General features: G+C 41.4%; 9 protein-coding genes, 1 long non-coding RNA gene and 1 pseudogene across 18 annotated transcripts; 3 read left to right on the top strand and 8 right to left on the bottom strand.

Annotated features, from left to right (window-relative positions):
* Positions 1-740: 740 nt before the first annotated feature.
* LOC135632005 (probable polyamine transporter At3g19553) lies at positions 741-3162 on the bottom strand. Its single transcript, XM_065140246.1, has 2 exons — positions 2010-3162; positions 741-1512 (listed from the first exon to the last, which is right to left on the bottom strand). The coding sequence occupies exons 1-2, from the start codon at positions 3011-3013 to the stop codon at positions 1059-1061; spliced, it is 1458 nt and encodes a 485-aa protein (XP_064996318.1). The 5' UTR covers positions 3014-3162; the 3' UTR covers positions 741-1058.
* A 3077-nt stretch (positions 3163-6239) lies between these two features.
* LOC108952196 (uncharacterized) lies at positions 6240-9003 on the top strand. Its single transcript, XR_001976816.2, has 2 exons — positions 6240-6900; positions 7706-9003. It is a non-coding gene; the product is annotated as an uncharacterized LOC108952196 (long non-coding RNA).
* A 651-nt stretch (positions 9004-9654) lies between these two features.
* On the bottom strand, positions 9655-10752 carry LOC135630951 (LOB domain-containing protein 37-like). The gene is made up of 2 exons (XM_065138279.1): positions 10445-10752; positions 9655-10359 (listed from the first exon to the last, which is right to left on the bottom strand). Exons 1-2 carry the CDS (start codon positions 10626-10628, stop codon positions 9914-9916), a joined length of 630 nt encoding a protein of 209 aa, XP_064994351.1. The 5' UTR covers positions 10629-10752; the 3' UTR covers positions 9655-9913.
* Positions 10753-11491: 739 nt separating this feature from the next.
* LOC103975633 (BTB/POZ domain-containing protein NPY4) lies at positions 11492-18009 on the bottom strand. Of its 4 annotated transcripts, XM_009390649.3 has the most exons (6): positions 17430-18009; positions 17242-17306; positions 16095-16770; positions 15222-15291; positions 13018-14199; positions 11492-12358 (listed from the first exon to the last, which is right to left on the bottom strand). In XM_009390649.3, the coding sequence occupies exons 3-6, from the start codon at positions 16154-16156 to the stop codon at positions 11777-11779; spliced, it is 1896 nt and encodes a 631-aa protein (XP_009388924.2). In that variant the 5' UTR covers positions 16157-16770; positions 17242-17306; positions 17430-18009; the 3' UTR covers positions 11492-11776. The 4 variants fall into 4 exon arrangements, with proteins under 4 accessions (XP_009388924.2, XP_009388923.2, XP_064995478.1 ...); XM_009390648.3 differs by lacking the exon at positions 17242-17306; XM_065139406.1 differs by lacking the exon at positions 16095-16770 and having other exon boundaries at positions 17430-18004.
* Positions 18010-29109: 11100 nt separating this feature from the next.
* LOC135631167 (zinc finger protein 1-like) lies at positions 29110-30424 on the bottom strand. Its single transcript, XM_065138626.1, has one exon. The coding sequence runs from the start codon at positions 30022-30024 to the stop codon at positions 29293-29295; it is 732 nt and encodes a 243-aa protein (XP_064994698.1). The 5' UTR covers positions 30025-30424; the 3' UTR covers positions 29110-29292.
* Positions 30425-33336: 2912 nt separating this feature from the next.
* Positions 33337-35797, bottom strand: LOC135631488 (protein LATERAL ORGAN BOUNDARIES-like). The gene is made up of 2 exons (XM_065139210.1): positions 35061-35797; positions 33337-34874 (listed from the first exon to the last, which is right to left on the bottom strand). The coding sequence occupies exon 2, from the start codon at positions 34851-34853 to the stop codon at positions 34047-34049; it is 807 nt and encodes a 268-aa protein (XP_064995282.1). The 5' UTR covers positions 34854-34874; positions 35061-35797; the 3' UTR covers positions 33337-34046.
* A 1571-nt stretch (positions 35798-37368) lies between these two features.
* LOC103975635 (transcription factor NIGTH1) lies at positions 37369-40995 on the bottom strand. 6 transcript variants are annotated; one of them, XR_010494405.1, is made up of 7 exons: positions 40665-40990; positions 40350-40567; positions 39875-40247; positions 39463-39539; positions 38573-39352; positions 38089-38504; positions 37369-38025 (listed from the first exon to the last, which is right to left on the bottom strand). XR_010494405.1 is itself a non-coding variant. In XM_018822529.2 (5 exons), the coding sequence occupies exons 1-5, from the start codon at positions 40879-40881 to the stop codon at positions 38477-38479; spliced, it is 939 nt and encodes a 312-aa protein (XP_018678074.2). In that variant the 5' UTR covers positions 40882-40995; the 3' UTR covers positions 37369-38476. The 6 variants fall into 6 exon arrangements, 2 of the variants coding, with proteins under 2 accessions (XP_018678074.2, XP_064995306.1); XR_010494406.1 differs by having other exon boundaries at positions 37369-37947; XR_010494403.1 differs by having other exon boundaries at positions 37369-38504.
* Positions 40996-41117: 122 nt separating this feature from the next.
* LOC103976278 (upstream activation factor subunit UAF30-like) lies at positions 41118-48770 on the bottom strand (annotated as a pseudogene).
* A 664-nt stretch (positions 48771-49434) lies between these two features.
* LOC103975636 (serine/threonine-protein kinase SAPK10) lies at positions 49435-55406 on the top strand. The gene is made up of 9 exons (XM_009390654.3): positions 49435-49973; positions 51579-51653; positions 51741-51842; positions 51927-51980; positions 52073-52165; positions 52312-52404; positions 53990-54094; positions 54166-54264; positions 54844-55406. The coding sequence occupies exons 1-9, from the start codon at positions 49797-49799 to the stop codon at positions 55141-55143; spliced, it is 1098 nt and encodes a 365-aa protein (XP_009388929.1). The 5' UTR covers positions 49435-49796; the 3' UTR covers positions 55144-55406.
* Positions 55407-55987: 581 nt separating this feature from the next.
* Positions 55988-57247, bottom strand: LOC135631224 (dof zinc finger protein DOF1.6-like). Its single transcript, XM_065138710.1, has one exon. The coding sequence runs from the start codon at positions 56933-56935 to the stop codon at positions 56237-56239; it is 699 nt and encodes a 232-aa protein (XP_064994782.1). The 5' UTR covers positions 56936-57247; the 3' UTR covers positions 55988-56236.
* Positions 57248-63429: 6182 nt separating this feature from the next.
* On the top strand, positions 63430-67420 carry LOC103975637 (uncharacterized). The gene has a single exon (XM_009390655.3). The coding sequence runs from the start codon at positions 64342-64344 to the stop codon at positions 67201-67203; it is 2862 nt and encodes a 953-aa protein (XP_009388930.2). The 5' UTR covers positions 63430-64341; the 3' UTR covers positions 67204-67420.
* The last annotated feature ends 1892 nt before the right edge of the window (positions 67421-69312 follow it).

The raw sequence follows: 69312 nt of genomic DNA, 5'->3' as shown, positions 1-69312 counted from the left end.
TTCTAAGAGCCAAAACTTTTAAGGATACCTGTCATACTTCAAATGCAAAACAAAAGCATAGAAGTTACCAAGATCATCTATAATCAAGAAACTAGAGATTCGTCAAATAGTCAATAAAAGTTCTCATTGTTAGAATATGCATACAAAATGCACAAAATTGTAAAAGTTACTAACAGAACAGGAATTCTATCTCACACAACATTTAACTACTTTCTACTCTCTGAAAACTATTAATATCATTGGATTCTACCATTGACAATGACTGACCACCCTCTTCTTGGGCTAAGCATCAAACAATAAATCTTAGATGCAAAATCTGCATAAAGTTTAAGGTCAGAAGTGCTGCTAATTCTACTTTTCACTTCAACAAATTCTTCGAAGCTAGGATGTTCCCCAACTTTTGTGTCCTCAGCTATTGTATCTTCTTACCATGATTAATATTTTTCCAAATAGCTTCTCCTAAAAGCAAGGCATATTTTCCGTGGATAATGTTTCGAAGTTTTCTCATGAATTCACTCACCTTTGTTCACATCCTGAGTACTAAATATAATCCTTCATCAGCTTTACCTGTCTCATTAATATTATCACTGCTAAGTATTATGCCTTTCTTTCACAATTTACGTCCAAACTCTAGGATATAATATGCTGCCATTTGTTTACTGTTAGCATCGGTAAGTACTAATTGATGTCTTGCGATGGAAGAACTTGCTCATAGAAAAAAAAGAATAGCAACAAAAACATCATGTCAATTACGGAAATTTAATCACGAATGGAAAAGTTCATACATTTTGTCATAAAAAGATTTAATTGCCGATGAGTGCGTATAATCAAAATGTAAGAGGGAACTATAATGCTTTGCCAAACTTTGCATCCTTTACACACTGATATTTTGAGAAGGATACATAGCTTACCATAATGTGTTGTTACATTACAGGCCTAAACATATCAAGTATATGTAGTTCCTGATGCTTCAAATGTGCAGTTCTCTCTCATTCCTTTTCCAAGATGCCATCGAAATTAATCTCAAAGTCTTGTGGTTCCTTCTTGACACAAGAATGTCACGGCAAAAGGCTTACAGAAGCCTCATCAACAATTTCCTGATTTTGCACTGTAGGAGTGTCGGAACAGCTCTTGGGCAGCATGTTGATGAATTTAACACACTTTTTATTCCTCATGTGCTCTATGGCAGGATATATAAGAAACCCGATGAGCATGACACTTCCACTTACGATAAATGTCCTCATCGAAGCCAAACACATAACAAGGACAAGCAAAAAAGTGGGAGGTATGCAAATAACCACCGCGCCAAAGGTTTCTACGGGAATCCTATATGGCCTGTGGAGATCCGGCTTCTTTATTCTGAGTTTTATGAATGCGGCAAACTCAAGAAGCATCCCCAGGGAGTACAAGAAATTAAGAAACTCTATAATCTCCTGAAAGCTCAACCATGATAATATTATGACCCCAGTTGCAGAGCACATGATGCTAATGGTCGGAGTGCCATACTTTGATCTACAAAAGTATCAATTTACGGTTGAGATTGTCATGCTATCACCGAATGTGTGCAAACTAAAAGCCACAAGTAATCATCAATCACAACAATGAAAATTTAAGTCTATCAAGTTTTAGAAAGAATTTCTTTTTTCCTCTAGAGAGTTTATTCCAACCTTATAGTAGAACCTTATTGCTCTCAGACACAACCCAACGAATGTACTACACTAAAACTTAGAAGTGGTTGAATGTCTTATCAACTAAGTTTAATCAAGAATTCAAATAATTTGGTGATCTTCCAACTTGTTTAAGTTTGTAAAGTCTTATCTCTTCGATTGAATACAAGTTTGGATGGCATTTCTCAATGATCCAAAGCTTATCTAAATCCTGTAGTTCCCCTATTCAAAGTCAGGTTTTGGCTCAGGAATCATATTATCAGTAAGGTTTTTGAGCCAATTGCAAGCAAAAGTCATTAACAGTAAAAAGCTTTTAGACATAGCATGTAGATGGATGCTAACCTCTTTCCAAATATTGCCGGCAGCATCCCCAACTCGCTCATCCCGAGCAACTGGAAAGAATCGCTGCTCATCTCGGCCTCGAACAAGCCCATGTTGGACATAGCCGCGGCCGCCTGGATCCACCATCGGAGCCAGGCTCCCCCAATCACCATCCCAACCTGGGCAAAGTACCCGTCTGTCCACTCCTCGGACGTGGACACATCTAGGGCCCCCGTGCCGGCGAGCAACGGGATCAGGTACGAAGCCATCACGAGGACGACGGCCCCGAAGATCGCCCTGGGGAAAGACCGGCTCGGGTCCTCGACCTCGCCGGCGAGGGTGCTTGCCTTGTCCCAGTAGTTGAGGTTCCAGAACATGCTGTTGAAGTATCCCCTGAAATTGGCTCTTTGGAGATTTACGGCGAGCCAGCGGCGGGGGCGGATGCGAGGGATGGCGAGCAGTGACATGACGACAAAGGGGGAGAGGGAGAAAGCGGTGAGGGCGACGGCGGAGAGGCCGACGATGTTGAGGCCACGGTAGTTGAGGAAGGTGAGGGCGGCGGTGAGGACGAGGAGGGCCAGGGTACGGACGGCAGGGTGATCGAAGAGGGGGAGGGACTGGCGGAGGTAGTCGAGGAAGAGGACGGGGTAAAGAGCGTTGTCCATGGTGCCGCTGATCCACTTCCAGAATCCCTCCTGGAATCCCCAAAAGGAGCCGAAGGCGGAGGAGATCCAGAGCACGTAGCCGCCGTTCTCCGGGAAGCTGGCGGCGAGCTCGGCGGTGACGAGGGCCTCGGGTAGGCTCCACAGAAGGGGGAAGACGAGGAAGCCGAGTAGGGAAAGGAGGGGTCCGCCGCCGGCCGAGACGGAGTCTTCGACGCCGAAGGGGCCGCCGGAGACGTTGTAGAAGATGAGGGCGATCAGGGGGAGCACCGCGAGCTTCTTCGGCGGCGGTCGTGGAGGGATCGCGACGGAGGAAGGAGAGGAGGAACCATCCTCGGCGGCGGTGGCGGAGACCTCCCCCATCCGAGAGACGGACCTCCGATGAGCTATCTCGGTGGCTTTCTTATTTCTTCGATGTGAATTATTGAGGAAGATTGGAAGAATGGGGAAGGGGAAGGGCGCGTTACGTTGACAAGTTGCAGGGTGTGTGCATCGCAATTACTAGAAGGTTGCGGAGGGATTGGATTCCATATGACTGTGTCAAGATTCTGTTTGACTTTTATATTGTAGAACGAAAATATTGTAAAAAAATAAAAGTTGGGTGAATTTTTAAAAAAATATCGAAGTTTTGATAAATTCTCGTAAACCGTTCCATCTTCAAAAAAATTAGACAGTAATATGTTTTATAAACGATGATTTTATCCTTAGATCATCTTTATCGTTGATGATGTTGATAAGATGAGTTACTAGCTTGTGCGTTGATCAGAGAGTTAGTCATGCCAATTCAATCACACGCGAAGGGGGAAGGTGGACAATCGCAAATAAAAAAGAAGGGGTCGACAAGTGATAGAGGACGAGGGACGAGAGTAATAAACGAAGGGTTACATAAAAAAGTTTACATAAAAAAGTTATAATATTTTTTTCACAAGATTATAATATTTTTTCAAGGTTACATAAAAAAGTTAAATAAATAAACATCAATTTATTAATATACATAAATTATAAATTATTTATTATAATTTATTTATTCATCAAAATAAAAATTAACTGTACTCATAGGTTTTATTGAAAAATATAGCAATGCTAACTCAAAAATAAAATCTAATTGGCTAAAGAAATGTATGCTTTTCATTACAATTTGATATAGTGTTATTGGAAGACTATTTTCAAAACAAAAAATAATAAAAAATTTAATAATGTTAAATAGTAACTTTTATAAGTCAATTGTAATATATATATATATATATATATATGTCAATCATTAAGTGAATGAACTTTTAATAATAGATAGAGACAAATATTTCACACTCTCAATAGAGAATAAAATCGTGTCTCTCACCAATCAAAACCAATCAAAATGAAGACACATTTTTCGCATGGAAGATCCATTCAACTACCACATTTGACCATTCATTAGCTCCTAAAGTGAATCGCCCTATCTACCATAGATAAGAAAACAAATCATTTCATGTTAATCATACCCATATCGAAATAAAATAATATATTAAATTATTTTAATTTATCTTTCAAATATCATTAATATCAAATAGTCTCCAATTGAGTTGAACCTTAGCTCAATCAATCCAATTGAATTTAATTTCATTAGAACCTAATAAAACTAATATCTAATTCTCATTTTATCGTTCTAAAACTACCTTAAAGTTATAGGACTAGATTTAGTTTAATTTAAATTAAAAAAGTTTTGAATAAATCAAATCGATTCGAAAACATCTTAAATCGATCTAAACTAATCAATTTTGACTTAGTTACTAGTAATGTGTACTGCACATAGTTACCTTGGATTAAGATAAGCTAGTTTACGGGTTGTGGCTTATATAAGCTAAGCTTGGCTTGTTGGCTAATTTCAATCCAAATCCTAATCAAAATTTTTTTATTTCAAATTATAGTATCATGAAATTATAATTAAAATATTTAAATTATCAATATTAAGTAATTAAAATACAATAAATAATACTATATTAAAAAGATTAAATTATATAATGAAGGAAATAATATTTTTAATATAAGTATAATAGAAATCAAGTATTACAACTAGCATCGTACATGCAAGATAAAAATTTTAGAAATCACATGTAGCACAAATAATTAAAATATGATTTAATCTAACAATTTTAAACACGTAGAAGGAATAGAAAAAATTTTAGACTTGGTGAGGGATAAGAAATATTCCTCCCCTTAAATATCACATAAGATATTTTTTTATTTATTATATCTGTATTTTTATTTAATTTATTGATAAAAATAGTATCACTTAACTTGAAATGTTGAATATTTATTTTTAAAATTTATTTGCAAGAAAAATAAATAAATAAATATGCTTAAATGGGAGGTTTGATTATAATTTACTATAAAAATATTATTTAAATAAATATCATTATTGATTTATGATAAAAATAATAAAAATATACTTTTATATCAATTATAATATTCTTAAATAGAGTTACAGTGGCTTTGGCACCTCCACCAAAATACTATAGGTCTATTAAAACATATAACTGGGGGCAAATGAATACAAAACCTAACATAAATGAGCTCATATATATATATATATATATATATATATATATATATATATATATATATATATATATATATATATATATATATATATATATATATATATATATATATATATATATATATATATCAAATGGGAACCTTTATTGGTTTGAAAATAAGAATAATTATGAAAATATTAATATTAGTGGTGAAGAAATATATTGTTGACATCTTAGTTAGTCCAACATTATCTGAACTCATGTGTAGAATTGTTTGAGATACATTTGAGGTTCAAATGTCGAGCTCTCGATATATCTCATATAAAAAGACTAAGATTGAGAAATATTTTCTAACCTAATTTTTTCGATACCAAAATTAGTAACATGAGATATATAGATGCAAATGCTAATATTCCAAAAAGATAAATTATTTCTCTCAAAATTTACTTTTATAATTGATTATAAAGGGAGTAAAATATTTTATGAAATATTTTACGGGAAGAGAACATCTAATTACCTCTAATAGTCTCTTATTAACCTCTTATCCATATCGGCGAGAGGCAATCTATAATTGCCTCCCTCAAGACATTGTCCCGACAAGAAAGGTGTATCTTTTTTTTTTTAATCTTAATCATCATGATTACATGTGATATGACAATTGAGTGACTATATACTCTCTATCAATTAGTTATAATATTTTTTATGTCTTTATCAAAACATTATAAACATATATAAAATATTATAACCGAAAAACTTAGATTGATTCATGTAAATTGGTTCATAGGATATATCAATAGGTTTATCATCGTTATTTGCTTAAATGAACATTTTGATGCTCTTTGGAAAATATGAAAAAATACTTATGGAAAAAAAAAACAAAGAAGAGAGACTTTACTTGAAATTTGTCCTAAAGTATATATATATATATATATATATATATATATATATATATATATAAGGGCAAATACTTTGAATTTAGCAAGAGTAAGTATCTAAAAGAAATCATGAAAAACGCACGTGCTCTCCACGTATAACATGAATAAAATAAAAAGAATAAAACAGATGAACGGTTGCGATTTAGCTTGAAGATATACGCGGACGCTGATGCATCGAGGATTTGGCCTATCCGCCGAGTTGTACGTCAAACGTTTAAACGGACGCTCTTCACAATGATTGTGGCCGGTTGCGATTGCCGTCGCCGCCGCAACGACCGGCACCACCACGTTGAATCCTCCAGCGTCGAAGAAGAACAGTCCATCCTCGAAGCTTCCTCTACTTCGTCTACCGCTCCTTTCTCCTCTTCTCCGGTTACTTTGCGGCGCTCCCACACTTTCTTTCTCTCGTCATGTCCGTTGGCACTGCATCAAACACCTACCATTAACCAATCCCGACCGGCAAGTGCCCTGCTCTGCTGCCATTGCACTATGTACCGTCACAACAACCCTCTACGGCTCCTTTCAGCATGATTTCTCTCTCCATCGAAGCAGCAACATTCGAACTTCCTCGCTTTTACCCGGTCGGAAGCCAACGCCCTACCGGTGTTCGGCCTATTGCGACCGTGGAACTGCCGCCGAGGAGACATGACCTTTCGACAACTCCACAGCCTTCGGTGACCACAGCTTCTCGCTCGTTGCCAATTTTGTGTGATGGACCAACAGCCGGTTGTGCTGGTTGCTGGAATTAACATCACCTGGCCACCTCCTCCCATCTTGTTGTGGCCGAGAAATCATGGTGAGTGACCCGCTTTCTTCTACTCTTCCGATACTGATCGTCTGCGCAATTGTGGAAATCTTGTAGACTTGTAGAAAGCTTGGAAATCTACGCTTCGAAGTCATCTTTAACATTGTAGATTCATCAAATCCATTAACTGAGAACCAAACAACAACCTATGAGTCTCAAAACACTTAAATTGCTTCTTATGTCCTCGTTGTATTTGCATCAGATTCTTCCTGACATTTCTTGCATGATTGAAACAGTATTCGGAATTCTATGACATCTATACTTATTTATATCAATGTTTTGTAGATATTGTAGGACACTTAAGCAATTTATATGAAGTTTAACCAATGATGTAACACATGAGAAACATAAGCATACTGAGAGATGAGGGCAGAGAGATCACAATGTCACTTAAAGCTTTCCAGGTACTTACAATTTTCTTTTCAGCTGCATTATGTGATGTTTAAAGTAACAAGAAATGTCAAAAGGAACCTTCTCACTTCTGCATATCCAATACTTGCATATCCAATATATCTGAGAAGATGCAAATACTTCTTCTCTGTACCTTCAGGAAAGCATAAACAATCCTCCCAATTTCTTTGTTATCAGCAGTCTCTCTGGCACTTTTGTCTGGACATTGCCATCAGGAGATCTGTAGCTCATTTTTTCTCACTTCACTGGACTGAAACTAATTGTTCTTTGCTTGATGAGCCATGTCAGAGATCTTTTATCAATAATAGTGGATGATCATGTGAAGCTAAATCACCTCAACTTTGTTTGGATTTGGATGTCCTGTTAATAGAAACATTTGATCCAGGTTTGGTGGTTTGCTGTGGTACATGACACAATAAGCAGCAGATCAAGCCTGTTTGGTAGCCTGTTTCTTTTGGTCAAACCTCTTATGGACACTGATAAGTTGACAGTGAGACTAGCAATAAATGACTTATGCTGGGCTGTAGAAGAGAAGCCTGAGTGAACTGCCACCCACCTTATTATGCCTACGTATCACAAACAACACCCACATCTTCAGGAAGAAGATCAGGTCTTTGTGATGGTGCTTCTCATTAAATATTGGCAGAGCTACCAAAAGAACTTTCTGCAGAGCAAATTCAAGTTGTCCATGTGAAGGCATGATCTCATTTTCTCATGCCTGCCTCACATGACCTGTCATGGTGTACTCTCTGTACATGTATTATAAACCATCTCTTTGGGGTTGATTGGATATGTAGGTCCCAAGTGTACCTTGCTGATGCTGTACCAAGGGGCATCTTATCTGCTTCCGTTGGAGTCAACACTGGCTCTTGTGCATGGAAGGTGATATCTATCTATATAATACACATCTGTAATGGGATGCACTTAGTGGCCAAACTTGTTCTAGATTCTGAATTTTTTGAGTGGCAACACTTGTCTCTCCCTCAGGATTATTGTATTCACAGACTCCAGAGATAAGATGCCTTGGCTTGATGTTAGTCCTAGACAATAGGTGGGATATATTTGGGGCTATGACTATGAGAACTTCCAAAGGACAACATCCCTTGGGCATCCACAGAGCTGTGAATAAAAAGAAAGAGTGAATTCTGGAGGCCAAACTGAGTGGATAAGAACAGCAGCAGCAGCAGCAGCATGCAGACCTAATCATTTGCCACTCAGATCCCAACTTGTTGGATAGACATGGCCTGGACCCCCACAAGAGAAAGAGCATGAGAAGATGGTCTTCTTTTTAGGCATCGATATCTCCAGCCATGTGCATAGACAGCTCCATCTGCTACCCATTACATTGTCAAGTTGACAAAGGCTGTCAGAGCACATATGACATCCCAAGGCAATATTAAATCTCAAAGAGTTTGATGCTCCATATCCCATAGGATAAAGCTGTGTGTAAATGTGATGGTAGTGAGAGGCACTTGTTCCTTGCCCAGATAGACACAGTCACCTGGACAGGATCTCTTTTCCAGAATGGAGGTGCTCATGCCACAGGATGTTGTGAGGTCTCATTTTAATGGCTGAAGAGCTCAGGAGGAGCACACATGCCACATATAAGGAGAGCCTGTCCATCTTTATCAGTGAGATCTTTTTTTTTTTTTTTCAATGGAAACAACAAGAGGTTTGGCTTTCTTTTGGCTGCAGCATCTTCTTATTCTACTCATTCTACTCTTAAGTGGTGCACTGCATAGATAGATAATGGTAAAACAAGCAATGGAGATCTAGTGAGGCAAACAAGGATTCTTCGTTGAATAAATACATTGTCCCTTTCCTCCAAAGTTCACGGGGGCAAATTGCACCACCGGCTAGTCTTCAAAGTTAGATCTGATAATAATAATGATGAAAACAATAAATAACTTCTTTGCAGACTCCAACGCAGATAGCACTGAACTTTGTCGAATCTATTGGGACCTATTAATTAATTAGGTGATTAAATCCATCACTTTGAGGAAGCATTTGAGTAAGTGCTTGTGACGAAGCTTCCATTTATTTTCTCTCTCCAATTTCCCCATAGTTTGATTTGAATATAAAAATAAATATTGTGAAATTGATTTTGATCAAATCGCTTAATCTTCTAAATTAGAAAAAGGGAAGAGACAGAAAAGCCATGAAGCATAATAATCATCTCAAATTTCGGAAAGAGAGAAATCTGTCATGGGATATGGGTCTCTGCATGCAAGGCATGTGAACCATCATGAACATGAACATCTCGGCTGGTTTGTCTCTCTTTCTTGCCTCTGTTTCTTCTGGTTGAATTCGATCAAAAGAAAATACAAGAAAAAAGAGGACAAAATATGTTTAATTACTTGGTGGCTTAAGCGGCCCAGCACAAGGACAAAGATTAATGGCACAGGCGGGAAGAACACACGCCGATTGTTTACACCCAGTGGATCAACACAAGTCATTTTAGTCGGAGGAAGAAGAAGCGAGGCAGATCGTCGGATTTCCTTTCCAGGGTGCTGTAACACCTTCACCGGAAAACCAGAAGCCGCCGATGATGTGTCCCATCCTTTTGGCACGACGACGATCAGCCGACGGATCCTTAGGCGAAGAGATTTAGAAGCGTCGGCTTCTCCTCTGCCGTTTTATCTCCGGTACATCCCTCGTTCGTCGTCGTCACCGAGCTCTCCGACGTTGCCGACGGCGTAGACGCGCGCCAATTGCCCTTCCCCTGTGCCTCCGGTGAAAGCGGCATCAAGCAGAGGTCCAGATCGAACTTGGGAGACACCTTGCTCTCCGGATCCCTCGTCCTCTTCCGCGGCGGCGAGGAGGAAGAAGACGACGCACCTCCCTTCTGATACCTGTACAGCTCCTCCACGTCGGCATCGCCGCCGAGTTCCAGCAGCGGTCGAATGGTTCCGCCTCCCAGCACCGTGTCCACCGCCGCCTGGCACAAGTGCCAGTTCCCGGTCCACAGCAGCCCCGTCGCGCCGTTGACCGGGTTGATGGTGCGGCCGCACGCCTCGTAAAGCAAGGATCGGAACGCAGCTGCATAAATGATACGGAGGAGGAAGCTTACGACCAGGGGGTTTTACTCTGTAGAGGTGAGCACTTATGAAGTGTACATGTATACCTGGGCGATGGGAAAGGGGGACGGAGGAGAGGAAGGAGAGGAGGGTGGAGCGGCCGACGAACTTGGCGACGAAGACGGTGGCGTGCGCCTGGGCGTCGGCCCCATCGATCCACTGGATGCACGGACGGAGGACGCAGGTGTCGCTGCAGCCCTTGCGCAGTACCCGGCAACCGCTGCAGCTCATCGTCTACGTATTTCTCATCAATTGCAATCGACTTCAGCAGTAGCTCTGCAACCGGGAATCACAGGACGATGGCTCCTTCTCCGTTGTAGCGTCGGATGTGTGGTGGGAAGTCACGGCCGAGGGGCCAAAGGAGCCCATTATATATACATCGAGAGAGAGAGAGAGAGAGAGTAAGTTCCAAGGTTATGGGGCGGAGAGAAGCGGCTCCATGTCTCCGCGGAAGCCGGTGGTGGACGTCTCTGGACGCGTTTCCACCGTCGGATTGCGTGATGGAGGGGGCGATCGGACCCGACAACTCGGCTGCTACGGACTCACTTGGACGGGATCCGGGTTGCATGGCGTGAGGGATTACGTAGGCGGGATGGCCAATTGGTATGCATCCCCTGGGGGAAGCCATGGGTCGCGTGTCCTCTACCTTCTCTTCAACACCACGGGAGGGGACGCAGCAGATGCTGCCGCACCCGATCGAGCGGGTCAACATGTGCTGCGGTGGTCCATCCACTACGAACCAAATATAATAATACTATACATATATCACAGTGAAGTGACGTACTTTGACGTGTCAGGAAAAAGAAGGAAAACAACAAGGCAGAAGGCAACGCAATAATCTAACAGATGAGGAGCACACATGCCTGATTTAGATTTTATTCCTGATAAAGCATAGAAAAATAGATGAGGTCAGATCTAGTTTGATGCATCATATTCACAAATAAAAATCGACATTAACATTAGGATACGTCTCACACACTGCTGTGACATGATGGGTTTCCTTTCAGGAGAGTTTGAGGCAGCAACTTGGACAGGAGTCAAATGCTTAGAGTGTTGATTCCCTGGTAAGTAATACCAGGAGTCATTCATCGGACTGCTCATTTTAATCCACATTTGTAAGTCATCCTTTGGAATACAATCCAACAAGTTTCATACAAACATCAAATCTCAGAGAGTGGCTTTATGTAGCTACAAATTCAAATCCCAACACCTCTCACATAAGACTACACTGAGAACAGACATCTTATGGTGCATGGACAAAAGCTGGTTATCATTCATCCACCAAAAAAAACGAAAAAAAAACACTATCAAAAGGCTAAAGACATGGCTTCTGCTTATCAGGTCCTCAAAAAATAGTATGCTTTCTTTCTATCTGCTCACTATGAGACCGAATGCCTTGTGTTCCTTGAATGAGTAGACTTGGCTTCCTCTTGATTGCTGGAGTCGGGGCTCTCGGACATGTCCGAGCTGCTGTTTTCGCTGCCTTGCCCTTTGCTTGACCACAGCTTGTTCAGTATCTTCTTCGACATCGGAATTCCCTTGACTTTGTCATTGGCCTTATCATCACCATGCTTATTGACATCACCACTGCCGCTGCTCCGCTGACTCCCTCCACCTCTGCTGGACAAGTTCACAGACTTGAGAGAATTCAGGTTTCCAGCAGTAGTCGGGACACCATCCCACTCGTCCTCGGTGTTGGTTGTGATGGCTGATCTGGAACTTCCATAGGAACCACCATTTTCCCGGAGGAACGCCGCCCTGATGTTTCCAGGGAGCTCGGTTGCACCACCGGCCATAGCTCCAGCTGCTCGCATCTGCTCAAAGAAGAGAACTTGGACCACCACACGAAGAGGAAGCCGCTCGTTTTGCACAGCATGTATGCATGCATCTGCTGAGAGCTTTTTACAGTCCATCAGAGCACATATTTTCTTCTTTTCGCTTTTTGTTAGATCTGGATGCTCCTGCACAGCATTGGAGAAACATGCAAGGGGCTTGAACAATCAATTGCCGTACCGTAAAACCTTCAGATGGAGTGCCAAAAGATTGTATAAATAGATGTTGCAAAGCTTAGAACAGAAAACTAATTCATATCACGTCCATAAGTACATCAAGGTTGCTCAATTTGTTAACTGATTTAGAGGTGTCTCACATGTCAACGCTGCTGAAAATTTATTGTGAAGAACAAGGATAACAGGACTTAAGACAAACGTTGCCAAGGATCACTAATGAAGTGCAGTTAATGATGAACACAGAAGAAGAGACGATTCCAAAGATCCTAGAAGGGTATTCTTGGATTGTCTTTAATGGAAGAAGTGTCTTCCCTACAACTATTCGGATGGAAATAATTAAAAGGACTTCAAACACTGATCTCCTCCACGATACTATAGATGAACATCATTTATCTACTATAGTCATATTCTTGGTGAAGAAATCGAAGTTTCCACCTTGTTTCTTTTTATAAGCCAAGATAGAAACAAAACCCAGCTAAAGCCAGGATGCCTAGCTGTTTAGTGTGTATTGCTGTTGTAGTTGTTTTAGCTGCCATTAAAGCGTCACTGTAGCAGTGTCAAGCATAAGAAATCTACTGTGATTTAAGAAGTGCAGGATTTTGAGTTATTACCTTCAGATACGTATCGATAGCACAGTAAAGTCCATCATGCACTGGCCTTGATGCAGCTGAAACCAGTCCAGCAAGTTCAATAAATTTTGAAAGAGGTAGATTGGGGTCTTTTGCAATTTCAGCAAGGTACTCGTCAACCAGCTTTGCAACAAGAACTTTCGAACCTGCAGAAACAAAGATCGGGCTCACGATCTCCACAAGTTCCTCGGAGGCCTCAGGACTGCTTTGTGTAGTGCCACTCTCCTGCATCACAAACTCCTGGACAACACTTGAAACTAGGTCGACATCGTATACAGTCTCTCCTGCAGCAGCAGGTATCAAAAGGTCAGACACAGGAGCTTCATGTAACTGGCATCCGATTCTCTTGATCAATTCCTTCTTATATATTTCTCCACATTCCAATATGCTTGCAGCTCTTAACATCTTGAGCAGGAAACTGCATGAAACCGAACCTAATTCTGTTGGTAATAACCAAACAATTGTTTCGAGCACCGTTCGAGTCTTCATGGAATCACTTCCGCAGGTTACTGTACCCTTGGAAAAACCTGGAAGCCTCCTGTATGCATAAGCTTTCAGCGCTTCTCCGATCACAACATCTGACATCTTCCCCTCGGTCTTGATGGCAACTATAACCCGCTTATATAAATCCACTTCTAGATCACATAGGTCCTCAACCCACCAATCTTTGGGCACAGATTGTTGTTTCCTAACACCATTCCAGTGTGAATCAAGACCATTTTCAGATGGAAGTTTTCTCCTGTTGTAGGTGTAGGACCACTCAACATCAGAAGGATCAATGGATGCTTTGGAAGCTATAGAGTCAATGCAGTTGCTGACCACCTTCAAGTCCTCTGCCCAAGGTAGCAGAGACTTTGTTGTCTGAAGAACAATGATGGAATCCTTCCAAGCACGTAAAATGCTGGAATTCAGGAACACATCGATTTTGTAAATGAGGTTCCCCTTCTCAATGGTTTCATGCATTTCAAGATACTCTGCCGCGCAGCGAGCGGCAACAACGTTGTATGCATTCAACGTGACAATCATGCCATAACAAAATTTAGCACAAATTTCAAAGGCAGCAGGACCACCTGGAATATCAGGTATGTCAATCTCATCACTGTTTTCCTCGTTTGTAGCTGCCACCAACTTTTGCAAGCGAGGACTTTTGGATAGAAGAGGGAACTGCATATTAATCGTCAAAGAAAATGAGTATTATACATAAATGAGACAGTTTGGGTAGGAATATGATGTCATATTAGCAACCAACATACCGGATCATTGAATATGATAAACATGGTTGACATTTGTGTCAACTCATTACGAAAGCAGTTTCCAATGGACGGGAACTACTTGCGATCCAGGATAGCAGATATGGAAAGAATTACTAAATTAAACATGCACTGGATGCACTAATTTTAACACTTCGATTTATGAGAATAATTGATGTCAAAGGATGATAGGTCAATTAAGAACAACAGGATGAAGCAGAAGATGCAAAACATGTCCCCAAATTGAGTGCATCAGGATTGATAGTACTGCCAAATCGTAGGAGGAACACAAATCCAAGTTGATCATAGCCAATACGGAGCTCAAAATGCAGATCAATAATACAAATATCGGGAAACTTAAACAGTAATGATTCATGAGTTTAAAAAGAGTGGAAATGTGCAAGGAATTGCTAGCTTCCTTTACTTTTTTCCCTACCACAAGTTCCTGGGTTTGCTGGCTAAGATCATCAACCGAACTTCATACTAGTAAGACCAGGTGACATGGAAATTATGTATAGACTTCATAAGCCACATGTAGCACAAGGTATGCAAAGTGTCCTATAATTCAATGAAATCCCATGTGGCGGCATGGGGACATAAAAAGGAAAGAGAGGGATGTGTTTCCTTGCTTTTGGCATAGCAGGCCTCGCACCAGGAGGCCTACATGACAGGCCATTATCTCAGAGACTAACAGTGAGTTACACAGGATTTTTCTCCACAGAAAAAAGATGGGCATACCTAAAAAAGATGAAGAGAACAAAATCCTGACAAATAATACCTAAAAGATTAAGTATCCATTACAAAGATGTTCTTTCTGCATCAACTGGTATAGGACAGTAGACACACTACATTCAGAAGTCATATATATATATACCTAGGTGTTATAAATAAATTGTTTACAAATAAAACTTTCACAATAAAGAGTACGGTCCGTACCTTATGCAGATAAAACTTGACATCTCCTACATTAATCACAATGTCAGTAGCCAGCTCGGTCGCAACGAACCTGGAAATGCAATTTTGAAAATTAGCTATCAGAAAATAAGAATTTGATGATGCAACAGAAAAGGAAATCATGTCTAGAAGGCGTAAAATAGGGGTGGGTGTTTGTGCATGTTAGAAATAAAACTAGAACAATCTGAAACATGTAGACGAAAGAATCGACTGATTCTCGATAGGCTGAGAATCCATCATATGACATTGTATTAATGAAGCAACAGGAAGTTCCTCCATATACAGACTCTTTGAAACAGTATATATTCTTGTACTAATAGTAACTTCCATAAGAAACACTTTTTATCTCTAGAAGTATCACTGCCCAAAAGAAAACATCCACGGTAGGCGTTTACAATTCCCGGACAGCAAGTTCTCAAGTGCAAGTAGGAGTAAGAGAATGAAAATTTACCATAATACAATCTCTTTTTGTTTGATGTTGGCAAGTTTTTACTCTCTGTACCTCTCTTCCCTCTTTCCCCCATTCTTCTATTGGTGTTTGTTATTCTTCCATTGTTTAATTTAGTATTTGGCGCGGAAAATTAGTTCTGCTGTAAGAAACAGGAGCAATTTTCACCAAAGAAATTATTCACTGGATCAGCTGGAAGCGTACACAACCTTCCGGACAGAATCGGTGGAAGCAGTTTGCAGACAAGATCTATGGTAAATCAAGAGAAAGGTAGTTGTGATGATAAAAAGAAGCCACTTTACATATGATCAAGAATCAACATAGACAAAGAGCAAGATGCTAAATGGGTTTCCTATCAGCTTCTTTTAAATTCTTATGTATAAATAGCTAGCTAACAAGGGCTTTACCTGATATTGTTCCCATCGGCTTGAAAGGCATCAGGCTTTGATCCAAGCTTCATATACTTCATCTTGCCAAAACAGAAAGGGAAAGAAGAGAAAGAAAGAACCAAAGGATCTTTCCACCTGGATCTACAAGAGGTTTAAAACCCTTGTCCCCTCTTAACTCAACATGAAACAGTCACCCAAGATGCCCAGTGATCATCAAGCACTGCAACCATGTGAAAGGTGTTTCCTGCAGGTCGGTGAGCGGATTTTCCCAGCAGGAAGAACACCAAAAGGCAAATATTTATGCACGACAAGCTAGAAGATAAAGAACATGGTCAAGGTGGCAAGTGTTTCTTCCTAAGAAGAGCAAATGGGTCTGAGATCCCACATAGAAGGACAGACAGGGCCACAGTGCCCACCGACTCTGGAGGCAGGCAAATAGGTGGAGCACAGGAGCAGCAGAGCAAGAGGCTCTCTAGATCAGTAAACAATTCAATTCACAATAAATCGACACTGCTCTCTCAAACTGTTACTCCTTATTCCTGCTAGCCTTTTCCGATTCTATCATTCCCCTTCTTCTTATTCTTCTGCTCTGTGGTATCCGAGATCTGGTGATGGTATCAGTCTCGGCTGTCCAATACTAGAATACACAGTCCTCACCGACACTATCCGAGTTGCCTTGATCACCATTTATTGCCTGCAAAGAGAAGACATCACCTCGACAGTGAGGGGTTGGGGAACAGTGAAACCACAGACAGTGGGCATCTTGCTCCAGCAAAAGAGATGGGCTTGTAGGGAGACCATCACAAAAACAACTTCTGAAGGATTCCTATCATCAATCCGAAAGAAACCACAACGGTCCATAGCACTGAAACAAATGCTACAGAAAAAGAAGACAGAAGAAGAGAGAGATGAACTAGAAATTACCAGCCAAACACCAAAATTAGATCAGGGAAGTTCATAGCTCAAATAGTACATATCTGTTTGCTAGATCTCAAAAAGCTACGGATCATAAAAGAACTGAAGATCCATAAGAAATGTAGCAGTGAAATGACTAATTCTTCAGGAAACTACATGAGCCAAAAGAGAAGGAGAGGAAGTAACAAAAATAAAAACCTTGCATCAGATAAAGGAAAAGGAAAGCAAAGGAAGGTCAGAGATAGCCAACCTCCAAAGATGAATTGAAGGAGACTCCGAGGGGTTCTTGGTGAGTCAGGTAGCCAATCTACCGGGCTGATTAAGGTGGGGAGCGAAGGAGGAGAGGAATTATAGCAAAAGAAATAACAAGTAAAAGAAAAATAGAAGGAAAAATGAGGAGGAGGAGGAAGCAGTGACCTCAAAAGGTGAGGATCTTACCATCCCCCAGATGACCCACTGTGATCACTCCAGAAGCAGCAGCAGCAGCAGCAAAGCCCATCATCTTCATCATGGCCCTCTGTCAATCTCCTTGCATCCCTTGTCAGTCCTTCCCTTGATTCCACACCACCACCTCGCTCCAAATAAGGGAGATAAGTGGGCTAAATAATAAAGGAAAGTACCACCTACGTGCAGTCACCACAATGGCATGATGCCAGTGGAACAAGACAAAGGTTGAACTGTAGAAGACCACCTCTGTCACTCAACAGGTCGTGTTTCTCTCTCAACCGGTGCCTTGTGATGGCGCCAACTTGGTCTCGGATCAAATGCCCTGTGCTTCTTCTCCTCCTCCAAGGCTCCGAAGGCTGCACCCCATCATCCTCTTAGTTCCCTCCTCTCACCACCAGCCTACAACTTCGGATTTGGTAACAGCACTATCTCCTGTTACATTCTTTAAGATCTTAACCACTGTGTTGACATTTGTGGCCCCTAACTTACTAATTTCTCGAATCATTTCTATTTCTTTTGCATGTGATACTACTGATAGCATTTGCAAAGAGAAGAACTGTTCTCCATTGAAATTGGTGTTGCTCAGACCACACCTTTCTACATGTGCTCACCTTGGATTGGTGAGTCGGACTGATCTTATCTGATATTATCCAGCAATACTGGTATGAGTCTCTGTATTATTAGGTGAGTTTGTTCAATCTTTATCAAGAACCCATCACCAAAGGAAGAAAAGTCTAGTCCAAGTGAATGAAAATAAATTATGGCATATATTTTCATTGGATATGATGCACTCGAAAGCTGATACTTTCTCAAATAGCTACAATGACTTGGAAAAATGGGATGCACAACTTCAAAGCCATCCACTGGCACTAAATGTGACCAAGTGTCTCATTTTACTATCACTTTTTTCTCTGGGGCCTCCCAGGTCTCATCTCATGTAATCAACGCATGTTAAAGGAGAGGGGACAAGTTCACCTGCAGATAAGTGTCTTGTTCCCCAAGCATAAATCAAGGTCTCAATCTTCCTTTTTCTGGTTGTCTGACATCTTCTTCTTCTTCTTCCTCTTCCTCTTCTTCAAACACTACAACTGGCCGCCTCTCATTTTTCTGGGAGGCTCATTTTAAGAGAGAAACCGAGGCATGAGATTTCACACATAGCATTCATGACTCACTCATCACATCACTCCAATGCGTTTAGCTAAAATGTTCACAATCCAGGATTTGACTGATCATCACCCCTCCAAAAAATTGGCCAATCGCCATGATTTGCTCTTCTGAGATATCAGACAATGTAGGTTGTCAAATGTCAACTTCGCCATTTTTAGTTTTGTCCCATGTCTGATGTTGAACTATTTTAGCCCAATTAATGCCCGCCACAGCCCCATTAGATCCGTGGCCCCCATCTGGTCGGCCTCAGTGGATAAGAAAGAAAGGGCAATGAGAATAATGTGGCCTGAGGTCGTAACACGGCTGACCCTCTATCGAGCTTATCTTCCGATGTGGATTCCAACACTTACGAATTCAGCTCATGGTTTTGGACATGGGCATCGCAATCGAGGTACAATTTCCAATCCAAATCTAATATGCAGTTGCACTGGGTGAATGATATGTAAGATATTTTCTCCTTTCATAAAAAAGCATGTCTCAAACAATTCAAGCTTTGGTGGAAACTTCCCCCTGATGTACTAAGAACTGGACCAGCAGTGTGATTCTTTGAGCTAAAATACCAAGGAAGAACATGTGACTCTTTCTTTCTTCACACAGACATGCATTATTTCTCCATTGTTCTGCAGAAAGTACTAAGTAACCTTTTTCTTGCTTTTAGACAAGTTGTAGGACTTGATATCCGAAAGCTACCGTTTGCCTGCATCACCTAATATGAATGAAGGGACCATCCAACTCTTCTTTCCTAAAAGAATCTTCCTACTGAAACTACCCGTCAAAGCTTCATTGATGTCCAGCAACATAAATAAAGAACTATGTCGCACCGCATCTCAAAAGACCATTATTCTCTTCACATGGGAGCCCCAAACAGCCCCTCCTAAGGATCATTCTCAGCTTAATAAACCCTTATTGGACAAAGAGTGAGCAGCTGCGCTTCTCTTTCCAACCCAACATCTGCTGCTACTCTTACCTCCAATGATCAGCTTTCCTGGTTCTGTTTCTCAAGGGGAACTTCTAACTGGATTTGAAACCAGCTTTACAACTTCAAGAATGCTGTACTAACATCATGTTCTCTTTCCTGTGATGGTGCTTCCCTTGTTAGTAGGGCTCGAGAGCCCATCTTCTTCCTCTGGTCCTGTTTCAGCTCATGGCGTGCGACAATGCTGTGCACATGCTGCTGACTCTGCGCCCGGTGACCGCGAATCTGTTCCATACGTCGATGGCAAGCCATGTACATTTTTCTCTTTCGGCACATCTCGATTCGGAAAGAAGATGGATTCGGCAGGCGTTCATACTCCACCGTTCGTATTCAAGATAATTAAAATCTTTAATGCCGGTTTTAATGCACACACACACACACACGTATAGACGCAGCTACAAGACATGGCTGCCCAAAGGAAAAGGCTACAATGACTCGAGTTGGGACTGTTGTAGTCCAACCAACCCATCCCGTTTCTCTTTGTGCGCACCTCTTCATGTCTCCCAGATCTCTTCGATGGATGGGCTTGACCGACGAGAGCTGCATGGAGATTTGGACAAAGGCTTGTGGGATATGCACAGGCCAAGAAAGCATCCATTGCTCTTCTTATCTCCCCACGAGGCCAATGCTTCCTCTGCCTCATCATCTTCCTCCCTCAAAAGAAGGCAGGCTTCTAACCCTCCATGTTGCTAACTTCCTCGTAGTTAATTTAGCCCTGTGAAGTCATCATGCAACCATGGCGACATCGGAACGGTGTCCAAACAAAACTAAGGACTGGATTCCAAGATGCTCATGGGCAGTAACTTGGAAGTCAGTGCCGTTTTAGGACCCATTGACCGGAGGAAGTATCCATACCCCTACATAGATCCGAGTCTCGCGGAGCATCCATGACTAGAGAAAGAAGACATGGCATCTAATGCTAATGTGGGAAAGTGCAATATTTTTGAGATATTAATAATCCTTGCAACTTTTAGGCCGCATGCATACATACTCCAATCCTTTGCATTCTCCATGTCGTTCAATTATGACATGAGGAATATGCTAAGAATACCATACGAACAAAGCATAACTTTCCAATGGCATAGAATTATTTGGACGACTTTATCTTCCTTCCGCCTTGAAGAAATTTCACACCCTTAAGGTATAAAAGAATGATTCGATGCTCTTACAGCCAGTCTCGCAGCAGCAAATGCTACGCCACTTTCAGCCATAAACACCTGAGTCAAACAAAGCTCGTTCGACAGGGCAGCAGAGCATAGGATGCTCATTGTGTAGATCAAAGAACCGAGAAAGCATGCGGTGATCATGGCGTGCAGAGTTCGGACCGTGAACGTCTGGCGCAGAGCATTGTTTAGTCTGTAAGAAATTTTAATGAAGCCAACTTGTGTTTCTAAATCATTGTAATAGAAACACAATAAACTAATGCGGAAACGAAATAACGTACCTCCAGCCATTGTCGTTAAGAATTTCTGCAGAGGTTTCTTCTTGAACTTTGGTTCTTCTCGGCTCAGAACTCTCACTTTAGATGGTGTAGGAAAGCCTTTCGCTTCAAAGAGATGATTGAGCCAAGGGACCAAAATCCTCATGTATATATAGATGTTCTCCCATCAAGAACATTTATCATCACCAACTCATAACGTTCAAGAATTAATTCAAATTTGTAACGTCTGGACCATAATGAAGAACTTAATGATATTAAATATTTAATTTAATAATAACGGTTTCATGCATAAAGAATAAGAAACTGAAATCATTTAAACCATAATAAATGAAGAAATTCATGATAATGAATTATGAATCTTAATGAGAACGGTTACGTTATTATTAAATAAGATATTTAATAATAACCGTTACATTCTCCCACTTGGTCCATACGTTTATCTTAATAATTTGAATTAATCTTTCTCGAACAACTTTCTTAAGAAATAAATACATGAATCATAGCGATAAGTCCTCTAAGATCGAGTATTATCATCCATGTATCACGATGTATTTAGTTTCTTAATCTTAATGTGGTAATATTTCTTTATGAATAAACCTTATGTTTATTCTTGGTCCAACAACAATATATTTTCTCAAAATAATGTGCACATAAATGAGAAAATTTCACAATATATAAGAGTTTCAATATCATTACAAAGTGGAACTAAGTCCCATTTTCTTTACATGATCCTTGAATTTTAGAGGTGGCATGCCTTTAGTCAAAGGATCAGCAATCATCAATTCAGTGCTAATGTGCTCAATGACCACTTTCTTTTCTTTTACACGTTCTCTTATGGCTAAATACTTAATGTCGATGTGTTTACTTCGACTTCCACTTTTATTGTTTTTAGCCATAAAGACAGCAGCTGAATTGTCACAGAAAATTCTTAATGGCCTAGAAATAGAATCCATGATTCTAAGCCCAGAAATGAAACTCTTAAGCCATACACCATGTGAAGTAGCCTCAAAGTAAGAGACAAACTCAGCTTCCATGGTAGAAGTAGCAGTCAAGGTCTGCTTAGCGCTTCTCCAAGAAATAGCTCCACCGGCCATCAAAAAAATATATCCTGATGTTGATTTACGAGAATCAACACAACCGGCAAAGTCTGAATCTGAGTAACCAATCACATCCAGATTGTCTGTATGTCTATACATAAGCATGTAATCTTTGGTTCCTTGTAGATACCTCAGCACTTTCTTTGCAGCTCTCCAGTGGTCCATACCTGGATTACTCTGATATCGACCTAGCATCCCCACAATAAATGCAATATCAGGTCTAGTACAGACCTGAGCATACATAAGGCTTCCTACGACAGAAGCATATGGGATGTTTTTCATTGATTCCCTTTCAAAATTGTTCTTTGGGCATTGGTTCAAATTGAACCTATCACCTTTCACAATGGGAGCAACACTTGGTGAACAATCCTTCATCCGAAATCTTTCTAAAAGTTTATCAATATAGGTTTCTTGTGATAGACCTAAAATGCCTCGAGGTCTATCTCTATAGATCTTAATGCCAATGACATAAGATGCTTCACCCATATCCTTCATGTCAAAATTTTTAGAAAGGAATTGTTTCACCTCATGCAGCAAATCCTTATCATTGGTTGCAAGCAAAATATCATCTACGTATAAAACAAGGAAACATATTTTACTCCCACTAACCTTCTGGTATATGCATTGATCCATGAGATTTTCAACAAATCCGAATGAAGAAATCACTTCATGAAATTTAAAATACCATTGGCGGGAGGCTTGTTTTAAGCCGTATATAGACTTCCTAAGCTTGCAAACCAAGTGCTCACCAACACTAGAGGAGAAACCTTCAGGTTGTTTCATATAAACCTCTTCCTCTAGATCTCCATTAAGAAATGCTGTTTTCACATCCATTTGTTGCAACTCAAGGTCAAAATGAGCAACTAATGCTAAAATAATATGCAGAGAATCTTTCTTAGATACAGGAGAAAATGTCTCCGTATAATCGATTCCCTCTTTTTGAGTAAATCCCTTTGCAACAAGTCTTGCCTTGTATCTCTCAATGTTGCCTAACGAATCTTTCTTAGTTTTAAAGACCCATTTGCAACCAATGGCCTTTGCTTCATTAGGCAACTCTACAAGATCCCAGACTCCATTGCTCATCATGGAATTCATCTCTTCTTTCATAGCATCATGCCACAAATTTGACTTTTTGCAACTCATGGCTTGTGAAAATGTTTCGGGATCATTTTTGGCTCCAATATTATAGTCAGATTCTTGTAGATATACAACATAATCACCAGGAATTGCTGATCTTTTATTTCTAGTAGATCTTCTTAATGTTGTACCAATGGTTCCTTGAGGAACTTGTGGTTCAACTAGTTGTTCAGGAGCTTGTTGTAATTCCTGAACTGCTTGATCTATTAGAATACTATCAACAACTTGTGGAATTTCAATGATTGGTTGTTCAGCACTAGTTTGTACTTGAGGAGTGCTATGAACTATAACCAATCTATCATTTGATGTGGAAGGTTGAGATTCTATATGATCATGTGCGGAAACTATGTTCCTGAAATGATCGCTCCCACTAATCACATCATCCTCAAGAAATTTAGCGTTTCTTGATTCTACAATCCTAGTTGTGTGAGATGGACAATAGAACCTGTAACCTTTGGACTTTTCGGCATATCCAATGAAATACCCACTAACAGTCCTCGGGTCCAATTTCTTCTCTTGTGGATTATATATCCTGACTTCAGACGGACATCCCCAAATGCGCATATGTCGCAAACTCGGTTTCCAACCTTTCCATAGTTCAAATGGTGTCTTTTGGACAGCCTTGGTTGGAACTCGGTTTAATATATACACAGCCGTCTTTAGTGCTTCAGTCCACAAGAACTTAGGAAGATTGGAGTTGCTAAGCATACTCCGCACCATGTCCAATAATGTTCGGTTTCTTCTTTCTGCAACACCATTCTGGTCTGGAGAACCAGGCATAGTGTATTGGGCAATAATCCCATGTTCTTGAAGAAACTTAGCAAAAGGACCAGGTGCTTGTCCATTTTCAGTATATCTACCATAATATTCTCCACCCCTATCTGATCTCACAATTTTAATTTGCTTACCACATTGGTTCTCAACTTCAGCCTTAAAGACTTTGAAGGCATCCAATGCTTCATTTTTATTATGAAGCAAATATATATACATATATCGTGAGTAATCATCTATAAAGGAGATGAAGTATTTCTGACCATGTATGTCCATGTCTGGACAACATATATCAGTATGAATTATTTCTAATAAGTCTAAACTCCTATTAGCACCCTTTTGGACTTATTGGTCTGTTTTCCTTTAATACGGTCCACACAAGTCTTAAAATTAGTAAAATCAAGAGTACTAAGTACCCCATCTTTAACTAATCTTTTAATTCTCTCTATGGAGATATGTCCTAATCTCCGATGCCATAATATAGAGGAGTCCTCATTAATATTACACCTCTTAATGCCAGCATGAACATGCATTGAACCTTGAGTATTATCATTTTGTAATAAAATACGGTAAAGACCATCGGACAAAATACCATTCCCAATACAATCAGATTTATATAATAAACGAAATGATGTGTCTTTAAAATTAAAGGAATATCCAAATGGTACGAGTCTGGAAACAGAAATTAAGTTTCGTGAGAAACTTGGTACATAAAAGGTTCTTTCCAATTTTAAAACAAAACCACTACTTAAAGTTAAAATGCATGTTCCAATTGCTTCCACATGTGAGCCCATCTTATTTCCTGATAAGATGCTTTGCTCACTTCCCACTGGCTTCCTTAGGTTTTGCATACCCTGCAAAGAGTTTGCAATATGGATTGTTGATCCAGAGTCAATCCACCAGGTGTTAATATTAACATTGACCATATTAGATTCATAACATACATATGAGGTTGGTTTACCTTTCTTTTCAAGCCATTGTTGGAATTTCATACATTCCTTCTTCATGTGTCCCTTTCTTTTACAAAAGAAACACCTTGTTTCTTTCTTGATATCAGCTTGGGGTGGTATTTTACCTTTTCCCTGCTGATAAGCTTTTTGATTGGCTTGATATTTGTCAGTTTTGTTCTTCCCTCGAGTGGTTACCATCAATGCACTCTCACCCAATTCCATTACTAGCCTCTCTTCTTCTTGAACACACATGGTCATTAATTCATTAATTGACCATTTGTCCTTATGTGTATTGTATGAAATTTTAAATGGGCTATATTGAGGTGGAAGGGTGTTCAGAATATAGTGCACCAGGAAGGATTCTGACATATTAACCTCAAGTTTCTTAAGTTGAGCCGTAATATCTCGCATTTGCATTATGTGCTCACGCACACCCTTTATGTTGGTGAGTCTAAGGGATGAAAATTTCATAATAAGGGTACTTGCTAGTGCCTTATCTGAAGTGATGAATTGTTCATCAATAGCTTTTAGCAAGTCTCGGACATTTTCATGCTGGTCAACAGAACCACGTATGCCAGCAGTTATCTTAGTTTTGATAAACATCACGCTGAGCCGATTGGATCGCTCCCATCGCTCATATAACGTGATCTCAGTTGGAGTGCTGGTATTTGTGACTATAGGTGGTTCGTCTTTCCTGATAGCATAATCAATATCCATCCACCCTAAATGGAGGAGAACCCTCTCCTTCCATATCTTATAGTTATCACCACTAAGTTCGGGAATATCACATCGAATATCAGAGAAATTAACAGTTTGAGAAACTGCATAAAATCAAACATGCTTATGTCAAAATTTGAAGCTTAATAGACTAAATTACATGTTTTACCAATGTGAAACATGCCAAAAATATGAATCTCATGACATAAAAATTGCCTGTGGGCTAAATTCTTAATTCAAATAGATTCATATGGTCTTTATGATAAAACTATCAAATTATATTTCAATTCATAATCCCTGTGGGTAAATTATGAAAATAATATGATATTTTATCCTGATTAATTATATTAAATATAATAAAAAGATCCTGTGGGATAACAATTATTATACGAAATATAATCAATCACAATATGATGTCTAATTACTTATGTGATCCTTATTTTAACTTTATATATAATTTTAATTAATTAAGGATGCTGTGGCTAATTCTTAATTAATTAAGATTATATGGATCACTAGACATTTTAAACATAAAAAATTTGCTCATAAACAAAATTTAATAGAACTAAATACGCATACATAATATGAGCATTTTACCAACTAAAATGTTGAAAATGATATTTCCTCGTGATTTTCAACAAAATATATCAACAAGTTTCCAAGAAGAAACCAAAATCAATTCATTTTCATGGCATAAAAATGAAAACTTTTTCATATCAAGGCAGAGGTCATTCGGCTCTGATACCAAATGTAAGAAATTTTAATGAAGCCAACTTGTGTTTCTAAATCATTGTAATAGAAACACAATAAACTAATGCGGAAACGAAATAACGTACCTCCAGCCATTGTCGCTAAGAATTTCTGCAGAGGTTTCTTCTTGAACTTTGGTTCTTCTCGGCTCAGAACTCTCACTTTAGATGGTGTAGGAAAGCCTTTCGCTTCAAAGAGATGATTGAGCCAAGGGACCAAAATCCTCATGTATATATAGATGTTCTCCCATCAAGAACATTTATCATCACCAACTCATAACGTTCAAGAATTAATTCAAATTTGTAACGTTTGGACCATAATGAAGAACTTAATGATATTAAATATTTAATTTAATAATAACGGTTTCATGCATAAAGAATAAGAAACTGAAATCATTTAAACCATAATAAATGAAGAAATTCATGATAATGAATTATGAATCTTAATGAGAACGGTTACGTTATTATTAAATAAGATATTTAATAATAACCGTTACATAGTCCACCAAACATGGACGAGCTCTGAACGCTGAGCAGGCCACGCCAGAGTCGCCGCCGCCGCATGTGGTTACAGTCGAAGACGACCCATAGTTAAATCCTACGCCATGAAGTCGGTTCCTCTGCCTTGTATCTCTGCTTCAGGATTAAGCATCTTGTGGATGGCGAGACGAGAGCAGAGCTCCGTCTTCGAATGGTCTATACGTCAGGAACATGATCTTGGAGCTTTAGCACCTCGGCGAACACAAAGCATGTAATTTTTTATGAAATAAAACGATTAGTTCCTCAAAGGAAAATGATGGCTTTACGACCGACTTCCAAGTCAAATGTCTCAACATGATGGATCTTAGAAGGCTTGCCATTAGATTTGGATTTGAATTCGAAGTGATAGGCCTCAGATCATATTTGGGCTGGACTGTACTTGAGTCAAAGTGTTGAATTGAGAAATAGGTTGTGAAAAAAAATTAATTTTATTAGAGACGATTATTTATACAGATTTCGAGGAAGAAATTTTTCCGTACTCAAATCACGTAATTAGATCATCCTTTTAAATTTATGATTGATCGAGGATATAAGGAAACACGGATGTTGTTCAATATGTTCGATCTTTTATCATCGAGTAGACGGATAATTGGCTAAGAGGATCAAATTTGTTGCACTCAAACACTTTTTATTCTGCTTCTGTTGCATATAGCTATTCTTTTTCTTTCATCCGGTCATCATAGGCCTCAGACCAACACCATCTCATGAAGTGCTGCTTATTCCTGTGGTCTCTGCGAATTGTGATGTCAACTGTGTCTTATTCCTGGCTGCAAGTTGTGGACTTCTCCCATGATCAGTAGTCTCATATCATCTACCGCTGGGGAACATCTACCAGTCAACTTTTGTGCCCAATTCAAGTGATGAAACATTGCCTTTTCTCTCTCTCTCTCTCTCTCTCTCTCTCTCTACTTGCTTACTGAGAACTGGTAAGAAGAAATTAATGTTCCTACTAACAGATCCTTACCAAGACAAGGTCCCACATGAGCACAGCAGAAAAGCTCAGGTTTTGGCCATGAGAAATTTCTTAGAAGATAACATGTTGATCCTTATCTGAATCAGTCATCTTCCAAGAAATTTATGAGGCAGGTGGAAGGGTAGAAGACGACTCTGCTCTTTGGACTCTTCCAAGGTGTCATAATATTCCACCATCTTGAAGCCATGCAGACCTCACTCTCTCAAGCTTATGTATTTATTATTGACTGCAGCAGTGGCTGATCCACTGCTTGGTCCCCCTGCTTGATGCATTTGCAGCTTCTAGTCACTGTGCCAATTTGCATGTCCAAATGCTAGCCATTGAAATGCACATGGTTACTGCTTAGTATGCAATCAATCTACTTCTGTGGCTAAGCAAACCCAACACTGCTTTTTCTCTTCACTTTGGATTAAGTAGGTTTTAGGTGGACCTTCAAACTAATTTAGTTAATGCAAGGAAGACAGGTGCCAACTCAGCTCTTTAGATTAATATACATACTTTTTGTACATGAGTTTGAGCTCTGACAAAGATTAATATACATAGATTTTTACCTATGTAAACATAGAAAAAAAAAAACATTTGATTCTCATCCTACATAAGTTGTATACTCTCTAATCATGATTTTATATTAATATATATAGTGAACTTTATGGGCTTGCATTAGCTTGAATGGATTTTAGTTAGATATTTGTGGTTCAAAATGTGCTTCTTTGATTTCTGACCTTTTACCTTCATAATGGATTAACTCTAAATGACTTTAAACTTGGATTAGTTTGAATGAGTCTTGTACCCTACCTATGGTTAAGAAGTTTGTGGAAAGACTTGTGTCCTTTCTTGAGAAAGGAAACAAATGTTGATTAACCTGAGATTAAAAATCTCTAGTGAGCTGTTCTTCCTTCCAATCTTGTTATGATTGTGGCCTTTCATGTTCCATATCACCAACAAAGCCATGAATAGAGTTTAGGTTTGTCACTTCCATGCCCACATGTCTATAATTCAAGTTCATATTGAGTTCCTCTTTCTAAGGGTGTTAAAGGCCTTAATCTCCATTCCTGTTCATCATATCATCATTATCTCAAGAACTAAAGAAGGATGGAGCCACTTTCATTTGCTAATTAAAGGAATTAATCAAGAAACAACAATCCCACAAATCTTGAAAATGAGAAAGAATGAATTGATTGAAGTTTGCTAAAGAAATCCATTACCACACTACATTGAGGAAAGAATCGATTTTGACTTTTATCAGCTACAAAGAATTTTGTACACACAAAAGAATTCTCTCTCTCCGCGCGAAACAATCGAGGCAATGCAGTTGACTATCAGCAGATGTCGGCGCTTAAGTCGGGATGAGAAGCCTCGGTTTCTTGAAAGCCAGTGGGCTCTGCACCTCCTCATCCTCCGCCGCCGCAGTCGCCGCGGCCGCTGCCGCCAGACAGCGCCTGACGCCGTCGAACTCGAACTCGGGCAACGCCGCCACGGTCAGATCCAACCCCCGGTGGCTCGAGCTCGCGCCCTCCGACGTCGCCGGCGCCACCGCGGCGGCACTGCTGCCGAGGCTTCCCTCGTAGTGGCGCCTCTTGTGGCCCCCGAGCGCCTGACCCGAAGGGAACGTCTTCAGGCACACCGAGCACTGGTGCAACCTGCCACCGCCAGATGCGGCGCCGGCGGTGGAGGAGCCCGAGGCCGAGGCCGCCGTTGACGCGACGGAGGCTTCGTCGGCGCCACCGGTGGGCTTCCGGTGGCTGGTCTTGTGCCCGCCAAGGGCCTGGTATGAGCCGAAGGCCTTTCCGCAGACGGAGCACTTGTACTGGAACTTCGCCGGCGGCGGCGCCGCCTCCGAGTCGGAGGTTAACGACGGCGGGCGATGACCGGATCCATCACGGGCGAGCATGACGAGACAGAGGGCCAAGTATTCCTCTTCCGTGGGCGGGTGATCAAAGAAGCGGTGGCGCTTGGACCGCTTCCGCTTCGCCCACCCTTCGATGTGCGGCAACTCCTCGTCGCTCATCTCGGCGCTTGGCGGTGGGATCGAAGCCGTCGTTCTTATCTCCACAGCTTCGATTGCCATGGAATTCTCCTAAGAAATAGATGATAATACCAAGAAGAAGAAGATAGGAAACAACGCAGGCTTGAGGTCTTTGTGGACTCGTTGGAATGGAGCTTTGGGAGCGAAGAGTGGGTTCTTTATAGGAGAGGCGAGAAGAGTTGAAGAAGGAGACTTGGACTTTTCAGCTGCTTACTTTGAACTGGCTCTTCCACTCTATTATTTGCCACATTTAAATGACCTAATAAATCATGCATATGCTTCATTTGAGCTTGACTTGACTTCATCTCCCAGCTACGACTTAGGTTTTGTTAGTCCTAAGATCTAAAGAAGAGCAAGTGATTGTTTTAGTGTGGAAGAAAACACAGTTGCATTCATATTAAATAAGCCCGCTGGCACGCTACAGCTCACATAGTTTTACAGCTAGAAAGGGAAGTATCAAAGCAGGGTTGGGTGGCTGCTGCGGTTGGAAGAGAACAGCAGCAAAGAAGAAGAAGAAGACGGGTCAACTAAAGAAGCATGGTGGGAAGCCAGAGAGGAAGGAGAGGTGTGAGTGCACGGTGTACGTGACAGTGAGTTGGGGTGGAGACTGAAGACCCCACTCTCTCTCCGGTCAAAAACAACGACCGCATACTTTTTCTAAGCCGTGACATCAGGATGACCTGAGAATGGAGGAGATGATGCGTGGTGTGTGGATGCGGATGGCGAGGGTGGGGGGGGAGTTTGGCACTGAGGCAAAAGAAGAACTTGAACACAAGTTTGCTTCCTTCCACATGCACAATTATGTGGGCAGGTAAACAGTCGACATTAACCGATGATGACCACATATCCGTCTGGAAGTCTACCGAGTTTCTCATGCAGATGTGATCGAGGAAGCGTCTTCTCCTAAGGTTGATCATCTAATCTTTTGGTGACAACCTAAACTCGAAAACTCATTTCCCTGGTGACAACCTAATCTAATTAGCCCAACAAAGATGGACCTTTCTTTAGCTTCGTTTTAATCATATAAAATATTCTTGTTGATTTTTATCCATACTTACAAGCAAACACGTTTCTTATGAAACAATTGCATGTGATTCTCCCACCCACCCAATGGTGTTTCTGAAGGGAAGAGGAACCACAGAAAAGGTGACTGAGAGCTCCCACAGTACTTTCGATGCTTGCAATAGCAATGTGCCTTGCTTCATCCATCATCAATACTTGAGAACTCATTATCTCCGTCGACTCCCTCTCTCGCCAGTGAGAACACGGGTTGTTATTGGGCCGGGCTTTATTTGGGCCCTTAGGCCCAGTATACTTGTTGACCGACGAATCAATATCAACAACATAATCGTAATAATAAAAAAAAAGCCAAAAATAAAAGAGGAAAACATGAAAGAGGATCGCTTGGGGACGGGACAAACAGCAGTGTCGCTATCCTACACCGCTGACGTCCTCGTGCTGTAGCTGTATGGGTAGCTGTACTTATTGCTGTAGCGGCCGTGGCTCGGACATCATCAAACCGCGCAGTGTGGGCACATGTGACTTGTCGCGTATCGGACATCCAACGTGCGATGTGGCCAATCTCGCACCCCACTCTCATGCCGTGTTTCGTTACCCCATCCCACTTTGGATTCCATGGAGTGCTCGATATTCCCAGCAAATATATCCTGTCGACGCGACCGGTTGACGTCATAAATATCGAATACAGATATCGAAATATCATACGGACGAGTCGAAGGAAGTATATGATTTGATGGTACAAGGAAATGCCAATACTGTGCACAAAGAGTATGTGGAGACCGGATTCCATGGCACTCCTGTAGTGCAGGGAAATGTCGGATATGTTGTCCCGTGCATACTTACGGTACAATGGTATCCCACGTTGCCCCCCAAAGCTTCCATGCGTTTTGTCGACGTAACAGTGGTCGACACCCACGCCATCGCTGCAGCTTCTAATTAGAAGGGTTTGGATGTAGGAAGAGACGAACAAGCGAGTCCTTTAGCTCTACCATTTCCGAATAGTAAATACATTTATGGATGTATTCCGTATAAGTGATCGGCATTGATCGAGTCGAGATCGATACTGTTTCCATAATATATCAACCGGAACTAAGCATTAGCTCACAGTTCCAAGAAAAAGAACTGTCATCTCTCTCTTCAGCTCTCCGGAGAGATTTGGCTCGACGTGGCAAAACACTATTGTGATGCCATTTTCAACGTCATCCTGAAAGGCACTTCATCGTTTGGAATGCCATTTCGGTTCCCCCATTGCTTTCATGGAGTTTATTAACGTACGATATCGTCTTCGATGTTCTCAAGGAGTTGAGACTTCAACACCCATGAAGTTATTATTTCTCTTGGAAATGTTGAAGTTGACTATTGGCTGTGTTCGATTCATACTAACTCAACTAGTATGACCTTCTTTGCGTCCAGCTGAATTGGCTTATACTCATTTATCAGTCCACATATAAAACAGTATACTTTGTAATATGTTCTCCATGGAAGAATATAGAGATCTGCAAATATACTTCGGCCTTTCTCTTTCTACATAACCTGTGAGGGTGACGCATGAAACCCATAGAAACTAAACGGCGCAAGTCTAGTGAGTTAAGAGGGCCGAAGTAGAGTCGAAAGGAAGCCACCTGCGAAGCATCACATCATGAATTATGCTCCGAGGACATCAACTGTCGAATTTAGCATATAAAAATGCCACATCTGATGCAATAATTTCAACCTCCAATGAAATATCATTTACGCTGTTAATCTCTTCACTCCAATGTCTTAAGCTTCCACGATGGAAGGCCATGAAACCTAAGCTGCTCATCTTGTCGACTTCTCCCTTGTACGCATGTTCGACATAAGAGCTTGTGGACCAGACTCATAGAGGCAGCTAAGAGGAGTCTATCGTGTACTATCGTTCACAGCCTGCTGCTCTCTCTAATTATTCCTCACAGCATGCAGTGGCCAATTCCTACGAGGGTCTAAGAGCCTCCGAGGCTCCATCTCTGTCGCTTAGAAAGGGAAAGGAGAAGGGACCCTCGCGGCCACTGCTACCTGTCATTGTTTGAGAGCACAAGATTTTGACCCAGCGATCATTGCTGTTCGCTGGAAGGACGAAGGTGAACAGTTTTGTCCGAGTTGATGATGTGGGCGTCGAAATCCATGTGAAACAAAAGAAACGAATGTCTTTCATTTATATATATATATATATATATATATATATATATATATATCGTCTTCTTTCCTTGGAACCAAGTAAGTGATGAACTGCCCAAGAGATTGCAATCATGTAAAACGTATTCCATGACATTTTGGAGCTCAAAGATGAATGGATGAGATTGACCGAAACGAACAAGAGCTAAAATACAAGATGGTTACTGATATCACGATGGCAGAAACCAAACTCACTGTGTTCAAATAGCCCAAAAGCTGTAGAAGGTGCAAAAGGAGAGCAGTTCAGATAAGAATATCAGCAAAAGAATCGGATGTTCACATGGCACAGAGAGATTATTCTAATTGTATTCTGCTGTGCCCTGATGCCTACCATTGCTGACTTCTGCAACACAATGCTGCGCCATTCCTTTTGCTTGTCCATTCCGCTGGTAAGCTTTTTCCCTCCGACCATTTCCCCACCTGCGAGGCAAAGTTCAAGCAGCAAGGGCTGCCTCCTTAATCAAAATTGAGCGAATGGCTGTATCAAGAGGCTACCAATGTGTTCATCTTTCATTCATTTTTTTCTGTCTCGAGTCTTCATTGCCATACCCAACTTGAAATCAATTGGGATTAACTTGTTTTTCTCCAAGAAGATGTATTCACGCAGAGGTTCATCTCTACTACATGAAGGATTAGCCGTTCCTCAAAGTGTTGGAACGAACAAGAACAGAACAATGTCTCATAAAATTCCAGCGATGCTTGCTTGCACTGCCATTTGTGGACTGTACATACTCTGGTTTGCTCACCCAGCTTATTATTGCTGACTTTAAAGGCAATGATCTGTGAGAGTAACCTTCACAATACAAAGGGAGAGAAAGAATCCATACCACAGAGAAGTGAAGGAGAGGTCCCTAGCTTTTGCCCGGGAAGGATAGCCTACAAGTATCAGGAGCTAACGCTCCACTCCTCTCATGATGATGGCCAGAGCTCCTCCCCATCGGCAGCACCTGCTGTTTTGGAGTATGCTGCTGTTGCACACACAAGAGTCCCTCAAAAGCCGTCGGACAATAACCCCGGCCACCGCCTTCCATCGACACGGCACTGAATCTGGCGTGCTCCTTCTGCTGTTGCTCGTAGCTCCTCAGCATTTCTTGCTCTCTGGTGGATGCAACTGCAGTTTCTGCGATCTGCTGCACCGCCGCCATTTGCTGTTGCAGTTCGTGCATCAAGATCTGCTGGTGCGATGACGCTTCTGGCGTCGCAAGACCCAAGGTCATCACCGTCACGGTTGGCGGCGCGGCTGATGGCGACGCCCCCTGGAGCCGTTGGCGGTAGTGTAGCAGTTGATGGGCAGGTTTTTGCGGATCTGCAATTGGAGCGCTGAGGTATGTCGAGAGCTCCTTCTTGGCATCGTAGAGATCGCGCTGCACCTGATTGAGCTGGTGCTGGAGGAGCCAAATGTAGCCGACACAGCCATACACGGGGTCGTGGAGCCGTGCCTCCGCCTCGTAGGCCATCGAATTCACGGCGTCCTCCCGCTGCGACGGGCTGAGCTCGTTGAGCAGCTTCGCCACGTTGCTCGCCCCGAACACCCGGTGCACGCTGGCGAACTTGGTCGGCTGGTCCGGCGGGAAGTACGGCGCGAACACGCAGGCCGGCGTGCACTTCCGCCGCAAGAGCTTGCACGCGGCGCACGGCGAGCTCGTTGACGGCGACATGCCCCCTCCTGTTTGACCTTCCTAGGAACAGCAAAATCAAATTACGCATCAGGCTCGCGCAGGCCTCATCTGTTCCTTCTTGTCGGACAGTAATTGCAGAGAAGCTGAAGAAGGCAGCTCTCAAAGGTAGGTTTAGGGTTAGGGTTTCTCTTATATCCTCAAAAAGATCTTTGAAGTCTGAAAAGGATATTGGGTTCGGTCAAATACCTGGTGGAGCTCAAACAGAATGATCAAGATCTATGCATAGATTGCTGAGAGTGCAAGAAGCCTCTGCTGCTCCTCCTGCTCCTGCTTCTCTTTTTCTAGGGCTTTTCAATCAAAAGCTACCTGAAAAGTCACACCTCTCTTCCTTCTCTCTTAATTCATACAACAACAAATATAGACAGTGACAAGTAATTCCAAAAGGCCTCAGTTTAGGAGCTCTAAGGACGATATTAATTGCTCACAGGTAACAGAAGACTGAAAGAGCTGAGATTTCTTTCTGTTCTTTTGGGACTGCAGCTGGAAGCAAAGAGACTGATCATAAATGAAAAGAAAGGCGGCAGATGAAGAGAAGAGAAGAGAAGAGAAGACAAGAGAAAAAGGAAGATAGCAATCTCCGTCTCCGCTTTGGCTTTGATCCGATGGACTTGTGATTCCGAAACGAAGTGGAGAAAAGAAGGCGACCAGCTACCTTAAAAGAGGAAATTTCCTCTCTACGATCGACCCGTCTTCTCCATCGTATCGTAAATGAAGAGAAGGCGTCGAATACATGGCGATCGAGCCCACTACATGCAACTGTGAGATTCTGAAGACATGCCGCTCCCTGTGGTCGAGACGTAGGGTTTCGGTTGAGGTCAGGAAGAACACCCTCCTACGATGTGTTGGAGCACTCTTGGATTTGCATCGTGGAGCTTTAGGATCGGTGTAAAGCCAAATCTTAAATCCTAAGCAGCGTTGAAGGGTTGGGTTAATCGGGTAGACGTAGGGCAGGCTAATAATGCAAGGAAGGTCCCACATGGAAGGCATGTTCACTGCTCCCTCGCTTGCTGAGACTCTGGTGACGGTGACGTCCTGACCACTCATGTCTTCTGGGTTCTTCCTTGGGACCAAGTTGATCTTACATTTGTCTGCTAGAGTTTGGAGGGCTGCCCAGAATCCATCATCATTTGCCTGCAAACACACAAGTTTTGTGGTGAAATCAACACTTGCACACAAAAAGTATCCACCAATCTGATCAACAAAGTTAGATCTCATTTGGAGATAGAAGACCGACTGTCAGATTTTGGTGGAAGTTATTTGTGCTTTTCCTTAAATTCCTTTAATGAAGACATCAACTAGTTTAATCGATAAAGATTCTGACAGTTTATCACAAAAGCATGAACTCGAATCCTGCCTTCATCACTTAATTGGTCCCCAATGTGACTCCAACGTGTTTCACCATCTCCATGGAATCGGATTCATTCTGGAGGAGCTTCGCATCCTCCTCCATAGCCATCGTATACACATCGATACACATCCCTCTGTACTATTTTGGAATGCCAAAGGATATATATACTCTTGTTTTTAACATGTCTGCTACTGCTTAACAAAAATCCAATCCTCTTTATTAGTGAGATTTCACCTCAACGATGTAGAATTGACGATTCCCGACCCATATTAGCTACTTTAAATGGGTTCATAAGCAGTCTGTCAGGATGGGATGGCACAATTGATCGAATCAGTAAGCGAGTTTAATTCAATCGACCCAACATTTCTAGGTGCAATTGACCTTTCTCTTCTGGTGCAGTGCAGCAATAATGGGAGAACACCGATGTACTTTGCAACTCCGTATGAATAGTGAGAGATGACAGACAAGGGATTTTAGTGCCTGTAGCTGAGGCAGACGACCTCCCTCGAGTAAGGAGGCATCTGCAGCTATACGTATATATGCGACTGAAGCATGCAAATAAATCATCAAATCGATTGGGCATGTAGTCACTCAAAAGTGCATGAATGCATGGGATTTGTGTTGGAAAGAATAAAAAACGAATTATCGAAGCTATTCTTCCTCTATTTATACATATTAAGAGGGAGGATTTTCCTTAACAGAACTGAGAGATTTCCTCGTACGGTTAGATTTATCAGAATAGAAAAATTTACTCGTATAGTAGGGAGATTTATTCTAATGGTTTGAACTTGACAATGTTAAACCTCCGACTTAAAAAATGAATAGATAATAAAAAAGGGGTATTTTGCGCTCAAACAAATGTGTATTCTAATAGAAATCAAATTGGGAGGGGTTTAACGAGAAGGATTGGACGACACAAAACGCGTCGGCTTCTCTGCCCACCTGCATGCAGCTGCTGCTTCTTCCTTCAGCTGGAAGAGGACATGTCTCGGCTTCACACCCTGCAACTTTTCTTGCCTTCTTCCTTTTGGGACATTTCACGTGGGTGGGTGGGTGGGTTTCAATACGAGCGTTGGATTCTTGATGAATCAAAGCAAAAAGCAAAGCGAAAAGGAGAGGTTGCGGGATGCAGACTTATCTGCTTCGTGTCTCAAGAAGGTCTGTAATGGTTGATAGACCCATCTAATATTCAGTGTTCTGTTTAGATGCCATGGTATTAATGCTTCCTTTACAAGATTTGCACCACCATTGCGAATCATGATGCATCTTCCCAGCTGACGGCATATCATAACTTCGGATGTGATCAATGAGGGTGACACTTTCGGATGGTGCAGTAAGCTGATGTGCGATTACAGTCTGCATCTGTGGATGATGTTATCTACGTGCTCATCCATGGTGGATACGGTGTGGAGCCAGCCATCAAACAGGACCTACACGAAGAAATCGTGACTTGAGTGCTAAAGCGGTGGTCTCATTTTCCCTATCTTCCTCTAATTCTAGCTTTTGAGCTTCTCACGGTGATCATGCTGTGAGATCATCATCTTTCTCTTGGACTCCATGTCCTCCGGTACGGAGTTTAATCTTGACCTCATGGACATGGGGTCAGGTTGGAAATGATGGCAGCAGCAGCGGCAGCAGCATTAAAGAACCTGTGCCTCAACTCCTGGATGGGATCTTGAGGACAACTCTGAGATCATGATCTTCGTCGCATGCAAGGCTGGAGCACTAATTTAGGCAGATGGGATGCCAGCAAGAGAAGTAACCCAAGACGAGTTCACCAAGGCAGCAGAGAAGAATCAACAGCTGTAGTTGACCGGAGCATTTACCACCAAACCAAACCAAACCAATCTTGCAAAAGCCACTTACAGTAGGTTTGATCCATGCCGATCAGATGTCTTCCTACATTTAAGCTGGAATTAGATCGCAGCAGCTGACAAGTTTGATGTGAAGGCTCCACCAGGTTGCCAGGAAAAGAAGAAGAAATCAGCGAGGTAAGATTGCAAGACACTAAAATTAGCCAACTGCATTAGCTCTATCCAGCCTATGATGCAACAAGGAGAACAAAAGGATTGCCACCGGGGAGGGGTTGGATTTGGATCTGCAAACAGCTGGAGACAGAGAGATGTATCCATCTGCTTGAGGTTTTAAATCTTGTGGACTAACATTCTCAGCGACAGAATGGTAATGAGAAGATCGTATGGTGGAAGCCTCTCTCGTCTATCAACTGGTCCTACCAGTGATGTGGTGATATCTATCAACTAGCAGCATCAGACATGCAACAACTGGAAGAGGAATAGCAATGAGACAGTGAAATCATGGTGAAACTATCAATCAGGAAGAGGAAAATGACCTGGTTGCAGGTATTTTCATGCAGGACCACTGGTGCAGATCAGTAAATGTTGCTGATGCCAGAAGTATCTCTTGTTCATGAGCTCTTTGAGTGCTACAACAACCTGTCATAGGAAGTAACAGAGAGAGAAAAATGTCAAACTTGATCTCACCAAGCCAAGCTGTTGAAAGAGGATCAAGGTTGATGATGTCCAAAATTAGTAGCAAAAATGTCATGATAGGGAAATGACACTCTACTTGATGATGAAGAAAATGTGCCAAAATAACCCTCATATTGTTCATAAACCAAAAAAAAAAAGGAAAAAGGAAATAGAAGAACCGAGGGGAGAGCTTCAAGACTCCTCTATCACCTTGTGACACCTCTTCATTTTTTTTTTTCCGTAGGACATAGAATTAATTATACTCCGACCTCAACGGGTCTTGCCGGGTATTGTATCAGCAAAATTGTTTGTTCTCTCTATACATTGATCTTCATGTGCCGGTCTCTTCACAAAGCGCTTAAAAGCCTCACTTCAAAAATTCAAATTACACCTCTCTAACTTCAAGATCGATTATTTCTAGCCATAAATTTTCTTCATTTCCAGCTATAACTCTCTGATTTGCCGTCTTCCTCAGAGCTATCTGCAGCGGTTAACTGAAGAGGGCTCGTTGGAGAACCAGCTTGTGTAATGCTCTGCTGTGAGGAACTAGTGTATTGCTCCTCACGAACCCATATGACAGGAACTGAATGACTTGCTGTAGCCCAAGAAGTGGTCATCTTTCGAGCGTGCAATCGGTATTTCTGAAATAGCAGGAACAGATCAAATCGTCAAACATAGCCATCTAACAACAAACTGATGCGAATTATGATCAGGAAGCGATATGGCAATCGACATGGAGCGCAGAACCCACCTGCAGATGACTTTTCACTTCATCATTGGTGAGCCCTTCCACCTTCATCAGTTCTCGTATCTGCTTGGGAGTAGCCACTGCATCAATGAACAACCAGAGTCATTTTCGACCCAGAATCTTACACAAGTTCCTTTACTCGGATATGACATGCATCAATCTTCTGATCCCTCTTTTTGCTGAACCAAGTTTCTTTGACCCTGTCATCAATCTAGTTTGGTTCTATTCCTTGCGTTTGTTTGTCCAGGGAAGGAATCAAAAGGTAAAGAAAACGGACAATTTTGCAATTCGAATGGAAAATTTGCAGATTCAATAATTAAAGATAGGATTTCGTCAAAAGGAATCTGAAATCGACTTATATCAACTTTAAAATAACATGTAATCGAGGAAGAATTGTTGTATTGTCTCTTCTCACCTTGTGTGCCGCCGAGTTGTTCGATGGCGAGAACAAACCGGCGATGCAGCTCCTGCGACCAACACCTCCTCTCCTTCCTCGGAGGCTGCTGCTGGGACTGCACGCTAAGCGTCGCCCGAAACAACTCCGGAGATTTTCTGGCACCTTTAGCGCGGTGGTCCACGGTGACCGGGGTTACGACGTCAGGGTTGCTCTTGATCACCGCCGACTGCAGCGAGAGCTCAGGCAAAGAGGCAGTGGGCTTATCCTCCGTCATGGACCTCGCAGCAAGCGGCGGGAGCCCTTTAAATAGCGACAATGCGGCCCCGCTTCTCCGGTTCTTGCATTCCAAGTAACTCTGCTCCTCCTGTCTGCGATCGACGACTCCATCTTTCTGCAATCAAAAGCCAGACCATCCATTTTTAGAGAAGTCTCTCGAAGATACGAAGAAACATCTTAGATATATTTTTTTCCCGTAAAGATTCCTTCGTTTCACCTCTTTAGCGATTGCTTTATCGTCATCGTTGTTCTCGATATAATTATCGCTCCAGAGTTGGACAGAACTCATCCAGTTCATCTTATCTTTGCAATCGCTTTCCACTTTTATCCCTCCGTCCTCACCGACTTTACTCTTGATAGGAATGAATTCCTCGACTATACATCCGAAACTCTCGCCATGGCACCGATCGATCTCCCTTCTCAATTCTTCGATCACTGCAATCGAAATCCAAAGAAGTTATTTTCCCATCACAACAATAGCCTAAAAAGATGTGCTAAAACGATGACGAGGAAAGGGAAGCATCGCACGGACCCTCGGAAAGGAGACGCATGCAGAGAGGGAGCTCGCGTCTGAAAGCTTCGATCTTACGCTTCTCCTCCTCTAAACTCTTGATGGACGCCTCCAGCCTGGTCGCTCTCCCGCCACCCACGCTTTCGATCGCCGACGCCTCCTTCACGAAACCGCAGACGGTGGTCCGCATGGCGCACAGCTCCAACTCCAGGCCCATCTCCGCCAGCGCCGAGCCCATCGCCGCTCCACCTCCCAACTCCTTTTCTCCGGGATCTCTATCGCCTTTACTATAAATGAAAACGGAAGCCGCAGAAGAAAGGGGAGAGAAGGGACGCGTTATATAACCCACCAGAGGGGGAAGAGGAAAGGGCGGGTCTGGTTCAACTGAACCAGATGGATGGCACGAGGGACTGGATATTGACGAGCTCAAGTCGTCGCATAACGGGACGCGATTAAATCGGACAGGATCGAGATACCGCTTCACACGCGCTATTAGAATCTTGTATTATTTTAAGGGTTTTTTTTTCTTTTCTTTTTTCCTTCTAATTTTGTGATGGGTTGATGGCGTTGCCTGCGGTCAAAGAGACCTCGAAGAATCTTGAGAGGGTATCTGCAAGTAGAACAGGAAAAATTGCAGATATGTTGGAAAATTCTGTATTTGCCCATCTAGATTTACAGATACACCATTGTATTTGACAATATTTAACATTTAAATTAATATTACATACATACCTCTTAAATTAATATTTTCTTAGTTATCTTTTTAGAAGATGTGGATCCAAATGGTTAGAGAAACTTAGTGTAGGACACGCCATTGGGGTAGTTTTTTCTTCTCTTATCCAAATGGATAAGCAGCTAAAGATTAGACTGATCAATGAAATCTAAGATGGCTATATTCAAACATAGAATGTTATTGTTGGAATTGACAGGATGACATGTTAATTGTCATCCATTGTTCCCTTTGGTGTGATGGCAGTCACTTGACAGGATGAGTTGGTAGAGATTTCCTTCCTAACCTAGATGCAGAATGATGCCATCCCGATGACAAATTTACTCGTGAGCACATCACATGCAATTACAGTGAATTATCACTATGAATTATTGGTTTGTTTGCAGGGGTTGCATCATAAAAAAAAGGTGATCTCTTGGATTTGGCATCAAGATTTAAATGTAAGATACGGAAGAGTTTCACCACTAATCTCTCTCTCTCTCTCTGTGAATGAAAAGTTTGGCACATGACGAACATTGTATTCTTGTCACATGGCGCTTGTCTTGTTTCTATCAACCATTGGATGTGAGATTGATTCTTTTGAAAGATTCTTATTGGTCACATCCAAGGCATCACAAATTTTAAAGACTGGATGTTGAGAGAGATGCCGTAGGGGACAAACGCCTCTCTCTCAAAAGCCAACATAGTGTGATTCATGACTCAAAGATACAAAAAAAACAAAAAGATAATGGAGAAGGAAGGAAGAAAAAGAGTCTCTTGATTGAAGGGATGGGTGGGTAAACGGAAATAAAATAATTGGCAGGTAAAGGAAATATCATTGTCCAATCCAAATTTAATTCTATAATTTTATGTCAATTTGTTCAAATGTTCAAGGAGATCAATTTCTCCTGTAACTTTGAAGTTAATTTAATGTATAATTTTATTTTCGCTTTTGTTGCTAAGAATATATTATCAGCAACAAGAGTTTATACAATCTTGGTCATAACATCGGCACCAATATTTTCTCTCCTCAACTTGCAATTGACCAACCCCTATAGTTATGTTTTGTATCCTCTAATTATGTAAAGATATCTAAAATTGTTGTATTATGGCCATAATAGGTTGTCCTTGTCCAGGCATAACCTATTGCAATAGGCTTTATCACCAATAACACAAGTGATCTCATTAGCGATCATCCAAGCGACACATGTCACTTTGTTATTGTATGACTAAAAAAATCATTATTTTTCTAATCTCAACCGTCCATATATTAGTCATAAAAAAAAATTCATTTTACCTGGAAGGCTCAAAGGTGTTGTCATGATGGCATATATGGCACGACGTCAACATGTCCTGTCAAAGGTGTGTGTATCCCATCAAATAGGCAAGCATGATGAAGCCCTCCATTTCCTTGCAAGACATGACAAAATAACATGAGTGTTGCTTTCGGGAGAGGACGGAGACAGAAAGGCTTTATGTGATCTACCACGTGTACAGCCAAAGGCTCATTTATGATTGGCATTGGATGCTCGATTGGATTCCCGCCCCATCCAGAGCGAAAAGAGTGGTTAGGATAGCAGGAGGACGCACGGGATGGAAGAAGCCAAGATACCCAAGCAGCAGCTGCAGAAATATGCTCATCTCTCACTCTCTCTGCTTCTTTTAGTGGTCAAGTTCTTCCGTAAGATTCCAGGTAATATACTAGCTGTGGGAGCAGCACCTGGCAGAGAAAAGACCATAAGAGAGTGTCCTTTAGTTTGGTCTCTCTCACTAATAATTTATGAGTAAGCTGAAGGATCAGGCAAAGGATACTAACCAGGAAGACCGCGTTAATGGCTTGAGAGGAGGGCTGAATCATTTTACCCATCAGAAAGTATGCTTGTGCAATCCCTGCTTTGCAATTCGATGAAAGCTTTATTAGGAACCCAAAATGTTTGAATCAAAAGAACTGAGAAATAAACTGTGGGTGTCGATCTTTCATAGTCCAAACATGGTAGTAAGTCTGGCCGTCGTGCTTGGTTCCTTGGGTATCAAGTAACAATCTTGCAAGATCGTGGGGAATTACTACTGCATGATTCATTCCAATTTGACTTTCCCAAGTACTGTTTCGGCTTTTGGAGCAGGCAAAGGCCACAAATTCCTCGACCTTATCCACGGAACGACTTTGGCTTCTTGCTTTGTGGTTTGGAGAATCTTCCCGTACTTGAAATCTAATGATTGCCCCTGAAGAAGCTGGAAGTACTTGCACTGAAATAAAACAAGTTAATTCACCTTCAAGATTGTTCTCTTCTTACTGTTTACCCTTCAAGATTGGAAGTCATTCTATGAACAATAGCAACTTCCCTCCACATTTTGTGAAATCATTCTATGCAGTATCCTGTACCAATTTTATCAATCACCATGAAGAAATCCTGCAACGCAGAACATGAGTTTTTTAAGAAGGCATATAATAAGTTCTGGGAAATGTAACCATTTTGTCTACATGCTTCATTCAGAGTTAAGCAAGACCATCCCTGAAGCAAATAAATGCATACGCATCATTAGTATTTGGTGCTTGAGGCCCCACTTACTCTCTGATTTAAAGATCAAAAGCCTGGGTTAGAAAAAATTGACACATTAGATTATGACCCAAAAGATCCACTGATATCAAAATGGTACATGTGATAATTATAAATAATGAACCCGAGTCAGAATGCTGGATTTAACTGTTGAAACTGGATAGTGATCCATTGATGTTCTTCAGGGGATACTGAGAAATATGCAAACACTGAAACACATGAATCGTCAATGCATGATAATTTTGAAGTTCATAAATGAACAGAACAAACTGAATTTAATATGTTGACAAATAACTGATAACCAACAAATGAGATTTAAACAGCCAAATTAAGTTCACTTAATTGTCAGCTTACCACTATTCAACATCCATCTCAGCTGCATAAGAATCACTCTACGACAAGCTTGTAACAGGTTCCACCTCAATGCAATACAAGAAAAGCTCTTTGTCAAGCTCTGAAAATTATTACTTCAATCTAAGTAAAAGATATATAAGCAAGAGATGTTAAACCACGACCACTAGTTCTCAACCGACTCTCTTTCCATAGCCGAATGATGGAAAAGAAATGCCTTAAATATTCCTCCTCTACTTTAAGCAACCAATGGAGTAAAAAGACATTATCACTGCTCGTTGCTTCAGAACCTAACATTCCCAATACACAAATTTGTTGTTTACAGTCCATCACCCATTTGAGCAATTCTTCTTCTAACACTTCATTTACAGAACTGCTTAGAAATATTTTACCATTGTAACTCCATGAACAAAAGAGATTTAGTAGTTTAATTCTACTATGTAAAGAGACAAGAAGCTAATGGCATTCATTAGTTGCCACTCTCTTTAAAGCACCAGCATATTTGATCATGAAAAGTTCAAGTTACACCAAGGACAAAATTTTCCATTTCCATGGATTTTAGAAAAATATTAGAAGGTATATCTCACTGTTTTGCCTTGATGAAATGAGGTGCCAGCAACTTCAAAGCTGTAGATCCATGGAAGGAATCAACCTTGAGAAGTTCTCTTAACTTCGTCACATATAACATTCCTCTTATCAGCAGGATCCTTGGATGGTATAATGGAAGAGACAAAGATATTAATTGCATCAAATGCAAAAAGACAACATTGAATGATCATAACACCGCAATAGACTTTAATTTGCAAAGAGAAATGATAATCCAACCAAGTGTAACATAGCATATAAGGTGAGTTTCATTACATATATAAGTGAATTTCATATATATATATATATATATATATATATATATATATATATATATATATATATATATATATATATATATATATATATATACACATATATACATACATATACATACATATATATATACATATATACATAGAGCATACAATGTATAATTACAAAGATATTCCACCTTCACATAGCACTTGAAGATGAGTTTCATTATATGAATTTTTATAATAAAATATTATTAATTGGGCGAAGTTGTTATTTATGATGTTCCATGATATTATCCTTTCTCCTTCTGGTACTTCATATGAAAAGCAGAGATGGTATTTTAAGGAAAAATGACAACTACCACAGCCAATTAGACTGCCACTGAAAAATCTGATCTAATAGTTCTTGGCAACACATTGTAGGGGATCCAAGAATGAGAATTTTAGTTGTTAGCATTTCAATTATGTAAAAGAAACATGTCAGTCATTGAGTCAGAGAAAAATCGCATATGCCAAATTGGTTAACTATGCTCCATTAATAACCACTAGACAGTAAAAAGCAATTATTATTTTGTAGTCACATTGAAATTAAGAATACACAATAGCATAATGCATTTCCCATCCAAATGAAGCAATATACCTGCAGGTTGTTTTGTTTTATGTACTCCCACATCCTTTTCACGACATCAGATCGTGATAATGTACTTTCACCAGTACCAAAGAATTTTCATCAGATCATCTGAAAGTGGAAGGGGCACAAGGAGACCTGATGATCCTCTTTTTTGCTGCTTACCTATTAATGAAATTTACGAAGAGCTAACTTTCTAATAGTTTAATGATACTGATTATGCGTTAAGCAGTAAGTTATTCTAAGTTTCTAACCTTCTCTTTCTTTCTTGGGCTTCTTGTTATTTTGTTCTGGCTTCGCTGGAGTCACTGGGCCTGCTGAAATATATAACAAGCAAATCAGATTTTAGCCCTAGTGATGTATAGAGAACATGTCATTCTTCAAAATGCTGGGCACAAGATATTTAGTCTCAGATTGAGTCAAGAAGAGATCCCCAGGAATAAGATTTAAAACATTTATTCATATACCTGAAATGATATAATAAGAAAAATAAAAGGTACATACAGAGGGCAGGGTAGAACTTAGAGATTCTGTTGGACATGGGTGTTTCACTGGTAGTTTAGTGACATGAGTTCGAAGATTGTTGATATGGAAATTAGAGGGAGCGAGAGCTTAACTTTTTCAGGAAAATACTTGTATAAGAGTTTCAATAATAGTATATAGCACCCAAGGCTAAGCATAACAGTGCAAAAAGTTGTATTGACCTGCTCCATTAGTAATGTTAAGTAGGCAGACAATATAATGTAGAACTTGGATGAAGGGAAACATATGACCAACCTCTGGTTAATAAATGCTCACTGCCAGGCATGAAGTCTCATTATAACTCCAAATAAAACTAATATATATGAACATAAGCATAATCCTGCATTTTTAACCCTATGAGGTAATCACAAAAAAAAGGAACAACTCTCTGATATGCCTAAAATCTGGGTTTCATCCTAACAGTTGATACATTCATTTAAGGGATGAGGTGCAGTACAAAGATTGCAGAGTTCCAAGAAACATAGCAAACTCCTCAGAGAGAGAAGGCTTCTTGGTTTGAATAAAATTGCCAGAAGAACTAAACATACAGAAAATGCAAGTATTTATAATCATTGAATCCCTATAATATGAGCAAATAAGGAAAGCTCATTCGTTGTTAAACATCAACTGAAGAAGTATAAACTTTTTACCAGGCCGACCACAATTTGCCACTTGAAATCTGCTCTTTACATCTTTATCTCACTGTATACAAGAATATGACTACATATACATTCTTGTATACCTCACTGTCACAAGGTCTTCATTTTGATACTTTCTACCACCCACTTATTCTTGTCATAAACATCTAGTTCACGAGAATCAAGCAAAACCTAAATTCATTCCCAGGGTCAAACAAATTCCTTCATTCAAAGGTACTAAATTATTCAAAAATACATCTCACTTGCAAGTATGTAATAACAGGTCAAAGTTAGAAAAACAATTTAGCAAATACTTGCACAAGTCCACAATTCAAATAGCATTAAAGAAAAACATGAGATGTACTTTTGTAGGCGACATGTATAAATGGCTTTTAAGGGGGTTGTCAAGTAACTAATTAGATTTTCTATAAGCTCATTGACCAAGGAATTGACTTCCGTGCATTACCATCTTCATAATTCAAAGACCAAATATGTTTTGACAAAGCTTTATTCATTTGAAACATGTCAGTTCTCTTGACATTGAAAAGTGGCAGTAATCTTCCGGCACATATGATCTTTCTTCTGTTCTATGGGTCTTGCAATTTCTTTTCACAAATATAAGGCCATAACCATTTAACAACCTGAAACAATAGAAGTAAAAAAAGATAGCAGGAAGGATGAAGACAAGGACAAGGACAAATTGCCTTATTCGAAAAATGTAAGAAACATAAATATCTGAGGCGGGAGGACTACAACATATTTAATGAGCATTACCTCAGTTCTAGCTAATTCTGATTTTCCAACAAAATATTGTACTAGAGGAGAAAGACTACAAAGTTTGGTAAAGCCACCTCCCCGCTTCCTGACTTCGTCGCTGAGTTTATTTGATCTTACATCAATAACACAAAAAGACATGTTAAGGATCCGTATAAGAGCACTTCATCAAAAACAAGAAAGTTAATAGACAGATTGTAAGGAGAAAAAAAATCATGAAAATGATAAAATTCTTTCAAGGGTTTTCAAAGATATCATGGCACAGGAATCAGTCAATTAGGGAGTCCACATATAAAACATTGATGGAATGTCTAGACTACATAATTGCAAGGTAAAACAAAGTGAAAGCAGTATGGAACAAAATATAAGATTCTTGTAAATAGTTCAAAACTAGAAGACTTTTAGTTCAGAACATAATTCCATCTATGGCTTGGTTTCTTCCCTTCAATTTCCGCAAACTCAAAATGTGCATAACGCCAAAATCAAAGATATAGATTGGTATAGGATCCCGCTGTTGAACACAGAGCAAACCATGAAGACGCTATCTTGAATCCTCCAACATCATATGTCAAACACAAAACAAACTAGGAGAATGCGACTTTCGAACCTCCAACACTATATATCATAATCACCATCTTCCAGTGTGACAAATAGTATTGGAAAAATCAATGGTGACACCGGTGCTCTTATGAGAACTGGAATTGCGACTGTTAATCTCTCCACGCCTTTAATTGACCAACAATTTCACCATAAAACAATTTACTGCATATGTCGTAATCGATATAGAAAAAGATAGGCCATGAAATCATAAACTTTATATTCAATCCAACTCATTAGGCCCTCTAGCATACCTTAAAAAGGAAAAGGTCTGTCTAGGTCAACCATGAAGCTCTTCGGTGGTCCTTAATCAAATATAATATCCCTCGTTGAAGACATATGCGAAAGCCAAAGATGTCATCTCTAACCCGGCCGGTGAGCCGAACCCTAATTAAACCCGACTCTCGCAATGTGACCATCAAAACCTAACAAAGGTGGTGGTCGTGGAGAGGTCGGATGCCCGGAGGAACCCCCGAAGCCGCTCGACGAGCTCTGCGTCCGACACCATGTCTCTTCCCTCCCTTCTCACCATCCCTCTCCCTCGCTGCTTGCGCTTTTATAGCCTCCTCTTGGCTATACGTCAAAAGGTTAACGGGCCCCTTTCCGTCGAGTCTTCTCCTTCCCCCCAGTGGACAAATTCTTTGTTATATAGTTAGAAATCTTCTTCTACTGCCACTAATTAAATTATTTCTTTTTGGTTGGGCATGTGATGATTGGTTGGAACAAAAAAGTGTTTTGGTGTCATGTGTCAGACAGATCGGATACATATATCATCTAATTTCCCTATATAACTTAATAATTATAATCCATGTATATGCTGTTCTTCATTCCATAAAATTTTTAAAGCCATTTTATGTTTTCATATTATTCAACAAATTACCCTCTCTGCCTACTTTGCTTTGACTGTGATCAGATCATACTGATATATAAACTAATAGAAACGCCAAATGCTGTTGTTAGTGAATGGTGGCAAATATTTAGTTGTGTGGGGTCCACATGCTCATGCCGGGAGATGCCTTCACTTTTAATTCTTCTTTTAAATTATAAGGAACACACGCTTGGCAATTGATCAGGAAAAGCCATCGTAAGCCTTCACCGTCTGATCAAAGAAGTAACGGTGATCCTTTGATCCCCCGCGGTCGGAAGCGTCGTATGGCGGTTTGCCATCGCCTCTTCCTCCCTCCGTTTCTTTGTGTTCACGGTAACGGCGAAAGTAAGCGAGGTAACGCGGGCTCTCGCCCCCCTCCTTGCCCTCGACTCCCACCGCCCGGATCCCAAAACCCTGACTGTGGCGACAGCGAAAGCGATCGGAAAGGCTAGAGGAAGTGGGAATTGAGTCGAGCTCCACAGCGATCGATCGAACACGGGATCGGACTGGTCACGGAGGCGGACGCGCTCGCCTCGTTAGCTGTCTCTTTACGCAACCGATCGGGGCGAGTGGCCCTCGTCGCGCCACGATCGGAGCGGAGCGCAGGCCCCGGGAGTATTTGATTGGGCTTGGGGGAGGAGGTTGATGTGAGAGCGGCGCGACGGCATGGATCGGGCGGCGGTGGCGATCGGTTCGGCCTTGGATATGCCGATAATGCACGACAGCGACCGGTACGAGCTAGTGAGGGACATCGGTTCGGGGAACTTCGGGATAGCCAGGCTAATGAGGGACAAGCAGACCAGGGAGCTGGTGGCCGTCAAGTACATCGAGAGAGGCGAGAAGGTCGGTTGGTCGCCCGTATGTGGGTTTTCTATTTGGTTGGTTTGACATATAAAGTTCCTATGTTTATTATATTTTTCATTCAATTCAGTTGACTACAAGAATTGTGGTTCGGATATGCCCAAAACCTGAATATCTTCTCTTCAAATTTCTATTTTTAGTTATTTGATGTTAGAAAGCCTATCCTTCGATGCTTTTTTATACATTTAGTGGTTGATTATATCCTAGCTCGATGCATATTCTCTAGTAAGAACTTAGTCGATGGTAAACTCTCTTCTTCTATATTGGGGGCTTCTTAATTCAGATAATTTAACATGTTATCATCTCTAATTCAGATAATTCCTCTATCAATTAAGTCAGTTATAACACTTTGGCGCCATTGGTACTTGGTGTAGTCTTTCTATATTGTTGATTATGGCATAAATGGAGTTGCCATTGCCTTTAATGTAATCTACCACCCAACACTACATTCAGAATGAGAATTTTATGCCTGTCTATATCCTTTTCCACTCTTTGTCTGGATAAGAAAATTTTCGAACATAACATTATTTTGTCATAGAGTTCTTTCTTGTATCCGTGAAAGTTTCTTCTTCTTTTTTTTACCATTGGGCATTATTTAGGTTTTGGACCATTTACATTTTGTGCTTGAGTTACTCTGATTGTCTTCTATCTTGAATAGGACATTTTTTTCTGTTTAATATTATTGGTCTTGGAATTTCAGCCGAAATATTGAGGAAGATATGTTTATATACATGTATATCTATGTTGATCTGTTTGGCCAGAGTGCAATCCAGATTTTTCTTGTTTATGTAGTCGAGACTTGAAATGTTCTAGGTGTTAATATCTATTTAATTCCACCCTTTTCTGTTATCCTTTTTCATTTTTCATTTGTTGCATTTTAGATCTTTGAATGAATGCATTTTAGAGGGCAATTTTAATCTCCAGTCTTTATGGAAATATAGGATGCAATATTATTTGAAAATAAGCAGAGCATTACGATATCAGAATCCTTTTCTAAGCTTATTGGCTTCTACCCTTGTCAATTCCTTGAAGAGTTTTCTATTCTGAAGATCTCATGATGTTTGCTAATAGCACTAGTGGTTTTGGGGCTTCATTTTTGACGTCCCATTTGATAGATAAAACCATGTTCATGGTAATTTTTATTGTCCTTCTTGCATGATCTTTGTTGTGTTGAAGTTCACATGATTTGTTTGACTCTCTCCGTATCATGTTAAAAGCATCATGTACATTGAATAGCTGCTGTTGGGGAATCACATATGTTCAACTTCTGTGCTAGCACTTATTTTCTATCTTTGAAGAGGTATTAGGTATATTGGGTAAAGACTCCATAAACCACCATAGTTTGTCATCTAACTTGCCAAGGAAGCAAAAACACAGGGCAATATAGTGTATAATCTAGGGGCATTGGTGATTTGGCAACATTACTAAGGTTTTTTTTTTTTTTTTTTCGTTATGTCTATCTGTTTGGTTAGCTGCATTATGACGAGAGTAACATTGAACTTGAGATAGAAGTAGTCAGACACACTACTACATTCACACAACTATGTTAATGATGACGTCTTAATTGGTCTCTATTTTCTTGTACAGATAGATGAAAATGTTCAAAGAGAGATAATTAACCACAGATCTTTGAGGCATCCAAATATCATCAGGTTCAAAGAGGTAACTTCATGTCCAAAGGCATATCTTCTTGCTTTTAGGAAATAATTGGTAATTTTTCATCTGTTTATGCTGCTGCAATTTCCTTAGGTTATTTTAACTCCAACCCATCTTGCTATTGTAATGGAATATGCCTCTGGTGGCGAGCTTTTCGAGCGTATCTGCAATGCTGGACGTTTCAGCGAGGATGAGGTTCTAGTTTACCTTATTTTTACTCTTTCAGAATATCTGTTTTATGGTTAAACTGGTCCCAACTTTGTGCATTCTTCCTTGAAGGCACGATTCTTCTTCCAGCAACTAATATCAGGAGTCAGCTACTGTCATTCTATGGTATGTTAAAACAAAAATTCTATGGTATGTTAAAAAGAAAAATCTGTCTTCTATGTTTGACTTATTTTGTTTGTGGGTCTCTTATTGTCAAGCAAGTATGCCATCGTGACTTAAAGCTGGAGAACACCTTACTAGATGGAAGTACTGCACCACGTCTGAAGATATGTGATTTTGGATATTCCAAGGTAAAAATTAGTGTTAGGTTATTACGAAGTAGGTAGCTAGAATTTTCTAAACAAAAGACGATTCACACATTTAAATACCCTCCTTTGTTTTTCCAAAACATTTAGCTTCCTTATATAACTAAGTTACTAGCATGCTGCATTTTCAGTCATCGGTTCTTCATTCACAACCAAAGTCGACTGTTGGAACTCCTGCATACATTGCTCCTGAAGTGCTACACAAGAAGGAATATGACGGCAAGGTATATTTTTCTTACATAGCATTCCTTGTCATCATGTTTTTTCTAGTTCCATACTGAATAATGATGAGGTTTACATAGCATTCAAACGGTCTGCTTTTTTATCGCTAGTAATGCCATTATGTTATCAGATCTTTTAACTTGATGTACGTCTAGAAATTCTGTGATGCTTTTCCTATCATATACATGGAGTCAGACCTAAAAAGCCTATTAAAATATTTGGCTCCTGTTAAATTATCCCATTCTGACTTAAGAATTTGTCCTAAAACAACTATTGAGATATTTGTTCACATGGTACTATTGTTTTTAGTTGTCCGTTTCTTTTTTCATCCAAATTTGGTTTATCCCTTGCAGTTCACTTGCTGGTTTAATAATAGGATCTTCTATGCTGACTTCCAAAGCTTAACTTTCAGAAAAAGGAGTATACTCTTATATAAGCTGCATTGGAAGATGGATTCTTCATTCCTTGAAGGATGAACTCAATATTTATGATTAAACCCTATATTACAACCCAATAATACAATTAGGCTTGGTTTATCATGTGCCTTTTAAGTGAACAGGCTGAATTGGAAGGCGTTTATCATGAATGTGGTGCTCTAGTTTGAAAGGGAGAAATAAATTATTTAAACAAACAGTATTGATCTTACTGTTTATGCTAATGAAACTGTTATTTGCCACATTTTGTGGTGAATAATAATTTCTTCTTTCTGTAACTTAATGATGATGATTTCATCAGGGGTACGAAAATGAAAAGAGGATGCTTCTGCTACATTTTGCATAGGAGTCCTAGTTGCTCGTTTATACAACTTCATGTCATATTCATCAAAGTGTTTGTTTTCTTGATAAAGAAAAATATCCATAACTAGTGATGGCCAAGAAGAGTTACATTTTAGGAATCGTGGATTAGAAAATAGGGGTGGCAGGGTAAGAGGAGGGGTAAAAAGATCTAGTATGTATGGGAGAATCTGAGATATCACTTAGGGTGGGTGAAGGTTTGGATGGTAGTTTATGATGGGGAATCCAAGGACTTGGGTACCTTTGAAGAGATTAAAAAGGCTGATAAAAGGGTACCTTTGGGTACCATATGCCTTTTAATCAGAATCATGTTGTACTATGTATGTTTTGGGATTTTGCCCGACTTTGATTGGTTTAGGTTCATATATATGAGGATATAATTTAAAGGTACTATTCATGGATGTCATGGTGGTTGCAACACAATATGCTGTGGTAACTCTGACCAGTTGATCAGTTAGGTTGGATAAGGGCTGTGAACTACTTGACATTAAGAGTCCTATTTGGTTGTCTGTACATATTGGTTACTGGACACTAAACAAAAGATGAGACAATCAAAGCAACTCTAATTTGTACAGAAAATTAGTGTCCTATATCTTAGTATCAGTTGTAAGAATCAGAGGTAAATGCATGTAGTGTTGCTTTGTAATAGAATTTTTTCACTAGTTTTGTTGTTGACTTCACATAAAATTTTACAGATCACCTCAAATCATGTAACTGTTTTTCCATATTTGTAACCACATTTCATGTTACTATTTTGGTGCTATACCTTATAACACTTGTAAGACTTTTGTAGATCGCTGATGTGTGGTCTTGTGGAGTTACTTTATATGTAATGTTAGTTGGCGCATATCCTTTTGAGGATCCAGAAGAGCCTAAAAATTTTCGAAAGACATTAGAGGTAATGGTTTCTTAATGCTTTATTGTCTGAACATTGCATTATCTAACTGACCTACCTACTGTCTGTTGCAGCGTATATTGACTGTTCAGTACTCAATTCCAGACTATATTTATGTATCTCCGGAGTGTCGACAGCTAATCTCAAGAATTTTTGTTGCCAATCCTGCCACTGTAAGCACTTTATGCTCAGAAAGTAGTCATTAAGACCAAATGACAACTTCAAGCATGTACTACAAAAAGACTAATCTTCAGTTGCATTTTGAGGAAAAATAATACAACAGAATGACTTTCTAATCACAAAACCTGCCATTTCTTTCCCATTAGTTATAGAACTAGTGTTCTGGTTAAACAAAAATTAACTTGTTAGTACTATATGTCATAAGTAAGAAGGTCTTTCTTCAAGGGTGCCAAGGTTTTTGAAATGGGACAAAATGATAATCGGGGCCAGGAGCATGCAGGGAAGTGAATGGAACAAATTTTTGTTCCAGGTAGGGAGGATATCATTATGTTATTGGGAAATTGTCCCAGGAATTGACTTGCATTGGGCCGTTTTGTTTTTACCAACCACGACGATTGTCTTTTCGTAGTTAAGATATATCTAATGCATCTCTGGAGGAATACTATCCTGAGACTTGAATCTGATTTTGTGACAATTACTCAGTTCATCGAGGGATAGAATTCTTACTGTGGATCTTATGTATTTGATATTTGGTTCACAAATTGCCATATGTTGATTATGTTAATCCACAGAGAATTACAATTCCCGAGATACGCAACCACGAGTGGTTCTTGAGGAACCTTCCTGCAGATCTGATGGATGACAACAGGACGAGCAACCAGTACGAGGAGCCTGATCAACCAATGCAAAGCATTGATGAGATAATGCAGATCTTAGCTGAGGCAACCATACCTGCAGCTGGCACTCGTGGACTCAATCAGTACCTGACAGATGGTCTTGACATTGATGATGATTATGATGATATGGAGGATTTGGACTCTGATCCTGATCTTGATGTCGACAGTAGCGGAGAGATGATTTATGCCATGTAAACTTGTGGTTGGATCAGCACACTAACCATCTTGAGCTATATGGGGGAGTAGATGTTTGTTGTGGTCCTTTTGCTCACACGAGGTATCAAATCCCAGTTCTCATCTTTCCTCATCTCAAGGGACTTGTATTAAAGCAAATGCATAGAACCTTGACCGCAGTCTGTTGGGCCCAGTGCGTTCCTGCATACCAATTATAGTTGTATATTATCTTCTGGGATTTCTGCTTATTATCTACTAATAGCTAAGTAATTGGTGCTCTGTTACTATGGTTTTTCATGAAGTCGGCCATATGCTGCCCTTCTTGATCTTTTAGACACATCTCATTTAGTGAGTGGATTGTTGGCAGACGAGTCAATATGGTAGGTAACGAGTTTTACCTGCAGACAAGTGCTGCTGTTCATTGTTCGACCTGAATTTAATTTTCGCTTAAATGCATTTACATCGGATTTCATGTAGCCGGAATTATTGGGTCTACACTTTTTGCAATCACTGCAGCTTTGCATATGATGTATCAAATGTAATGGTCGTGGGATGAATAGACTGTTTCATTTGTTTTCTAGAAAAATACTTTAGTCAAGAAAATACATTTTTTATATTTATTTGAAGTAAATTTTTAATGTTACTCCAGCATGCTTAATAGTTTGCTAATCATTCTCTTAAAGTTTTTTAAAAAATAAGTTAAAAAATATTAAAAGGCATTACTACTTACTATAGATAAAATAAGAACGTTTTATTAAAAATAATAATAACGTTAATTGTAGACCAGACTCGGTAAGGGTTAACAAGCACAAAACTAACCATTTAACTCTGTGATCCGAGACCCGAACGATGAATATTATCTAATTCTACATGATCAACACAATCAACATTAAAAGCTGACAGAAGCGGACAATGGCGCACGAGACAGAGAGAGAGAGAGAGAGAGAGAGAGAGAGAGAGAGCATGAGGGGGTGTTTTCTAAAAGCAAAGCATAGCGGTACATCGGAGACACCTGCGAACAACGGAAAACGTGGGCCGTCTAAAGAGAAACCAAAAGTGGACAGGCCTCCAACACACAATATTCACGGGAATGTCATCGTCTTCAGCTGTCTAGCTAGCGGAACTCCCTCGCCGGCGCGGCGCCACCATCCGCTGGAGCGGAGATCGCGAGGTCCGTCCACGCGGAGGTGGCGGGTCCCGGAGCGGCGAAGCAGTCGCCGCCACCGACGCCGGCCCCCACTCGCCACGCGTCCCCGGGCTCGTCGAGCAGCGAGTGGGGCCACAGCAGGGTGGACCCCAGCCCAAACCCCATCTCCTCCGCGGCCCTGGCGCTGCACCCGAGCCCCAGCCCCAGGCCGAGCCCGAAACCGGCCCGGCCGGGGAGGAACGGCTCGTCCAGCCCCAGGAGCCCTGCCTGGACCGGGCCGCCGGGGATCAGCGAACCGTGGCTGGGCGGTGGTGGCCCGTCAGGGGCGGCCACGAGTTCTGGTACCGAGGGGGGCGGTGGCGCGGAGAGGGCCGGCAGGGCGAGGCCGGGCCTCAAGGCGGCCGCGGTGGAGGGGGACGGGGAGGGGCGGAGACGCTTGCGGGAGGCGCCGCCGATGGGGACGTTGCGGAGGGAGCCGCCGAGGGTCCAGTACCGGCGGCACGACTTGCAGAAGTGGCGCGGCTGCGACATGTTATAGTTGTTGTAGTAGCAGAACTTGGTGTCCCGCGACTCGCACCGCGGGCACCGTTCCTTCGCTGTCGCCGCCACCGCCGGCAGCTCTCCTTCCGCCGGACGCCGCCGTCCCTCGCCAGACTCCACCGGCATCGTGCTTTCCCCCCCAAATTCTCCCGGAGCAAGGATCGAACTCTCACGTAGCGGTTTCGTGCGTGTCTACTATGTATGTATGCGGAGGCTTAATAGCTCTCAGGGTTTTCGAGTGGCGAAGTTGGCGTTGTTAATTTATATAGACAGGGAAGGAGAGTCCTCTGGGAAGGTGCGATGAAGAAAGAGATCAACATATTCCACGTCGTTGTCTTGGTCTGTACGGAGTGGCTCCAAAGGCTGAGTTCAAGAGGAAGGGGGGGGGGCGCCTCATTTGCAGTGATCAGAAGCTGCTCTCTTGGCTCTCAGAACTTTTGGCTCTTTTGGTGTTTCCATCTCTCTCTCTCTCTCTCACAGACATACCTTCAAGTCCTTCAGCTCTGAACGAGAACAGTTTCACAACAGTGCGAGGTTTGGAGAGCAGATTACACAATATCGACACCGCACTCCGTTCTTGATGCAGCATGTACCAAATCTGTAGCCAGGAATCGACAGTGGTATACTGCGGTAAGCATCTCTGAGGGGAGGGGAAGCTGGCCTCCTGGAGCTAAGCCCTGTGGGGTCATGTGTAGCCTGGTGCTGCATTGGCCACAGGATTCTCGCGGCCCCGGCGGGGTTTCCAGTAGCCGACTGGCACGCTGGAGCCGCTGACCGAGTGCCTGCCTGCGAGACCAGGCGCCATTGGCCGCTGCTGCTGCTGCAACTTTGGCTGCTAGCATTTGGAATTTTCTGACATGATGGATCGAGGGAGGAGCTCCTCTCTACTGGTACGTTGGCATGGATACGGTAGCAGGGGGAGGAGACGAGAAACCTTCTGCGCGAGGACGAATGCATCAGTCTGATCATCAACTCGAAACCAGTCCTCTGTCACTGTTGAACTAAACAGTGTCGCAACAGTGTTCGACAAATATGTCTCTCTGTCTCTTCTCTTTTACTCCTTCCCACTGCCGATTCTGCTCGTCCTTTTTCTTTCTCTGTCTCTCTCTCTCTCTCATCATATATATCTCCATGAACATCAACATGTAAAGCTTGGACGCATCAGGGAGATGCATACGTTCAAGTGCGTTGAGCTCAAAATAAAACCTACCCTCCTGTTGATGCAACTCGAAATATGGATCCAAGAAAGAAGAGATTTCGTGGTAGAAGAACATCCTCCGTTGACAGATTCTGATACGATTTCATGAATGCTTGACGTGGGACATAGTTTTTTCTCGTTTACGCTCGTTTATACTCTTATAATATTCATGGGTAAGATTAAAAAAATATTAAAAGATTGGGGGTTTTCTTTGGTAAATTATCCATGTAATCTTTAATTAAAATACTTCAAGGGACCTTTTTGATAAATGGCATGGCTGTGCTGAAACGAGAGCGAGGTCATGGGACCCCAACACGGTAATAATTGAGGCGAGACGGAGGAGGATTAGGGAATGCGCCGAGCTCGATGAGGGGAATCACTACTGATGGATCGCGATGCGATGCGGTACGGCGTGACGAGGCCGATGGGCGCCATGGCCACCCACTCCGTTCAACACGCTCACGGGTTGGTTCCTCGATCGCGCCGCCGGGGCCGGGCCGGGCCGGGCAGGGCATTGGCCGGCGCACCGCCCCGGTTCCCGAGGACAGCTTGCCCCGACCGGACCGCTCGTGCTCCCTCGCCTGTGGAGGCGGGGAACCGACGCGTGTCGGCCGTCGCCGGGTGGTGGACGGTGGACTCGAGTTCCAAGGCAGCGCCCTTGTCGTGGCCTTTTCTGGATACGTCTCTTTCATCGTCCCCCTGCGTGCGCCGAAAGGCATGCTTCTGCTTCCTGACCGTCGCGCCGCTGTCCCATCGAGAGCTACGAATCATCGTGTTGCGGTTATTACATCTGGTGATGCGATTGATTACCGCACTCATGCAACCAATCATTTTGATATAGGATCGATTCTTATTGTTGCCATCACAACCTCAGAAGTATATAAGCATTGGTGGCAAATGTTGCGACCAAAATGCTGCAGCTGGCCACAATGATCGCCACCGATCCGATTGATTGCCTATTGTTTCTGAAGTAAAAGGGAACGGGAAAATGAAGAAAGACGGAATAGCTGGAAGCGATCCACCATTTCACAAGGTGGAAGATTCGTTCCTCAGAATTACAGGTCTTGGCTTCTCCTCCAAAGTTGGGTTTTTGAGAGAATTGAGCCAACAAAGATCAGCTGTCGAGCACCAGAAACAACTCAATCAATCTCATGCTCTGGGACATGCGAATACCAGGCAGGAATCATCCCTTTCTGCCAAGTTGGCCTGGTGAAAAAAAGAATCCGGCTTACTGGCCTCCTCTGCTTCCTCACGTTCTTCTGCCATTGACCAGGTACATGAAAAGGCCTCTCTTTGAGTTCCTGTGCTGACTGCTTTGGGTTGTCGGACTTCGTATTCCTTCCTCTTCGGCATTATCGTGGTGAACTCGATCCCACCAGCCTAACTCACAAGCTTTTCCACATCTTCTGACAGTTCTTGATGCAGGTAATGGCAGAGTAGAACTGGCATCTTAAGAATTGAATGTCCTAATCCAGGTCCACATTGCTTCGAGATCAAATAAGCCCTCTGACGGCTATAGGAGTCATCATCTCCAAGTGTCGAGCAGAGAGAATTGAAAGATCTAGCACGCTCGGAGAACATCCAATATGGAGTTGAATACACGAACAAGTAAGAACATGACGCTTCTATGGGCTACAGCATGTTCATACGAACGCTTAAACAACAAAGTTATCATTTTTCAGGGCATGTTCGTGTTGCAATCTCCTGAGCTTTGGATTTTATCCTCCACATGTTGGATTTTATGTGGATGTTTGTATTATATCTCAGTGCTGTTCAAGTTACAATCTTACGTGGGTAAATATTCTTTGCATGAAGGAGAGACAAATCGTGAAGACCACTGTTTGTCTACTTTTCTGCACTTATTTTTGAGGGGTTTAGAACTTCATGCAAGAGTTTGCCCATGAACTAGTAAGCTTGGGGGTAGCACATACCCTTAAAGAGGGACAATGGGCCTCAGTTACCTATGAACTTGAACTGGAGAGTGTATTATTGGCCTATTCATCTTGTAAACACCATTATATTCTTTTTGTGTCACTGCCAGTCTGCCACCTATAGTTTCATTTATGAAATTATTTTATGATGCATATACAATTGTAGATAAGTGAAGTATCTTTTAGTATGGTCCAATCTGAAGTCCTGAAGATTGTGCATTATTCTGTAAGATTAAATTTAATACTTCATAATTGAACATAACAGGTTTGACAACAAAACGACATGTAGAAGCAATGGTAGGTTTTCTGCTGCTGCAGTATCAATCCAGATGGGAATATGCAGGGCAATGAAACCTCCAGGTAACAATTTCCTACGACTAGGCATGTATTATGAAATCTTCCGAGTGAAGCATGTAGCAGTTCAGCAATCAAATGGAAATTTCAGTTTCACTGAGGACAAGGATGATAATGGAACCCTCAAAAAAGGTTATGAAAGACTGATACTTTCTTGCAGGCACAGTATGCAAGCGTCCAATGTACTGGGGTGACTTCTGCTTCAGATATCTGACCATTGAACTGAATTCAAGAAGGGAAGATTGATTTAGTGGCTTGCCTTTGTAAAGCTTTCAGTTCATCATCTCTGAAGATCTAATGATGAAATTTCTCTTTTCCAGACTTTCTGGTGGGGCACAAAGTGCATCCTAACAATTACATTCAACCAACTGCCTCAGTCTTTGGGGGACATAAGCAAGCAATCTTGAGGAGCTCAGCCAATCACCTGGGAGGCTTGTGCTTGAATGGAGTAGGCAATAAGGCTACTTTATTTTGTAGCTCAGAAACCTAGGTCCATGATCCTCAGTTTTGAGTCAGAGTCCAAGATCTACCACTGCACTGTTCCAGCATCAACCAAGAATGCAATCAGGTGCAGTTTATAAGTTTATTTGAATCACACAAGCAAGGTTCTTGACTCCACCAAAATTTATTGAATTGTTCATGAGTTTTTTCTTTTTTCTTTTAGTTCAGAACAAAATTCTCTGAACAATTCTCCTGAGCTTATTTTTTTCTCAGTATCACCTACTTTATGCTGTTCATCTATCTTCTCTTGCATGATTAGTCTTTAACTACAAATTCTGATTTTTATTATCAAACAACTGTTCTGTTTTTATTTTCTCAAAGGAAAAATCTGTCATCATATATTTATCTTTTTTTTTCTCTTTTTCTTTGTCCTGAACTTATTGCTTTTTTTCTTTTAGGCTAAATCTCTTGGCCCTAATCATCACTGGAAAAGAACAAGAGGGACATGAGGGAAAGAGATGGGGTCTGAGCTCCATCTGAGATAAAGATGACACCTCTTGATTGATCCTTTAAGCAGCACATCCACTAAATATTGTCCAAGTGGGCCAAATCTTTTATTAGTAGACTATGAACCAACTAAAGCTTTGTTTTGGTCTCTAAAGAAGAAAGCAAGCGGGGAACCCCAAAAGGGTGCATTGGGACTATAGAGAACAGTATCATAAGTTTTGGCTGCTTCTTTCTTCAACGCTGCAAGCCATGCGCTGACGCCACCGTTTGCTTCGGAAATGAGGCATTGGAAGCGCACAGTGCACAGGTTTAGTCAATGCTTCAGAGGTGGACATCAGCTATTTGCACAACAGATAACAACAAATGATAAGGAGATGTGAAGAACTCCAAAGTCCACTCTCGAGACACATCAATAATCCATGGCGGTGGGGTTGTCCTTGGGATGTGACAGGTGGGTAGTCCTCCAAGCGTATAAAGTTTTTGACAGACAAATTTGATGCACTGTGCACACCTCTCTCCATGCATTTATGAGGGAAAAATAAGATGCCACAGTGCGGAAAGAAACTACCAGGTGGAAATTACTGCAAGGCCATGCCAGTTCTAGTGATCTGTATTGTTCTCCATGACTAGAAATGTGATTGATTCATCAACAGACCATTCTTTTCGTGTGAAATCAGTGGATACTATTCAGATGGAAGTTTACTGCAACAAACAGAGGTAAGGCTCAGGTAATTTCTTTGTGGCATCAGATAAAGAACATGTGTAATGCTCCCACCAAAGTTTTACTGCAGTCATTTCAAGCATTGACTGCATTTTTTGGGTTCTGTGAGAACAAAGCCTACCTTAAACACAGCAGAATGACTATTTAAGCCACATTCATTTGTTAACATCTGAACTGCTGCTTGCAAGAGCCAAAGGGGGGAGGGGGGGTGGGGGCATTTCCCATGTCAACTTTTTGTTGCTCGAGGCTTGTGCTACTTGACAAGAAGAAGACAATTAAGTGCCTTTGGTCAACAGGAAAAAGAAGACAAGAGAGAATCTATCTGAAAGAAGATAGAGATAGAAGAGGCTATGTTTACAGAAAAACAAATAAAAATCTCATGGATTGACTATTTTGTTGGTAGCAGAAAGATTTTGGGTTTGAATGGAAGATTGAGTAGCTGAAATCTTCCTGTGCTGACCTGCCAACATCTCCAATGTCAATGTTCTAAACACAGCCTGACTTCCACATGACTCCTCCCCAATGAGATAGATGGCTTCTTATCCAGCTCCTGGTCAAATTACAGGACCCTTCTTTTCATAAATAGTTGTCAATGTGTTTTCCATAGGAGGCGATAATGATTTGCTGGAATGATGGCGACCAAATTGATAGTGTTGATGAGTGTGGTCCAATCTAAGCTTCTGTTTGATTAGGATATATTATCTTATGGTAACAAATTTCAAAGAAAGTTTCACTTTGACATCATGATGACATTGAAGATCATGCTTGACCTTGTTTCATGAGCATTTGAAAATATAATTGTCTCAATCCTACACTGACCATTTGTTTGTTCATGATGTTTATTAGAGAAACAAGTAGCACTGTCAGACTTGTCATTTTAGGAAGTTTCATGGAACTTCTAATTGATTTTTTCTCTCATGAGTAATCAATCATGTTTGGCATTTGTTTATGATATGCAACTAATGGGTTATAGAAGTTCTACAAAGAAATTGCAGTTTTACAGTATGCTATATGAATCTTTTAATTCTATCATTGAGTAATAGTCTGTACTCAGTATGATGTTCAGTGATTCAACTCAATCATTTCCCTTGTTGGAGGTAAGATAATGAATGACATAAGATGTAGATAGAACTATACTAATTTGCTCCTAATGGAAGGAAACCAAAGGCCAATCCCAACATCTTGATCACACTCCATAAACAGTGAAGAACAAGGGGGCCAAGATGTAGAGAAACAAAGATGAGAATCTAGAATAACTTGCCAGTGCTTTAGGCTGCACCACATTAACTCGATGTAGAGCAGGTGATTGATTGACTTATAACCAAACCACAAGAGGTGGAAAGAGGACCACTACAGTACACATCCCATGATGGATTGGTTGATGAGAGTGATGTGGCAGTTTGATAAGTCAATGAGCATCCTATTGTTGTTGTTCTTGACACTGTAAACAATGAGCTCATTTGTTTGTTACCAGACTTGTCTTTCCTTGTTATGCTCTTTTACTGAGAGTTGAGGAGGAGAGAGGGAGAGGAGAGAAGAGAGGGGTTGTTTTGGGTGGTGGCACACAATCAATGCATGCTTGTGTGGCTTGACCATTGTAGTAATGGAGCTGATGGCAGAGGTGGCCTGCCTTTAATTTGCTGCAGGGAAGGGTTGGTGAAGATGAACAAACAGGGAGGGAGACATTAAAAGAGAAAGAGTGAGGAGGGACAGAGAGAGAGAGAGAGAGAGAGAGAAAGCAGTTGGGAGGGAGAGTCAGTGAGCGTGCGAGCTCGGTGTTGTTTCAACCTTGACAAGGAAAGATCTGTTTTGACTTCTTTCTGGACTGTCTTGGAGGCCACAAGATCATCCCCTTTGATCTGTTTTGTGTGCTGTGTTGCTTCTCTCTTTGGTTGAATCGTTGAGGTTTCGCTGGATCTCTGTTCCATTTGCTTGCCTTCCTCCACCTCCTTGTTCTGGTCTGAATCCAGCTCTGTTGGGTTTGGCTCTTTGGCCTCTGATCTGATTGAGGAAAAGGAAAAGGAAAAGGGGTTTTGTGTTCGGAAATCATACTTTCAACCTTTTGTTTCGCTACTCCCCCTCTCTCTCTTTCCTTCGATGGATGAGGTCCGAGTCTTCTCAAAGTTGTCATCTTTGCGAGCCTTCAATGGGAGTGGCGGAGATTAGGGTTTGAATGTTGCAAAAGCAAAAGTTTACTGAATCTTTACCTTTACTTCCATTCTCTTTTCCAGCTCGATCTCGTCTGGATCATTTGGAGTTTAGTTTTTGAAAGAAAGTTCGGATCTTTACACTCTTTGTGCTCCTCCGAAGCGAGACTTTTGATCTGAGCCTGATGGCCTTCTAAGGTTCTTGGCTGGGAGGGCTTGGATGAGCAGCATACATGCATCTCTCTCTATGGAAGCCCATTTCCCACTGCGCCGCCCTGATCCTCGACAAGAAGAGCCGGTGGCGAGGCGGCGCCGCCACCGGTGGTTCGTCGGAGGAAGGGGCCAGGCAGCGGCGGCCCTCGATGCTCCGGCAGCTGCAGGAGAGCAAGCTCCGCGAGGCCCTGGAGGAGGCCTCTGAGGATGGCTCCCTGTTCAAGTCCCAGGGCATGGACCCCGAGGCCGAAGACGAGGGCTCCATCAGCCGGTCGAGATCGCTCGCCTGCCTCCGCGCCCAGCGGGAGTTCCTGCGGGCCACCGCCCTCGCCGCCGAGCGCACCTTCCTCTCCGCCGATGCCATCCCCGCCCTCGAGGAGGCCTTCTCCAAGTTCGTCATCATGTACCCCAAGTACCAGTCGTCGAACAAGATCGACAGGCTGAGGTTGGACGAGTACTGCCACCTCTCCGCCGCGGGCGCCAGGGTGTGCCTCGACTACTGTGGCTTCGGCTTGTTCTCCTACCTCCAGAGCTTCCAGAGTTGGGAGTCCTCGGCATTTAGCCTCTCGGAGATCACCGCCAATTTGAGCAACCATGCTCTATACGGTAGCGCCGAGAAAGGCACTGCCGAGTACGACATCAAAACTCGGATCATGGACTACCTGAACATTCCTGAGAATGAGTATGGTCTCGTCTTCACCTTCAGTAGAGGTTCTGCTTTCAAATTGCTCGGCGAGAGCTACCCATTTCGTGCGAACAAGAGGCTGTTGACGATGTTTGACCACGAGAGCCAGTCTGTGAATTGGTTGGCCCAGAGTGCTAGGGACAAGGGAGCCAAGGTCCATAGCGCATGGTTCAGGTGGCCGACGCTGAAGCTCTGCTCTACGGAGCTGAGGAAGCAGATCTGTGGCAAGAAGAGGAAGAAGAAGAAGGACTCGGCGACCGGGCTCTTTGTGTTCCCCGTTCAATCGAGAGTGACTGGGGCAAAGTACTCGTACCAGTGGATGGCTTTGGCCCAGCAGAACAATTGGCATGTGCTGCTCGATGCTGGGTCTCTGGGTCCCAAGGACATGGATTCTCTGGGTCTGTCGCTCTTCCGACCAGATTTCATCATCACATCCTTCTACCGGGTGTTTGGATTTGATCCGACAGGTTTCGGATGCCTCCTAATCAAGAAATCTGTGATGGGAAGCTTGCAGAACCAGAATGGCTGTACTGGATCAGGAATGGTGAAGATTGTTCCTGTGTTTCCTCAATATCTGAGTGATTCTGTAGATGGTCTTGATTTGTTGGCTGGAATCGATAATGAAAGGATCGTTGAAAATGGTGAATCATCCATGTCTGATGCTCATAGAGGATCCCTGTTGCCTGCATTCTCAGGTGCATTCACATCAGCTCAAGTAAGAGATGTGTTTGAGAGCGAGATGGATCAGGATAACAGCTCCGATCGTGATGGGGCAAGTACAATCTTTGAGGAGACAGAGAGCATTTCAATCGGGGAGGTAATGAAGAGTCCAGTTTTTAGTGAGGATGAATTATCAGACACTTCCTTCTGGATTGATTTGGGGCAGAGCCCATTTGCATCAGACCATTCAGGGCAGTTGAACAAGGTGAAGAAGTTGGGATCTCCAATGCCGCCGTCATGGTTTACCAGAAGGAAGAATAATAAAAGGGTGTCACCGAAAGTTGCATCCATGAACTCGAGGAGGCCTATTGGTGATGATCATGTCCTATCTTTTGATGCAGCTGTTTTATCAGTCTCACAAGAACTAAACCATGTAAAGGAAGACCGAGAAGAGCCTTCAGATTATGGGACAAAAGATTCACGCTTCCATTATGCGAGCGAGATCAAGGAAGAATCCAAAGTAAAAGATGCAACAGGCAAACGTGCCATCAAGTTTTCTTCCGCCAATCGAAGTAAAATCATTAGCTCAACTTCTGTTTGTGGATGGGATGATGATTACGAGAATGGCACAACTTCTGAAATTTACCCTGAAAACCATACCGAGTTCAAAGACAGTGCCATAAGAAGGGAAACAGAAGGTGAGTTTCGGCTGCTAGGGAGACGGGGAGGAGATAACAGCAGGTTTATGGGTGGAAAGTTCCTGGGTGTGCAAGAAAGTGAACTAGCATCAAGTATGGATCGAAAGGTCTCTTTCAGCATGGACGGCAATGGAGCTGCAGAAGTATCTTATCATAATTCTGATGCTGGTGAAGTGTCTGGGCGTGCACTAGGTTTAGGTTATGACGATTATTATGACAATGCCATTCATGATGCTGATGATAATGATGCTCAGGAGTGGGGCAGATTGGAGCCTGAAATTTTGTGCAGAAATCTTGATCACGCGAACATGATGGGTCTCAATAAAACAACTCTAAGACTACGATATCTGATCAACTGGCTTGTGACATCATTACTGCAGTTGCAATTACCAGATCCTGTTGGGGGCAGCAGTGTGCCGATTGTCCAGATCTATGGCCCAAAGATTAAATATGAAAGGGGTGCAGCTGTGGCATTCAACGTGAAGGATCGTAGTGGGGCAGTGATCAAGCCAGAAATTGTTCAAAAGCTGGCTGAGAAAAATGGTATCTCCCTGGGCATTGGCTTTCTTAGTCATATAAGTGTCATGAACAATCAGAAAAATCTACATGGAGAAGGTTTAACAGATACTTCATTCCACCATCCTGCAAACAATCGCCAGGAGACAAAGAGTGATAGTAAGAATACTGTGACCAGGGTGGAAGTTGTTACTGCTTCGTTGGGGTTCCTCACAAACTTCGAGGATGTGTACAGGTTGTGGGCATTTGCGGCCAAGTTTTTGGATCCTTCATTTCTCAAGAATGATAGATTGTCCACCATTGCAGAGACTTCGGAGACATAGCACTGATGTTTGATTCCTCCAGATTTTCTCCAGATTGAAGTGAAACCGGCAGCCTCCTGTGTTGCTCAACAAACATGAACTATCATGAGCAGCTGTGAAGGTTTGTTTAGGAGATGCAGATAATTAAAAGCACAAGATGGGAATTTAATCCTTTTCTGTATTTCTTATGCATCATCGAAACTTTTGACCTAAAATAATTAACAATTTGTGGTGCTCAGTTTGTTGTGTTTCACGTGAATTCGTTCATTCATCTTTTTCTAGGAATCGATATTTTTGTTTGATGTCGAGTTTGCTTTTGCAGTATGTATCACAAAGGTATGAACCGAACTTCTCTATCAAATGATGTTTGTAAACCTGAAATTGGGTGGGCACAAAATTATATTTGCTGTTTTGTGAAAGTCTCCTCACTTTGATAGGAAGACAAAACAAGCAAAATTTGAAGTTTCTCTTCTCTTATTCTTATAAGCTCTGTGTCATATCTGCAAGTGTTGCTTTGTTCATTGTTTTGAGAAAGCTTTTGATTGAAGCAAAAGTTGGTCACTAGTGTTCCTTAATGAGCTCAGTTTCCTGTTGGGTATGTGGACTAACAGATGCTTTTGTATGTCTCAAATTTGCTAAGATTATGGTGAGCTGTATTAGTTTTCTTTCATATGACCTAAAATGTAGTAATACTAACTGCATTACTTGTATTGATATCAATCATGAAGGATTAAGCTAGCTTGTGGAGTTTCCACAGAAGTTTCACATTTCCTCTTCCATGAGACAAAAGTCAGAATTGATAATTGATAGAATGATAAAGATGCTTGTTGTTGTATTTCCAAATCTCATTTTCTATTGATATAGCTGAGTCCACAAATATACTTTCCAGCATATTGATTTGTTTTGTTTGGCTCACACTTGTTTTGCCAAATACATGTGGTGAGGTGGATAATTGTGGGTGGATTGCCACCTCATTTGACAGGTAAATCTGAAGGAGTTTGAGATGAGATTTTCTTACCTTACTGCAAGCTTTTACCAAAATGGCCAAGAATTGTGTTGCTGATCCTGACATTTTGTCCATCATTAATAGCACATTATTCAAGAAAAGCCTTTAATTGTGCTTTGTATATAGCAAAGACTAATCTTGCAATTTCGACCTTGTCCACACTGATCTCTCTCTCTCTCTCTCTCTCTCTCTCTCTCTCTCTCTCTCTCTCTCTCTGTGTGTGTGTGTGTGTGATGACCTGAATGGGATAGATTACCATGTACTATTAAATTACAATCTTTACTATGCAAGAAAAAGACGATGTTTACCAAAATCTGCAGAAAAAGCATATGTGCAAATCTTACATAGTGAAAAAAGGGTTATCCTTAAGGCTGTTTACATCACAATAAAAATCATTATCATACCCATGCATTTAACTCTTATTAATAGTACCTATGTGAACATTCAAGGGAAAAAACACATAAGTTATTAATGACAAGCAACACAACTACAAATGAAATCATCGAAAAAGGCAATGCTACAGTTCTTGAATACTTGAACGTTTGTGTTACAGGACAAGGATGATCAACAGGTCAAACTTCCAAACAAATGTTCCAATTATGATATGTTGTTGGGTAGTGCCAGATAACAACAAAGAGAGAGAAATCCATCAATGTAACATACTTGAGCACAAACTGCCAATGATCATCATTAATGGACCTAATCCACGTCAAACAGTTTTTTAACTATGATACCTGAAGCTTTCTGATGCATATTACTCATATGGGACAGTCTTTAAGAACACTATGATAAAGAGATAATTGAATTAGATAAGTGAATCCATCACACCAGATTAAGAAAGGAGTTTTAAGGAGCTCAGTCAACTTTGCATCAGGACCCCCACAGGTTAACCAGATATCTAACACTTAGACCAATATTTAACATACTATTAACTTGAATTTTCCGGATGACCAACAGAGTATTCTTTTTGGGGATTGCAATATCACCTTGAAGCAGCCAAGAATAGAGTTTCAACAAAGAAATGACATGTTAGTGGCCCTTGCAAAAAGCCAACTTAAAAGACAATTTGGTAAACACCCTGATACGTTATATTTTAGGTCCAAGACACATTACAGCCGATGTCA

This window comes from Musa acuminata, chromosome BXJ3-2 (genome assembly GCF_036884655.1).
Source record: "Musa acuminata AAA Group cultivar baxijiao chromosome BXJ3-2, Cavendish_Baxijiao_AAA, whole genome shotgun sequence".
NCBI lineage: Eukaryota > Viridiplantae > Streptophyta > Magnoliopsida > Zingiberales > Musaceae > Musa > Musa acuminata.
This window is presented reverse-complemented; position numbering and strand designations above follow the sequence as displayed.

Excerpts from the sequence above, each read along its gene's own strand:
- LOC135632005 (XM_065140246.1), bottom strand. The coding sequence starts at position 3,013 with ATGGGGGAGGTCTCCGCCACCGCCGCCGAGGATGGTTCCTCCTCTCCT. Across the intron at positions 1,513-2,009 it reads CCGGCAATATTTGGAAAGAG|ATCAAAGTATGGCACTCCGA; the intron begins GTTAGCATCCAT and ends ATACTTTTGTAG.
- LOC135630951 (XM_065138279.1), bottom strand. The coding sequence starts at position 10,628 with ATGAGCTGCAGCGGTTGCCGGGTACTGCGCAAGGGCTGCAGCGACACC. Across the intron at positions 10,360-10,444 it reads CCCCCTTTCCCATCGCCCAG|CTGCGTTCCGATCCTTGCTT; the intron begins GTATACATGTAC and ends TCATTTATGCAG.
- LOC103975633 (XM_009390649.3), bottom strand. The coding sequence starts at position 16,156 with ATGAAGTATATGAAGCTTGGATCAAAGCCTGATGCCTTTCAAGCCGAT. Across the intron at positions 14,200-15,221 it reads TCAAGTTTTATCTGCATAAG|TTCCCTCTTCTATCCAAAAG; the intron begins GTACGGACCGTA and ends ATTAATATGCAG. Across the intron at positions 12,359-13,017 it reads CTATCGATACGTATCTGAAG|GAGCATCCAGATCTAACAAA; the intron begins GTAATAACTCAA and ends AATGCTGTGCAG.
- LOC135631167 (XM_065138626.1), bottom strand. The coding sequence starts at position 30,024 with ATGGCAATCGAAGCTGTGGAGATAAGAACGACGGCTTCGATCCCACCG.
- LOC135631488 (XM_065139210.1), bottom strand. The coding sequence starts at position 34,853 with ATGTCGCCGTCAACGAGCTCGCCGTGCGCCGCGTGCAAGCTCTTGCGG.
- LOC103975635 (XM_065139234.1), bottom strand. The coding sequence starts at position 40,881 with ATGGGCTCGGCGCTGGCGGAGATGGGCCTGGAGTTGGAGCTGTGCGCC. Across the intron at positions 40,568-40,664 it reads CATGCGTCTCCTTTCCGAGG|TGATCGAAGAATTGAGAAGG; the intron begins GTCCGTGCGATG and ends TTTCGATTGCAG. Across the intron at positions 39,353-39,462 it reads AAGTGAAAAGTCATCTGCAG|AAATACCGATTGCACGCTCG; the intron begins GTGGGTTCTGCG and ends CTGCTATTTCAG.
- LOC103975636 (XM_009390654.3), top strand. The coding sequence starts at position 49,797 with ATGGATCGGGCGGCGGTGGCGATCGGTTCGGCCTTGGATATGCCGATA. Across the intron at positions 49,974-51,578 it reads ACATCGAGAGAGGCGAGAAG|ATAGATGAAAATGTTCAAAG; the intron begins GTCGGTTGGTCG and ends TTTCTTGTACAG. Across the intron at positions 52,405-53,989 it reads AGAAGGAATATGACGGCAAG|ATCGCTGATGTGTGGTCTTG; the intron begins GTATATTTTTCT and ends AGACTTTTGTAG.
- LOC135631224 (XM_065138710.1), bottom strand. The coding sequence starts at position 56,935 with ATGCCGGTGGAGTCTGGCGAGGGACGGCGGCGTCCGGCGGAAGGAGAG.
- LOC103975637 (XM_009390655.3), top strand. The coding sequence starts at position 64,342 with ATGCATCTCTCTCTATGGAAGCCCATTTCCCACTGCGCCGCCCTGATC.